We start from the raw sequence: 72,089 nt of genomic DNA, 5'->3' as shown, positions 1-72,089 counted from the left end.
TAAGTGATTATATGAAAACCCAAGAAAATCATTTTATCCAAGCGGTAGCCACTCCGAATTTTCATCTCGAGTTAACCACAGTTCTTAAAGTTCCATAAGTACAGGGGAAGGTTCAAATTCAGAAACGCATAAACGAGCTCTCCGAAGGAAGACATATGTCCTATTTGGTTTCTAGGTCTGGACAAACGTTCAGACAACTGTGCATTTTATCAGAACTAACTATAAATATCTTTCGCTGCACATCCAATTAGCATGCAGATCGCTGAAAGTGACAACGTGTGCAACGTTTTGGAGCACTCACGCTCCTTCCTTATCATAAAAGCAGCTGCCTTAAGTTACATGTCTTTTCTATTTCAGTCGATAGGATGCTGCATGGTCCCTGCTCTGGACAGAAACAGGATTTAGAAAAGAGTATGGACGTCGTAATCCCTACCAGCTACGCAGAGACCCTGTCCAGTTTAGATAAATGGCAAATACTCTTGGGCCATATCTCTGTCATCCACGGTAGTTCAACGTCTTTCATTCCCACTGGAGAGATTAGGGCTATGACCTTGCAATCAAATTGCGAGACGATAAATTTATTGAAGACTCTGATTTTCAACATGGAACGTCAATACCTCAAGCCAATGGGAATGTCTCCGGTATCCAACGCAATGAAAAAATTAAGAGGGGATTTAAGATAACCAGCACTGAGCCTGGTTCTACACTAATAGGCAAAACCACATAAGGTAGGAACAGAGAAATAATCCACACCATAGATTTATATCTACCTTAATAAGCAGGGCAAAAATCTCTTCAAAGACGCAGTGATGATAAATGATACTTCAAATGCTTTTACTTCTAGAATTGAAAATGTGTAGGTGTGTCAGAAAGATGCACCCTCCCAGGAAACAAGGTAAAACACACCAGCTGCAAATGAATTTGCTTTACATAAAAGCTGATGTCATTTTCACTTTAAAAAGAAAGTTATTTGGGGCGCCTGGGTGGCACAGCGGTTAAGCGTCGGCCTTCGGCTCAGGGCGTGATCCCGGCGTTATGGGATCGAGCCCCACATCAGGCTCCTCCGCTATGAGCCTGCTTCTTCCTCTCCCACTCCCCCTGCTTGTGTTCCCTCTCTCCCTGGCTGTCTCTATCTCTGTTAAATAAATAAATAAAATCTTAAAAAAAAAAAAAAGAAAGTTATTCAACGATAATGACTTTTCTACTCAACAAGAGGAGCTCTAGAAAAATTTTAATGCCTTAAGGATGTGGTAAAATTCTTGGATGCTTTGTAGTATAAAATCACATTCGAGGGATGTGTAAGTCCTCAGCGTATGATGGATATAAATGAAGGATCAGTAAATGTCATGAGCACATCTCTTATACTAGAGATGGACGCTTCCTTCATTTTATTTGTATCCTTAGTTCGGGTTGTAGGGATCACTCCTACAGACAACTTCCTCCTAACTCTCCTCCCTGACTCTGGTAGCACCCCTGAAAAGAACTTCACCTACATTCCTACCACTAATATCTTCAAATAAGTCAGATGTGAACATGTCAATCCTCAGCTAAGAGCTTAATACATCCACCTGGCCCATGGACTATAAAGTTTGATCTAAGATCTCAGCTTTGTGGACAATGGCTTTGATGATTTCCAATTTTATCATCTACTATTTACCTTCCCTGGACCCCTGCACACCATGATCTCACAACACCAAAATGCTTGTAGCTGCTTAGAGACAATGTGCTCACGTAACACCAACTTGTCTTCACCACTTACTCTTCTTCCTGTCTGGGTTAAGAATCATTCTTCTCTCCTCCCTCAACTACCCGCCCCCTTTGTCTGTTTGGGTAACAGCTATGGTTCAGGAGTAAGACAGCTCGGGCATATACATGGTTTCATGACACTCCCTGTTCGTCTCATTCTGTTTTACTCTCTACAATACTTAGGCACCTTACCTGCCCTTTATCATTGCATTCATTTATCCTTCAGTCTTTTCCTTATTGTAGTACCTATTCACGTTTGCGTTTGATTGTTATTCTTTTTCTTTCCAAGTTTTTATTTAAATTCCACTCAGTTAACATATAGTGCAATAATTAGTTTCAGGAGTAGAATTTAGTGGTTCTTCACTTACATACAACACCCGGTGCTCATCACAAGTGCCCTCCTTAAGCCCCATCGCCTATTTCACCCATCCCCCCACCCACGCCCCCTCTGCTAGCCATCAGTTTGTTCTCTATAGTCAAGAGTCTTTTTTCTCCCTATGTTCATTTATTTTGTTTCTTAAATTCTACATGTGAGTGAAGTCATATGGTATTTGTCTTTCTCTGACTGACTTATTTCACTTATAATACTTTCTAGCTTTAGCCACATCATTGCAAATGGCAAGATTTCATTCTTTTTGATGGCTGAGTAATAGTCCATTATTCGTATACACCACATCTTTATCCATTCCTCAGTCGATGGACATTTGGGCTCTTTCCGTAATTTGGCTATTGTTGATAATGTTGCTATTAACATCAGGGTGCACATATTTCTTTGAGTTAGTGTTTTTGTATTATTTACTAGAGCCATGGCTGGATCATTGTTCTATTTTTAACTTTCTGAGGAACCTCCATACTGTTTTCCACAGCAGCTGCACAGTTTGCATTCCCACCAATGGTGTGAACGTGTCCCCCTTTCTCCACATCTCACCAACACCTGTTGTTTCCTGTGTTGTTAATTTTAGCCATTCTGACCGGTGCTGGGTGGTACCTCATTATGGTTTTGATCTGTATTTCCCTGATGCCGAGTGATGTTGAGCTACTATTAGATTTGAAAATCCTAGCAGGCAGAAATAGTGTGTTTTGTTTACTTTATCTTATCTTATTTCCTTTTATGTTATTTTCCTGTATAATGTCTTATAAAAATCACATCCATAGTTGATGTGATATTCATTAGACTAAAATGAACAGAGATCTTTTGGCTCGATTAATATATGCAACTGTGTACTGAGGTGACATTTGTTTCCTTGTTTGCTTGCTTAAGATTAAAAAATCATTCTCTACAGTTGACTGACAAAAGATCATATTAAGGGAAGGTCAGAGTGGCACCTGGGTGGTTCAGTCAGTTGGGCCACTGACTCCTAATTTCAGCTCACGCCACGATTTCAGGGTCCTGGGATGGAGTCCTGTGTCAGGCTCCATGCTCAGTGGGGAGTCTGCTTGAGGATTCACTCTCTCTCTCTCCCTCTCCTTCTACCCTTCTAAAATAAACAAATAAGATCTTTTAAAAAAAGAAAAAGAGAAGGCCAGAATTTGCACAGAATAATTATCTGGGATAGGAGGCCACTACAACCTCTTAAATATTTTAGAATTAGATAGGAACACTAAAATAAAATGTATTGTGGTCTTTTGTTTTTAAAAAAGTAAAACACTAGAAGTGGGGAAAGTGATAGGAATAGAAAGCTTTTAAGTGTATCTCAATTGTTTACGTGAAAGTATAAAAGATGTTTTATAAGACCACAGTAGAAAATATGCTTTATTAGACAATCCCAATTCCATAAACACACACACATACAAAATCCTATCATAATTTATTTAAAAATCATTTTTCTGGAAGGACATTTTTCTTTTGAATTATCAAATAAATACAAGCACCCATAAATCCGATCTTTTGCAAACTGAAATCATCTGATGTCACCACGAAAGCTCAAAGTGTTGCCTCTACTACTGAATAACTTTCTTCTTTTATTCTATGGATATTATCAAGTGCCTACCGCACGCCAAGCCTGGTGCTGGAGTTAAGGTACTGTGTTTCTGTGTGGAGGGGCTGGGTGGGGGGAGGGAGGCAGGATGACAAAGAATCAAACAAAACAAAAATAACAAAAAAATAAATAAGGCAAAACCCTGTCCCTGTGAAGCTGACATTCTACCTTGTTGTAATAAGCCAATAATTCCAAATGCATGGAGGGGAGGACACCGGATGCGGGAGGCATATGGCTTGATGACGTTCAAAATGCCTGATGCTTAATATAAATTATAAAAAAGGAACTCTCCCCAGGGGGGACAATATCTCTGTTCATTTTTTTAGGATGGGTTCCCAGGAAGAGAGTTAATTAGTCAACTTTAAGTCTGACTATTTACCTAATTACTTAAAAAATGGCATCCTAAATGTATATTTCCAAAAGTATATGAGATTGCACCTCTCATCTAAATTATTTTCAATATTTGTCAATTTAATTGATGAGAAATGCATTTTTTATTAGGCATTAGTGTCTCATGCTTTTTTTTTTAATGGAAATTTTCATCTGTAAATATCTGTGTTTGTCTTTTTCCCATTATTCATTCCACTAGAGTGTAATTTTCCCTTATTTACCTATTAGCAAGCTTTATAGATTGTGCATATTTCCCCAGCCTATAGTTTGACTTTCTGATTTAATTAAGATAGTTTTACCATCTTTAAACTTTCATGTGTGCAAATATCTTCACTGTGATATACATTTTTCCCTTTGTTTTAATGCTGACTAAGGCTTCCTTCATCCTACCTCAAGTAGATATTTAGCTATATTTTCTTTGAGGGTTTTCTTTTTTTTTTTTTTTTTTTTGCTCTTTTGTATATTTAATTGTGGAAACAATGCAGAATTTATCTTGGTACGTGGTACCTGCGTGATGCTCTGACGGCATGTTCAAAATACTCCAAATACCATATGATTATTGGTTAAATATTTCCTTCACTACAAAGTTTGTTACTCCACCTCCAAAAATTAACTAAAGTAAATATCCACGTGAATTATTTATGAGATCTCTCTTCTGCATGGTTGATCAGTCCATACGGTCTTGCTTGAGGAGCACCCATTTAAAATTAATACAGTTTACATACGTTTTAGTATCTGCTAGAATAGGTCTCTCTCCCTTTGTAATTGTGGTGACTATACCTTTTAGATGTGCTGTTGGTGGTTTGTCACCCCTACTTCCAGCAGATCCCTGATGGCCATGGAAGTGACTGATGGCTCCCTATTTCCTAACTAGTCCAGATCCCCAGTCTTTAAGAAAAACAGCAGATTGGAAAAAGAGAAGGGAAGAAATTAAATTGCCTTCCTTCCTTTTCTATGTTTCTCATTAGGTAATAGTGTCTGTATATTACTTTAAAAAATTCAGCTCTTTTAAAAACGTGAAAATCAATACGGATTCTGGCAATAGGTTACCTTTTGGTTTTAATTTTTAGTAGGGCTTGACGTTTTCAACATTTCTAAATTATGGTTGATTTGTTATGGGTAAATTGAGAAAATTTACCCAGAGAGCCCTGCCGCTTATTATAATGGTTGGTCAAAACTCACAAAGGACCGTATCATGTGTTAGGAACAAAGAAGTAATACAGATTGTTGAGAATGGATCAATAGGAGGAAGGGTAACGTTTGCTCCTTCAGGAAAAGAATTTGGTTCTTCTCTTCTGGAGGTAAACATCTAGATATGCCCAATCTAATTAATAACCCACCTGTTTTGTGTTGCTTTTCACGTACCTGTGAAAAGCTATGGCAATTGGGCAAAACGTTTCCCTACAGAAACAAATCTGGAAATGTGAATTTGAATTCTAGAATTCCTAAGATTCTAACGAATGCTATACATTTGAAATCTAGCTGTTGTGCTTGTTTCTTAACCTCAGATACTATCCACCTTCTGCACTGATTGGAGTTTATCTGTCTGACCAGCACTGAAGTTGTCAGTCCATTCCTTCAGGGTCCTATTTCTTGGGCTCAATTTGCTGATGTTGAAATGTCTCATATTCTACTGGGCACAAATATCCCAAAAATTACTCACAGAAATTAAAGGAAAGTAGACCAGATTGGAATGGAATTATTCATTCACTTCAGTGCAGTCTAACATGGCTAATTCCATGCGGGAGTCTTGAGTTTAAATAAACTTTCCATGGCAATCTATTTTCTGAAGACTTTTGCTTTGTTTGAATTCTATTATAGAAGGACATTTTCCTCCATATGTTTATTCTCACAGACAAATACAGGAAAAAGCCCACTTGCTCTTGTTGACCTTTCTGCTTAGCAACTATTACTTTTCTTAGCTCAAAGGTAATTCTTTATTCAAGAGGGCCTTATTTAGAACACATGATAGGCATTCAGAGTTTTCCAGTAGCCTCTGAATACCACAGAGTATTTATTTACATTGTATAAAATTAGAGGAAATGAAGGGGTATGCATTTGAACTAGAAGCAACAGCCTAATTCTCTTTATGGAGAGATTCAGTCAATGTCACTTTGTGGGGTGGGTCAGGTGGGGGTGGGGTGGGGAGAGAACTCAAATCACAGACATTTTAAGCAATACAGATTTTTGTTACCTAACAATGAAATACACCACGCTGCTTTCTAAATAAGACTAAGGCAATGAATATGGACACTTTCTATCTCATGCATTGTGTTAGACTACATTTTGACTCCTGTCTTAGCAAGCTAAGGCATAAGGTATCAACTTTGCTGACCTAGCCCAAAGGAAAACTACTTAAGGGGGAAATATTATTTAAAAAGGACCGAGATGCATCTAATAGGATATTTAACTTTATGTGAGCCCATACATTTACACACAGATCATTAACAAAACTAGCTACCGACCGCCCAGTGTCTGACATGATACAAATCGAATTTGCACCAGAATAACTTTGATTAACACAGATCACAACTCTTGTCCTTTCTATTTGCTTAACAAGGGGACATCTTATTTATTTAGCTTGAATTTAAATATACTTGATAGCAAATTTTGTAGAACAGAACAATCAAGTTTAAGGTTGGGAAAAAATGCTATAAAAATGCGCTCTGGATGTTTCTTAACATAACATGAAAAGGTAATATATCAAGTGAAAGGGCAAAAATACTGCACAGTGCCTATCTTGTGGGATGTTCATTATGCAAAATAAATAACAAAGATATAAAAGCAATTCTAGAAATAAAAGCTGACCAATATAGTTATTATGTAGATATCAAAATGGTTGACTCTATCTCCATCCTAAGAAAATCTTAGGAAGAAAAATACTAACCTATTTCCTTCCTATTGACACTAAAAACAGGTTTGATCGATCCATAATAATAAATTCCCATTGAACAAGGTCAATTTTTCAAAGTAATTGCTTCACATATCCAAATCCTTATGATTTAAGCTCTTCTTGGAAGACATTTTATAAATCACTTTGCAGAAATCTTTATTAAAGATACTATTTAGTTTCTTAAACTCCACAGAAGGAAGGCAGCCCTGGTGACATCTTGATTTTAGACTAGTGAGATTCTTATTGCACTCTTTTTTTTATTTTTTTATTTATTTTTATTTATTTATTTGACAGAGAGACAGCAGCCAGATAGGGAACACAAGCAGAGGGAGTAGGAGAGGAAGAAGCAGGCTCCCAGCAGAGGAGCCTGATGTGGGGCTCAATCCCAGAACGTCGGGATCACGCCATGAGCCGAAGGCAGATGCTTAACGACTGGCTACCCAGGTGCCCCCCCTTATTGCACTCTTGACCCATAGAACTGTGTGATTGTAAATATGTGTTCTTTTAAGTCCCCTGTCCCCCCCCCAAAAGATAGTCTATTTAATTTATCGAGCTCAATGAAGAACTGATGCAAGAATATACGGGTTGAGGACGTCTGGCTGGCTCAGTTGGTAGAACATGTGACTCTTGATCTCAGGATTGAGTTTGAGTCCCACTTTGGGTGTAGAAATCACTTAAAAATAAAATCTTCAAGGAAATTACATATGGGTTGAAACATTGCCATTTTCATCTGTATATGTCTCACCACCCTAAAACCCAGAATAACAGTTTTGCCAATATAACTCAATCAAGATTCCTGATAAAAGGATTCTATGAAGATACAAAAAAAAAACATTTTAAGAGCAGATTCTATATTAAAGTATGATTTTGAAATACTCCAATGAGTTTCATACTCTTTAGAAGAATTCCACTAAATATCAAATGCACCTCATATACACACGTAGATTTAACAAGAGTTAGATATGGCAATTAATTTGTGCATTGAAGAACAATTATCTTCTAAATTTACACATTCACATATTTATATGGGCGTGTAAGATATATATGTATATGCGTAGTTATATAGATATAGAATTAAAAGTGTTTATCTCAAAATAGTATGCTTATAGGAAATACTTATTTTTTCCTTTCATTTTTCTGTTTTTTAAATATTTTCTCGTACAGACATACTGATGATATACTTGGAAGCATGCTTACGTAATTAATGGTTAAGTATCCTATGGAAACAGGTGTTTTTGTGTCTATCTATTCTTGCATCCAATTAAACCCATATAATGTTAAGTTGCCTCACAACTGGCGAGACTTGGTTAAAGTTGGACAGCCCAATGGATCCATTAATGTACGTTTTCCCAATCATAATTATGATTCAAGGTCTCAATACCATTATTGTAAAAAAATGTGAAATCAACACCATTTTGTAGGACATGCAAATTCTTTTGGGGGTTCTTTGGAGTTAATAATCCGTTTTGCTTTCTTAATATTACTTCATTTATGTCCTTCTGTACCATGAGAAAATTGATCTATAGTTTTTTCCCTTTTTCATTTAGAGCATACGTTCTGTCCATTGAGACCTACTTCCGTGTTCCACCTCAGATAATAATCATCTATTACTCCAATGTGATAATCCTTTGTCACCTATCACATTGCTTTCCTCCTTATCCACTCCAGCCACCTCACCTAAAAGAAAGGGAGTGAAGTTTATAGTTATAATGATGATCTATTTATCAGTTGCAATTATGGAAAGGAAGAGATGGCACACTTACCGTAACTATTTACAATGGTGTGGGCACGGAATGGGAAAGCCACAAATGATGACATGGTATTCCAGGGCTGGTAATTTGTCAGCATTCCTAGACCTGAAGGGGAAGGAGAAGGGAGAGTCTGTGACAACAGGGCACCTGATAGGATCTGTGACCCTTGGTGGAATGCTACAACTAGCTAAACGCCATGCAGAGGAAGACAGAGAATGGCTAGACGTCAACCTGGATACACCCTCTTCTCTGTCTCTATCTTGCCATGGTTCTCAGTTGGCTAATTCTAACACAAATCCAAAAGGGAGCCAACTGATGCAGCCCCTATAGGCCAGCTTCCCTGGCACAGGGGCGGTGTGGGGAAGAGTGGATAGAGGACCTGTAGGACCAAATGGGTGATGCCCAGCACTCGCCCCTTTGAGATTTGACTTTTGTCTACTAAGCACTCCAAAGTGATTGTTTAAACTTTGGTGAGCCTCAGTTCATTTTGAGAACTTGAGAAAGACTCTAGTCTTTCAACCTCCCAAAATATACATGTAAACACACACACACACCACAATGAGGCATGCACTTTGAGGGAACCTGATGAAACTGCTTGAGCCTATCCTAAAACCCAGGTTAAGAATTTCTGCTGTATATTAGTAAGGTTTAGGGATCTTATTGTTTTTCCTCACATGAAGATCTTAATTCTACTTTCTTTGGCAAAATAAAGGAGAGTTTTTATCTAACTTTGTGGTCTCTGAGTCAATCAATTGTCTGGAAAATATACAGGCAACCAAGAGAATACTCTTGTCAAGAAATTCACATTTGGCAATCACATCAATATGGAAATGGTTTGCAGGTATTTATTTTAAACTACATTGATAGGATTTAAGAGTTTTAAGTGAGGGTGTATATTCAAATAACAGTATTTAAATGGTTTATATTCAAACGATTCTAATTCATTACAGCTACAAAGTCAAAGACATACTTCACGTTCAAAGTCCTGTGTTATACAATCAACTCTTCTATTACAAACTCTTCCAGGATCCTTTGGAAGTGGGCTGAATTAATTATATATTTTAAAAACCCAAACCTTGCAATTTTTAGGGCAAAAAGTGTTGAGGTATTTTTGAGTTGTAGAAAAAACACTCGTGCCCCGATGGAAACTCGGTGAATGGTGCTTCTTTAAAGGATATATGGATCGTGGTCGGAGACCCCAGGGAAAGCCGAAACCTGTGTGGTGATGTAACTGTCACATTGACACAGGAACAGGTCTGTTGATATTAGCCTGGCTAATCATTTTGCTAATTGGACAGCCAGTTGGGCCACAGTGCAAAGTCAGATCGGTTTTCACTTTAACTACTCACACAGATGATGTTTGACTCAAATGCATTACTTTATATCAACACACCAAATGGCTGTAAAAATAATACCACATGTGTTGCTGCTTCTTTTTAATAAGTGTCTTCCTCAATTTTCCCTGTTATAATAGAGATGTTAACACAGAAAAATTAAAGGTTATTTAAAGGGTATCAGTTGAAAAAGGCACCCATAAGATTTTGGAAATAAATCCTGCTACCAGGGCCGTTCCTCATATCATTAATCTGTCACTTGCCTTCCCTTTAAGCAACTCCATTCAAGGGCACCTACCTTCGATTTCCTGGTTAAGAAGCACCAGTGTCTTTTTCTTTTTCTTTTTTTTTTTCTGCTTCCTTCATACAAATTGTATGGCTTCATCTCAAAACCCAAATCACATTTTTAAACAAATATATCCCATTTCTCCCTTTTTGGATTTTTATAAATTAGATTCTTGCAGATATTTCCATGTATTAGGTGAAATGCAAGATTATTTTGAATATGCCCAGACAAGTGCCAGATCAAATAGGCTGTGTATCTTACAGGAAACAGAGCCACTTACTGGCGGAGGGTTTGGAACCATCTCTTTCTTTTATTAGTGATTTTTATCTTCAAAGTTAAAAAAAAAAAAAAAGATTGCAAAGTTCCCATTGTATAGGTGGTCCAGTATCTGCCTGCTACTGAAGATACCCCTCAAAGGAAGGACTTTTGCAGTCAATTTAAATAAGATAATCAGAATTACTGTACGTGTTTCATATCAATGGGCACCAAAAACTAGTAGGTATTTGCCTTTAAGACAGAAAGTACTATAACTGGGGATGAGACTTTACTAATGTTTGCACAACTAGCAAAATGGTAAGCCTTCAAAAATAAGTTCTTGGGTGGTAATTAGTATGAGTTATTGCATTTTCTGGCTAGGTAACTTATTTATCTCTCAAAACCAAAACTACTCTTTCTAGAATTTTTTAAAGGGTTGTTTAGGACCTTGAGTCTTTTAGGGGATTGAATATCTATCATGTTACTTTATAATAGGATTGAAACTGATGATCGAAATTCCCACCAGGTCAATCTATTAACTAGGAATCAGGAAAATGGATCTAAGTTTCATTTCCTTTGTTTCTCCTGTTTAACGTCTGCGGCAAGTGCAAATGGACACTGAAATAAATAATGGAAGAGACTCTTGCTGTAGCCATACATCTTGGCCTGTGGAAAAAGCTTACCCAAGTGGAGAAATCTATCATCTTGGGAGAGCCTGGGTGGCTCAGTCAGTTAAGCATCCAACTCTGGTTTTGGGCTCAGGTGGTGATCTCGGGGTCGTGAGATCGGGTCCTGTGTGGGGCTCCACACTCAACGGGGAGTCTGCTTGAGATTCTCTCTCACTCTCTTCCTCTGCCTCTCCCCCCACTCACATGTTTGCTCATGCCCCTCCCCCCACTCACATGTTTGCTCATACACTCATCTCACTCTAAAATAAATAAATAAATAAATAAATCTTTAAATATATATATATATAATGTTGAAAAATCATTGATTTTGAATATTTGCCTTGGATTAAAGTGAATACCAAATTTTCCAATTTGTTTCTTTAATAGGTAAAAACTGGAAAGATGTAAACTCATATTGTATCTATATACATTCCCTTAAATGCTCTACCATCTGATCTTTGTGACCGCTTCTGCTGGTCCCCCTGCCTGGGATTTTCTTCTGCTACCCACTTTCACTCTGTTCTCCACAAGCCTGCCAGTCTGACTCACAGTCTTCTTATCTCAGGCTCAACTCAGTTCCCTCCAGGGAGGCTCCTTCCTGCATTCTTCCCACTTCCTGCCAAGTTGTTGGAAATTCCTTCTCCTTGCTCTGTTAACTTATTGAGCCTCATACACTCTTTCATTACTAAGAGTATTTATAACACTGCCTTCTAATGGCTAACTTGTCTTTCTCCCCTTGCAGAGTTCTTGAGAATATATTTTATCTTAGAATTATTCTGCCCAGAATACTATGTGTCTTTCATATGATAGGTCATAAATAAGTAATCGTTGGATTGAATTGGTACCCAACCATTGGGACGATCTTTCAAAATTTGAATTTGAGTTTATGACTATGGTAATTCAGACTTTCTTTCCTTGGCATGGCCAGGTTAACTTACTGATACTCTTGGTGTAATTGCCATAAGCACATACAGATGGGAAATCAGTGTTTCATTCTCAGAGCTTCAAATGTTACATGTTATAACTATGGTCATTTGTCCAGTCAGTCAATCAAAGGCCTCATCTTTAGAAGGAGGAAATAAAAGATCAAACCAAGTTTTACATTCTTTTGACCTCAACATTCCGTAGTAAAAATAACATGTGTTTATCATAAACTCCTTAAAGACTGAAAATATTTTCTTCATTCCTGTATTCTCAGTGGCAGTGCACTGTTACTGTGATTGAAATCTTTATTGAATTAATAAACAAGTAGCATGACTTTTCAAGATTACTACTGTCACTAGTGGTAGTATATTTCTTCATTAGAAGAAGATTCTCATTCCTCTTTGAAATACTGTGGTCTGGATTATTTAGATATGTAATATACTATCAACTACAAATGGATTTGGCTGTAGGGACCTCAGGTTGTCTTGGTTAAAACAGAAACTATTATGACAATCTAGAATGTTGAATAGTAAGTAGAGCCTGTTCAACCATGTTAGTGGCCCATGTGAAAAACTCACTCTGGCCTTCAAGGCTCTTTACCAAATATTATAGTTCACCAATTAATACCTTTTCTCTTGCTCATTATGGTCCAGTCCCAGGGGCCTTTAGTATTGTTTCTCTAGCATGGTTGTTTCTGCCCTAAAGTTTTTGTTCTTACTTTTGCCCTCAAATCTTCTCAAAGTTGATTTGTTTGGCTGTCATCCGAGTCTCAGTGTGAATGTGTCTTCAGAATATCTTCCCTAAAGATAAACATAAGTAGCTTCCTCTGTCTTTCTCTAGTCCGTCACTTAGTGTTACTTGCCTTATCACATTTACCATCCAAAATTATCTAGTTTGTTTTATTTTCTGGTCCAGCGGAATATATAGATAGATTAGAGGCTCCATGAGAACTGGGTCCTTATTCTTTGTACCTGCTATTTCCTCACTGCCTGGAACAGTGTTAATTTATTAAGCGAAATGGATTTCTAAGTAAGTGTCAGTTCTTTTTGTCTCTATCTCTAAAACATAAGTGACTACTGAGAATATATGTGGTACACCTAGCTATTAAGTATATCCATAGTATACGACATATAATACAGTATCTGATTTTGTTCCAAACTATACTGCAGAAGTCAGTAGCACATCATCAATGATCTGGTTAAATATAGGTTGGAAAAGAAGAAAAATTTGTTTTTAGCACCTAATTCAAATGTAGAAAAAAAGCGCTGCACTGTGAATACTTCTTATAATTTGGTTGAAACTGATCTGATGTGGACTTAAGGTGCATTAGAGGTGTTTGGAATTGAAGACAAGGGTCTGTAAAGATAATATATTATTCTAGCCTTCCTTGCTTCCCGAAAACTGAAAGGGTGTTCTCCGTGATCCTCCTTTGGGATAGGAGACTTAGTCAGGGTGGGAGTTTGCCTACATTTGATTGCTCAGCTGTATATCAACTGGTGTGGGTTCAGCAGGGGTCTCTGCCATTCTGCATTCAATCCTCCAGAAAATCACCACCCAAATATCCTACAACAGGGATCAGGCTTCGGTTTAAGTGCTGCTCCCCTCACATACTTGTGTTCTAGTCATTTAGAAAAGTGTGATTAAAAACCATTATGTGCCCTAACAGATGTGACCTTAAAGAGTCTACTAAGGTTTAAAAAAAAAAAAAAAAGGTGCAAAGCAATAGTGGTTAGACTAACACCAGGAAAGTATTATACGAGCTGAACCACATTGAAAAACTTCTCATTGATTACTACCTTCTGTTTCAAGAAAAATACCACGATGTTTAAGAATGAGCTGCAGCGTTCCTAAATCAGCCCTCTTGCCCCATCTCTCTGCTCTCCTGGCCCTAATGAGGAACAAATTAAACTTGGATGGTTTCTGAATTTTGAATACTCTTCGCTGAAGAGGATTATTGGATTGTTACATCTTCATTTTCTCTACTCTCAGATAATTTCATCTGTGTGCCAAGAAAATATAAAACAAAATAAAACCATGGAAACCATTTAGAAAATGAGATCCCCTTTAAAAAAAAAAAAGTCTCTTGTAAATACTAATGCATGCTTGGCAATCCTGGGTAAATAAACAGCTACCTTTTATTAAGCACGCTACTCCTGCTGGCCGACAGTCTTCCTAACTTCTCTGAGAGTTCGTAAAAGCATCTCAGTGTTTTTTGTATGTACTATAATTGACTATAGCTTGTCCACAAATATGCTGCTACCGAACTACCCATGGTAGAACGTGTAAAATAGTTATCAGTACAATAAGAGAGCATTTTTGGAAGTAATAACCTTTCCTGTTTGTAAGGACTGATACAGTATTCTTTCCTTCTCCCTCTGCTCATTTCTCTATTCTATTTATGACCAGTGATATAAATTAGTAAGAAATCTCCTCGGCAAAGGGCTGAGTCTGTCAGCATGGGGATTTGCCTACTGAACCTCGATTTAGTGATATTAGGCATAAAATATACTTGTCTGAAAAATGACCAAAGAGGAAGATATTTTATAATAATTTATAATAATTTTTAAGTTAAAAAAACCTTTAAATAGTTTTTAATATTAGCCCCTGTAAAAAGATGGAGGTGAGAGTATTAGGAGTAACTATAGCCAACTCTCGAAAATTGCACTAAATATGTTTTTTGAAATCAGCCCCTGCAAACATAGTTGCCTGTCCCTTCTGATACCAACCAATTTTAAAATTGCGTGAAAGTTTGTAAAATAATATTCTGCTACTGTGGGTGATTACAATTACATGTTATGCATACCTAATCATTTAGCTCATATATGTCATGAGGGTAGACATGAGGGACCTGCGGAAAAGTGTCATCCTTCATCCCTGCCTCAGGAGAAGGTATGGAAGAACTGAAGGAAGTAGTTGGGGTTGGAAAAATCAAGTGCCTTGATTACTTAGTAAACCCTAGTCATGGCTGTTCTTCAGCTGAACTGAGTATTAGTATTATCTCTCTACCAGGAAACAGAAATTTATCATAGAGCATAAAAGAACAAGAGTGGATGTCTTAGAAAGCAAAAAGCAGAATTGTTTCCAAACCAACAGGTTCAAGATGATGCCCTTCATTAGATTTCTGTGTCCACAGCCCCACTCTATCCAGGCTTCTAGTAAAAGCTCACAGAAAGAGTCATGAATTCACTAGTGGCTAAATGTAGCACATACAAATGGAGGAGTAACATAACTCATTTATGTTCAGTACTGGAAATGATTCAGGGTAATGTTAAGATTTCTAAGGGTGCCAGAGCTATAAAGGCGAATACAGTGACTTGAAGATCTTTTGAAACTGAAGAGTAGACTAGTCATGAGGTAGCAAAGACATCAAGACTTGGGATACTTTCTTTCTAGTCTGGAGACATTGGTGTCAATATATATGGCTGATGGAAGACATAAGGTAGGAAGGCGCCATGTTTAACCTGACGAGAGAGAAATTCTTTCTTGGAATTCTACTTAAAAGAACTAGTTTCTTACTGAGGAAATATATCTCTGCTAAGGGATCTATTCCTTCCTTTAAAGGTCTAAAATTTTGCCTAACAAACATTAGGCTTTTTTGATACAGAGGGGAGAAGAGATTTTGGTGGGAAAGTACGGAAAGTAGAAGGCAATGCGGTGAGAAGCTTGCAGAAGAACAAAGTCTGAAGACTGCTGCAGGATTTCTTTGGTAGATCACTTCCTTTGTGTGAATCTCAGCTTCTTCATGTGTGAGATGGAAAGAACGATAATGACTCAGAACTATTAACAGGATCATAGGAGATGATGTCTATAAAGGGCCACATGCAATGTCTGGAACACAGTAAACCGAAAAATTTGTTTCATAAAGTTCCTTCAGCAAACCCTTAGTCTGTCTTGACTGAAACGAAGGAAGAGGAATTTTCATATTACTTTCTCATTGCCTATTTTGGCTTAAATTTAAGTGGGAAACAGCATGGACCTCGATGGCTGTAATGTAGTTGTGACATCAGGAATTTTGTGTTTGTGAGACTAAGAAGAGCAAAGAGAGGGAGACAGAAGATAGCCCAGATAAGCTCTAGAGAGAGCACAATCTTCCTGCCAGTAGAAATTTCTAGTTTTTGCAAGAATTGGTGGCACTCTGAATCTCTATACCCAGTAACTCCTGAAAGGTATGAACAAGCACTCTGGTGGCTGAGTTATGATCAAGTGCCTTCAGTACATAGGATGGAGGTCAGAGCAGTAGGAAGATGTTTAGACAATTCTCTAAAGCAGAAGAACGAGAGGGTGGGGACAAAGGCAAAACTCTTACATTCGGATCTAGCTCTCTGCGTTGAAGGTTGATCAAAACTTTCCATGAATTAATTATTACATGAAGCAGTCCTAAAAGGTGGTGAAAAGTTAGAAGTGCTCCACCCTGGCCCCGTAAATCTTGACTGTACAATTGTACGAGAACACTCTGTTTTATATAGAGAATACCCCTTGCCAAGACAACTTAGCAAGACAACCTCTAGATTAAAGAAATATATGATTATTCTTCTCTCTTTAATAACTATAAAAGATCTTAGAAAACTTTTACCAATGCATTTTTTTCCTACTCTGCTTCATAAGCCACCAAATTATATGCTTTAACTACAGATGGCAGCAAGTTTGTTTTTAAACAAAGAGAATTTAGATAAGTTTCAGGGCTGCATAAAAAATTTTTGGAATATTCGTGAGTTCTGATCTCACACGTTTTTCAACAACAACACTTTTGTATTTAAAACAATTTGATCACCTTTAGAGTAATGATTAATCCCTATAATAACAAATACTTAAACTTGCACACAGGGTTATAAATTTTTACGACTTATATTAGACTATCAACAACGTCTCAATCCATATTTTTTCACCATTACCGTATTAGGCAAGGCATATGCTTGTGGAGACACAGAGAAACCTACACGGTAATTCACAACTTACTTTTTAGCCTTTTTCAAAAAAAAAAACAACCACTAAATACATCAGTATCTCTTTCTTCTAACAATGATGATACTTACAGATGATATGTCAATGATGTATAGTTTCAAGCATATCAGCCTTGGTAAATGAAAGAAGCATGAGTAAACATTGAGCATATGGCAGATAACAACTTACAGATGTAAACAGATTTTTGCTATTATCAGTTTGTTCTGTTTTGTTGTATTTCAGTTAAGGGGGTGGAGGGGGGAGACCAAAGAAAAAATAGGTGTAAAACTGGTCCTTCAGAGCAAGATTTCATATTAACAGAAGGGTTTTGATTAGTTTAGGAAATTTCGCACTGATACAAGAGGCATGTGATAACTAACTTTTAAAGAATTATTTACATTGAAAATGCAAGTGTCCTCATAAATGGCCGCTCCTATGTTGTAACACTTGAAGCATGATAACTACATCCAAGTTCAGGTCTTCTTGTGTATTTAATATATTAAGGACCATTTAGAAATGCTATATTAAAAAACTGTTTAGAATAGTTTATTATAAATTAAAATATTAACAGCCACTAAGGGATCCAATATAGGGACTTAAATGATCATCTTGTTCTTTAAATAAAAAAATAAATTGAACTGATTATAATATTTCATGGGTTTTGATGTAACAAATGACTTCATGGAATCAAGCAGGAAACCAAGCTAATTTCCCATCAATTGCACTGTCGAAGATTGTCCTACTGTAATATTTTGGTTTTAGGGCATTAGGACTTATTTCTAGCAGAATGCTGGAGGAGAACTGTTCAGTTCTGACATGGTCATTCGTTCCTGTCTCAGGACCTAGGTACATTTTAATAGATGGGATGAGAGAGAAAGGGCTGTTTTGTCTCTCAAGGAATTGCTAAACCAGATGTTGAACAGGGAGGAGAGATTTTCAAATTCTAGCTGAAAAGCACTATCCAAAGAATTAAAAACTGACATCCAATTGGTAACAATGCCTCCAGCCAGATAGCGTTGAGCCTTCGGATTCTGCCTCTGGTCCCTTCTGTTCTCCTTGGTGAGGCGACTTTTCCAGGTCACTTCTTGTTGTATATTTGTGGAAGATTTGTGCTAGGAGCATGCAGACCACCGTCTGCTCCACAGATCAAAGGCACCCACCTCCAAATTTCCTCACCGAAACAAGGGTCACTGTTGGGAAACGTAATTCCGTAAACGCCACTCAAGAAATGAATCGCAGACACTAATGAGTTTTAATTCGTAAGAGAATCTAGTCTCTAGGATAGTTAGCTAAAGAAATTAAAATATAATAAAACTGTGCTATTATAATAATCAATTTGCCTACATTACTGTATTTTCTATCTGGTTCCTCGGAGAGGGAAAAACAATGATGGTGCCATCCTTCAAAGATATTTATTTAAAGTCTTTCGTTCTGTCTTAGCAAGCAAAAGCTTTCATAAATTTTATAAATTGTATTTACATAGAAATAGACGGTGATACAAGTCTAAGCTTATTTTCAAGACATGAAGATATGTTTCTGAATGAATTTTGTCTACTAGGAAGTTAAGCAGCCTTCCTTTAACCTCACAATGCTTCACACTATGTTGTCTTCAGAGGAATTATAGTGAGAGCTGAAACTACCAAAAACGAAGAAACCGAACCCCAAATTTCTGATCTTGAGGATAAGAAGTCATCTGAAGTTTCCCAGTGACCCGACAGAGGGCAGTGGAATCCCACAGATGAATCTGACGGCCGTGCTGAAAAACAGATCCCCAGAATGTAACTCTCTGAAGAGAAACCTGTTTTAACACAGCTACCTCAGGAAAAGGGGAATTATTGCACTTAATTAAAGTGTATTGACACCATATGTGGCCCCACCTCTCCACCTCTACTTTTTGGATTCATTAATGATTTAAAAAAAAATCAGAGCCTAGTAAGGCCAGTATTACCACAGCATCTGTGACTTAACCCCTAAACATTAATCCTATAAAAATTATGCTTAAACAAAAAGCTAGTTAGCAAACAGAAGCATTTCAAATGAGACAATTTATATTCGTTATCTCCATAACTCGAAGAAACGTCACTGGACTGCTTTTAAAATATTATTCTTTTTATGACAGTTTGTACGTTCTTATGTAATATTTTAAACAATTCCAAAACACAAAAAGAGCTCCAAGTATTTTTGCCCATAAACTGAATATAAAAATGTGAATATTTTACCCCATGTAAATAGAAATAAAAAATATCATTTTATGTGTCTGGTTCTCCGTATATCTTAAATCCTTGATCTTTGAAGAGAACACGTCCATTACTGTTGAAAATGAAACCTTTTTGTCATGACTTGGACACCTATTAAAAAATTAATCTCAATTAAACTCTTTGAAAAAGAGACCAAAGCAGCTGACTTTAAAAAGCATTTTAATACTTTCTCTTCTTTATTCCTTTTATTTGTCAGACCACTTTTCTTGTGTCCTTTCGCTTTCAGATTGAGTTTTTATTTTACACTCTTCAAAGCACACACACTTAGAGGTAGAAATACATATTACTTTCACATTTCAATTTGTTCTGGAATTAACATCTCAAATCTGGATTTTTCCAGATTTTAATTCTGTTATAAATAAATTGGAGGGTTTTTTCTTCATAATTTTTAAGATTATAGCATTTTATCTAAAACATCCATTAATTTCTGATTATAAAATCATCCACAATAATTCCAGAGCATTTAAAAAATAGAGATATGAAATCAAGTTAAAATTGCCAATACTTCTATCTCCCAGGAATATACTATGAGAGTGATAATGTTTTCCCATCCTGTCTTATTAATACATGTGCACATAAAATACATATACATTTCACATGTTTTGATATGTATTTTTCACATACATCAATATATATTTCACATATGTATGTGTATATATTTATATTAAGAGCTATTTTCTATAGAAATATATTTAATAATGTTGGATTGTACCAGCTACAGATTTTTGTAAGTTTCTCACTTCACCTAACATGCTTTGAAGACTTTCCCAGATCTTTAGTTTATGACTACGTGATTTTAAATAACTACTGTCACATCACATGGACTTAACTTATTTACCTTTTCCTTGTAGATCAATGATTTATCTGACACTTCAGTAAATTGGTTCCAAAGTCAAAAAGATTTTATGATCCCAATTCTAAGTCTTTTGATTTGGAAGTTCTGTATCTTTTAAACTGGATTCACTACAAGTGTAAATAAACAGTGACTGCAATAAAAAAAAAGTCATAAAAGATAAGAAAAAATCTGCATGTTTTTAGGGATGAGATAAATATTTTAAAGATTATATTTTAATTACATGACTAAAGAAAAGTGAACTTTGTAGCTCTCTGTTCATATAACTATTTGCTACAGATGAATACTTTTGTGCATAATAAAACTATTTTGATCCTTTTTGTTAAGGAAAGATAGAATAAATACCATTTTTATCAATATCCATTACTCACAAGTATTTCGAAATACTTTTTCTGTGACTGTACAAAACTCAAATGATAAATTATATATTTCATTATATCATTCAAAGTCGTATTTCTAATAACTAGATTTGAATGCTGTGTACACAATACTTAAAAATCTTACAAAGTTGGGGGAAACTCATATTAAGGGAAAGTTTTGATGGTGGAAAGAGCTCTGTTTCCCACCCTACCTCACTTTCCATAAATCCTAGTTTTCAAACAGCTGTGTGCTGATTCACTTTATCGCATCGATATAAAAACTTTTGTACAGCTTATAAAATAACTGTGTACTTGGCACCCTACACAGAATGAATACAGAATTCATTTCATGTAGTAGTTGCCCTTACGAATTTTTTAAATACTTATTTCATCTAGGTGTAGATCTGTATAATATCTATTTCTGTGTGTTTTACATACTTTGCAGTTTTAAGAGGCCTTTTATGACTTGGGGAGTAGGCAGAGAATGTGAGGGAATTAGTATTCTAACATTAGGTATGAAAAAAACAGAGAATTAGCTGAGATATTAATAAAATAAGGCTAGTTATTAGTCCCAGAGCAAGCTGAGAACCAAATCCTGCTTTTGATACAAATTTGAAAGTTCATTCCATCGCAACATAATCATATGTTTCTTTAAAAAAATAATGTGTTCCTTTATCCTGCCGAGGATGTCTTCTCGTATGTGCGATTACATAAACTATACTTAATATAAAAGTATAATATATATGTATAAATACATGGAGAAAGAAAATACAAAGAGAGTATACAGAGAGTATATACAAATAAAAAAACCTAACTATATATACCTTCAACTATATTCAGCTCATAATTCGAAAAAGAAAAAAGAGCAACTTGAAGGATCTTACATTTCTTTACACCCTGGCCTATGGATTAAAAAAAAAAACAAAAAAAAACCCCAAAAAACAAAGAACCATTTTCAGCCTTAATCATACTCTGAGTAAATGAAAACGTTCCTACATGTTTGAATTTCGCAGGTTTTGTATTTCACACTGGGAGTCAGGCTTTCACAGTTTTTTAACTACCTTAAAACCTTGTTAACTTTCAGCTGAAATTGCTGTTTAACAATGTTATGTTCTTGTGGGAATACAGGATCTTACAGAAAGCAGTTTTGAGGAACTCGATTCCCAGAACAATCTCAGTCACAAACTGGGTAGAGGCAAGGCTAGCTGGTGGGAGTACCTTCAGCTTTGAAGGGCCATCGATGTTTAAAGACACACAGTCGACTGGAACGAAGATGAGTTCTCTCCAAAATAAGAATGAGTCAGTGTATGGAAATGCCTTTCACGTCGACAGTGACAGGGACTGGGTCTCCTGCTGCTGATTGTGGGGTACACCCGCTGATGGGTGATGGCCTCTTTCTGCTTCCCTTGCTGAGAAACGGGGTAGCCACTTTCTGGTGACTTCTGGGGAGCCTGTGCTCTCCACCTGCCCCCACCTGGTGCTTCCCCCAGATAGCAGCGGGCAAGAGAGGGTGAGCCCACAGCTGGGAGCTAAGTTACGGTGTTGAAGGCTTTAATTCTAAGTGAAAATGAAAAGCCAAGCTGGGAACCACTTGAAGATTTCAACAGTCAATAGGTAAGGGAAAGCGCTCAGGATGTTTTTCTTTGAAGTCCACCACCGGGAGACCAAAAAGAGAGTGAAGACGGTGTAGGAATCAGAACAATTAAGGTTTTGCGATCAGGGATTTAGATTCCTAGTATAAACTATCCTACACTATGAGGATGTTGTGTATAGTTTAAAGAAATGTGTTATGTTCTTTCCTTCTGACCATTTGTGCTAAGCCAGTGATTCTCCAACTGGGGTGCTTTTGCTCCCAAGTGACAGCTGGAAAAGTCGGGAGACATTTTGGTGCCCCCCCCGCCCCCGCTACAGGGGAGGGTGGGGGAAGGGATGCTCCTGACACCTAGTGATGCTCTGAAGCGTCCTGTAATGAACAGGACAGCCCTTTGTAATGAAGAGTTATCCCGCCCCAAATGTCACCGTGCCAAAGTTGAGAAACCCTGCTTTAAACCCACTTTTCAGATCATGGGACTACGTCTACTAATCAATTGCAGCTAATTGATTTGTAGAAATGATGTCACAATGGAACTACACGACCTCCAATCAACACGCTGAACTGGCAGACCAACTCTTGCGTTGGTCATATTTGTGTGGTTTTCAGGACTTTATTATTCACTTAAAAGTGTGCACCTCAAAGAGAAAACTGTGAACAGAGGGTCTAGAATGCAACTTTCCCTAAACAATAAATGAAACAAAATAATAGAGACATTTAAAATTAAGTAGTGGGAGAAAAAAAAACAAGAGAAAAAGCTAGAGAAATGAAAAGTAAGTGTGCCTGGTAATGTAATAAAGTGTTGTATTTTTTTAAGGCACATATTGAACTATAAAAGAAAAAGGCATTGGAATCGTCAAGAGTTGTGCTGTATTCCCCATCACAGGCTTTCCCCTCCTAGAAAGCTTTCTAGACCTCTCTGAAACAGACATCGCGGGGTGTGAAACTGTCAAATGGAGACAAAAGGCTTCCAAGGGGCTAGTGTTGCATTAGAAGGCACTTGCTTTCCATCTCAAACTCAAGCTCGCATGTGATGAAGTCTGTTTTTTCTAAAACTTGGCAGCAGCTGACCAGTAAAATTTGGTCTTTGCCGGAAGTCTTAGCTACAGCGGTGGCAAGGGTTAATATTAAACCCACCACACCATTTTGCACAATCTCCCAGGAGATCTCTCAATGGATTTCCACTGCCACTGGAAATAATGGCTCACAGCTGCAGCAACCCGTGGTAACACTTGATATCCCCGTCGCAAGCTGGCCATTGCTTTCAGTGGAAATGAGAAAATCACTAACGCTGTGCTGTACATTGTGCCCAGGGTCAAGGTTCCAAAGCCACAGCCTGCACTGACCTCTCAGCCCAACACCCAGCCCAGGCTGCGTCTGGCTGGGTTCCCTATCTCCTCGTTGTATGAAAAGTACATGTGGGCAGACATGAACCAAGGTAAAAGCCAATGAATGAAGAGCCATAGGGAAACAGATGCCTGGTGTAAAGGGGATGATTTCTGTTTTGCACAGAGTAATTGTCATCTACTTGAAGAGCATCTAGGGTTATTCTTTCAAAGTTGAGAAATAAGAGGCCAAAGGGATTTTTATGGGATTTAAATACAGTAAAATGTTTCTCCATTCCCCAAGCTTTCAAATCTCTCCAATCCATGGGTCCCAGTGCTACAAGTCCTCATCGTGAGAGATATTATTCTTGGGTTAAAAAAAATTTTTTTTTAAGATTTTATAAGAGAGAGAGAGCAAAAGTTGGGCAGGGGGAGAGGGAGAGGCAGACTCCCTGAAAAAAGGGAGCCTGACGTGGGGTTCCATCCCAGGACCCTGATGAGCCGAAGTCAGATGCTTCACCGACTAAGCCACCCAGGTGCCCCGGGATAAGACTTTGAATGGCAGAAATGGTTGGTAACAATGGAACCACCTCCAGAGACACAGGATAAACACCATCGCACACAGCAGGCCTTAAGCAGGGCAGCTCCTGATGCTGTCTTCACATCTTCCCTGCCCCAGCATATAATAAATCAACATCTACTCAGTTGGGCATTCATTCATGTGGTCACTCTCACGTGCCAGACTTTTGCCGGGCACAGGACAAAGCATGTGGCTGGTACCATTTCCATGTGCAAGTTCCTCGTTCAGATCAGGCTTTTTTGGAGAAGCTACGTCTCAGGCTCTCCAGTTGCAGAGGTGATTTCAAACTATCCCAACCATCATCTCACTGCCCTGGGAATTATAAATAACTATGCATGTTTTATTTTTACATGTTGTGTGTGGATTTTTCTTTTAAAATACCATACATCGTGTACATATGGGCATGCATTTACATGTATGTGTGCAAGGGAGTTTGTGAGCCTTTCCAGGAATCCCACAATCCTCTGCAATGCTGAAAATTGGCTGTGACAGTATTTTAAAGTATCAGGAAGCTCGGGGGCTACTCGATGATGTCATGGAGGTCTCTTGAGAAAATGTGGTCATTAAGTGAGTTGCATGTGGTGATAAGAAGCCATTAAAATAAACAGAACTTCTCTATAATTACTAAATTTCCCAGAAAAACAATTAGAGTGCTTGAGACATTTTGTGTCTGTCTTCCACTGAGTTCAAAGTTTCCGCTCCCCCCATTTTCCAAAAAGTGCTCGCTGAAATTGTGCAGCATGACCAGAAGAGAAAAGAATTGGAGGCCCCTCTCGAGGCTTTGACAGAAATTTTGGCTGTGTTTAATTTTCTTTTAAACAGTCGGGAGCTCTGAAATAAAATGGAAGACATGGGCTTTTTCTATGTGAAAAGCAAGCACTTTCAAGTCATTTTGCATGAATTGAAATTCTGAGGGTTGTAATAATTAAAACAGCAACCTTCTCTTACAGTCAGTCATGTATATGGGTGTGTTACATGCCTTATATACATATTAGGTCACAGAGTAGTTCACGTGCGTGCGCGCGTGCGGACACATACACCGATCGTAAGTAAACCACCGCAACAATGTATTCTCTTACTTCTTTTTCAAAAGCCAGGCGGTTAGCATCTGGAATCCCAGGATTGGGAGCACATTCCCAGGCCATCCGATGCCTATGAAAATATTGAAGTGATAAGCAGAAGTTTTCACTGGAGCTTATTTTCATGCGAACTAAATATAAAGGAAGATAACTCCATGGGTTGAATTTGCATCTTTATATCTAAGACTAAGATGAAAGCTGAAGAAGGAGAAGGAGCAGGTTAGGAAGGAGAAAGGGACCAAAGGCGGGGGGGTATTGTAGGGCCCACAAGCCAAGGACACTCTGCGTGGACCACACACATTTGCACTGGTCCCGCCTAAGTGACTGATGGCATCTTGTGTAAGGAAATAATGTATCCCTGGACTTTAAGTTATTTATTTTGTGAATTCAATCCTCTTCTTTCACGTACATAACTACTTCAAAGAGGATTTATTTTCATTTTAAATTATAACAAAATATTAAATTATGTCCGTGTGGGTTGCATGACAGGTTCTCACTCATTCAATGTCTTGGATATTGGGGTTTTTTTTTTTTACGATGTATTTATTTATTGATGGGACAAAGGGAGGGGGAGAGAGGATCTTAAGCAGACTCCCTGCTGAGCACGGAGCCAGACCTGGGGCTCGTTCTCACACCTCTGAGATTACCACCTAAGCCAAAACCAAGAGTTGGCTTAAGCGACAGCACCACCCAGGCTCTCCTGGCTATTTTTTTATTATTTCAAAATGATCTCCTCAGGAGCCCTCAGCAGACAGCTGCAGTCCTCCCACCTCCCTCAAACATTTAGCTTTTCTTTCTTTACACTTCAATAGCATCTTGTTCTTGCAATCATAGCAGACATGTCCATGCATATTAATTTTTTTTGCATGTGTCTTGCCTTTGCCTCTCGAGTATATGCTTCTAGAAGACAGGGATGAGGTTGTATTCATCAAAATAGCATCAGGGATCCCCTGGCACAGTGAGGACACTCAATAAAATTTTGTGGAATGAATGAGCAAAAGAATGAATAAATGGGTCATTTTACTGTGATTTGTGGAATGCGTGGGTTTGCAGGATGCCTGACTAGAAAGGAGATTTGCTCATGCTTTCCCAGCATATATGGCATCTAAGAGACATGCTTATAGCACATTATACATCTCTTAGAATATAGAAGATGGAAGAGATGACCATTCTCCTAGGATGTTGGAGAGGAATGTCTGTAAAGCTCTCATTTTATAAATAATCTACCAAATTTAAACCTTGTTCAAATGTTTATAACAGAGAACATGTTTTTAGTGGTTGCAAGAGAGCAATGACCTCTGGCATCTATTAATATTCTGCCAACTTTTGGTTACTAAATTTATAATCAGGGGTAAATGTTATTTTCTGCACCATATAGAATTTTCTGTTAGAACTGAAGCTAAATTTAGAGAAATAACATACAGAATTATGTGTAGGCTTCACTCATATGTGTATAAAAATAAGTATCTTGCGTGCATACACTCACGTACTTAATGCTGGGTATCTTTTTATGTGGATAGACCTCTATTATTTTCACTAATGGGGCAGAAGCAGAGATAATTTTAAAACGATTCATGATGTTCTTTGGAATGCCTTTTTAAGCTTTAGTTTTTATACGTTTGTGTTACTTTTGAAACCCGCTTTAAACAAAGCAATGAAGTCACACTGAGGACCTAATTCCAGGTAGAGCTAATAATTGTAAAGCTCCCACACACCCTGCCTCTAAATATCTCAACCTGTTCTAAGTTGGGAATGGGGAGAATCTTTTTCCCTCAGAAATACTACACAGCATCAAATTGGAACTCAAATTCGTCTTAGGATTAGGAAGTTAATAAAAAGTTCTGGGTTTTATGGGAACGCCATAGTCAGTTAAACGAGGACTAAGTGAAGAATAAAGAGATGTTGACAAAATCAAGTCATAGAGAAGGTACATTATTACTTGCATTCTCTGTCCCTTGCTAATCTCCTTGGTCTGAAAGCAGCTGCGGACCTCCCCTGGGAATAAGCAAGGCGGACTGGCAGCTGGTAAGCACCTGTTGGGTTATGCCGGTGGTTGTGGCTAGTGTTCCTTTTGATTGGACAGGGCATCTGTTTCTGATTGGTCATTGCCCATGCTCTCCCAGTCGTTAAATATTTTCAACATCAGCCCTGGGACTAAGTCATCATGCTGTACTCTCGATACTTAAGACATTTCGCTCACGTGCCGAAGAAGGTTATCTTTGTCAGAATTGAAATGAGTGAAGGTATGTTTAGTCAGTTCAAGGATGGACGGGAAAATGGTTCGAAGCACTGCAAAATAGGTTAAAGGTGTAAGTCTCAGAAGATTTTTAAGGAAAACAGATAGAAGGGTAAACCACCCAAATTACTGATTAGCAATTGTATATGTAGGTTGGTAAGGGATCCATGCACATGACTCGTTGGGAGATGATGCTGTTAATGACGTGAGCAAGTAATGATCCCAACAGGAGGTCAATATACTTATTTGACTGTGAACGTTCATTCGTAAAATGCATCCTTCTTCGCACAGGTAGTGTAAGAGAAATTTTACCGCCGCCCATATTCTCAAAGAGTAAATGAATGGAGTAAGAATTAATGAGACTTCATTCTATTTTCACTTCCTACTCTTGTCAGAAATAGAAAATCAGAAAAAACAGAGAGGCATGAAGTTCCAGGGGAAAGAGTGCTGATAGCTCGGCATAGAACTGAACCCGCCTCTACCCGACGTCAGACATTCACTTGAACAAATAAACGAATAATGGCACTTCACAACTATTTAAAAAAAGTCAGACTGTGAAGGTACGCTTAGTGGCTAGACACAGCTGGAAATAATTGGGAAACAGAGTCTAGCGCAAAAGAGTTTAAAAACCACATGGTCTCAATGATATTTTCATAGTGCTCCAAGCAATTTTCTTCCACAAGTCAAATGGTTTCAAGACTCTCCAGGTCAGAATTACCTACAAAACATAAATGCCAAAAAAGGTAAACTGCGATGCATTAGGGACAAAACAACCAGTACCCCTTGAGGAAATTCCTTGTCAAAATTGTGAATGGGACACTTCGTGGCACAGACAGCCATGGCACTGCCTTGAATCCAAACTGTCGGTGTCCCTCGTCCACTCGGGGAAAGAGAATAAGTAACGATCCCCACACGCTGCTGAGAAATACCCGGAGTCACCTGCGTCAGTTTATTTCTGCGGGTGGTGGTGAGGAGGAGTTCTGGAACAGGCCGTTGAGAGTGTAGGTGTAAGTAACTGTTTACTGTGAGTGCACTTCGCCTCTGTAGGAAAAGCTTCACTTTGGGGTGACTGTGTGTCAATTGACGACTCACAGCAAGGCTTGTAACACCTTCCCCCATATTACAGCCAAAGTCACCGTCAACAGAGAACGATCGTGAACCACCCAAACACCAGATGTCAAAAGTCTTACACCTAATTTGTGTCTCTAATTTTGCTCATCATTGATGGGGATAGGAGTTCTCCTAATTAGATTCTCCAGGGCATGATGCCACAAATTTCTTACTTTCAAATGTTCTAATCATAAAATAGGGTGCTATCACATGATAAGGTCACCCGACGACATATCAATTTTTCTTTAGCCAATTAAACATATCAGTAGCTATGTGTTTGACATACTGCATGAGAAGAACTTTTCTAAGCACTTTACATAGACGATTCATTTATACTTTGTAAAAATAATTTATTATCCTCATGTGCCAGCTAAGAACACCAAGGTTCAGAAACAATAGGGAAATAGCCCAAGACAGTGAAATTTGTCATGGCTGGGCTAGGACTTCCATTCTCTTTTCCAATGCATGAAAAACAGACACATCCGGAAAGAGTAAAGCTAGCATAGGAGTTTATTGTTTCTCAAGTTAAAACAACCAAAAAGTTGCGTTGTTGTGAACCCTTTTCATTCATCTCCTGAAGGCCAAATACAAAACTCTAGACATTTCCAAAATTAAAATGTCTTCGGAATTTGTTGTGATGGAAACAGTTTGGGATTTGGAACTGGATCCAAAGATAGTGGTAACTGGTACTATCAGAGGAGATTAAAATCCAAGACACCCAGAAATTACTGGCAGACATTTCGAATGGGTGAGATGGTGGCAAAGCTTAGCAGTAGCACGAATGAACACACTCAGACAGCTTTCTACAGTTCCTTCCACTACGCACATGCTACGTGAAGGGTATCTTTAGGTCTCTTTCTAGGAGCTTATACGCTTCTACGTAGTCATAATCCAATTACTTTAGTTTTCAAAGATAAAAGAGGTTTTAGGGGTGCCTGGGTGGGCTCAGTTGGTTAAACATCTGCCTTTGGCTCAGGTCATGATCCCAGGGTGCTGGGATAAAGCCCCACATCGGGCTCTCTGATCAGCGGGGAGCCTGGCTCTCCCTCTCCTCCCCACTCGTGCTCTCTCTTGCTAACTGTCACCAGCTCTGTCTCTCTCTCAAATAAATAAATAAAATCTTTATAAATAATATAATATAATATAATATAATATAATATAATATAATATAATATAATATAAAAGAGGTTTTAACTTCACCAAAAAAAAAAAAAAGTTGTTTCCCTGCATTCTCAATATTTTAGATAAGAGTGACTTTGCACCAGGAATTGGCCACTGCAGACCGCAGGCCAGATGGACCCTTTGCCTATTTTTGTAAATAAAGTTTTATTGGAACACAGTTAGACTCATTCATTCAGCAATCGTCCATGGCTGCCTTCCCTCGGCGGCAGCAGCAGCCTTGAGCAGTTTCAACAGAGACTGGCTGCAGGGCCAAAACTATTTACTGTCTGGCACTATCCAGAAAACGTTTGCCACCTCCCGACCTAGACGATTGTGGCATATGTTTAAAAAGAAAAAAGAAAAAGGAGGAGGAGGAGGAAAGTCAAGACTACTGAGGCCTTAGCAGACAAAGGGAAACTGAGTTGAAATTTCACGCTCCTTTCCAGACATGCCCTGGGTCCCAGTGGTGTGCCATCTGTCATTGTACCGTCATGATCATTATTGCAGAGGACACCTATTTGGCCTAATTGCAGTAATGCCACAGACAGAACTTGCAGAAAGAAAAGAAAAGTTGCCAGAACCTGTTAGTTTGAGATAACATTTTATTGAATTCTCACCCTATTACAGAATTTCAGTTCCTCACTTCATCTCTGCCCCAAAGCCAAACTCCTCCAGTGTTTTTAATAAGAGGTAATTATTTTTGTAGGGTTTTAAACAAATCTCGGTGGAATTCAAATATTTTTCAAAACTGTCATAGAAGGTATACTTCTGGTGTGGAATCGGTGTTGAATTAGCCATTTTGCACACACACCAAAGATGTTAAACTGTTTGAAATCATGAGAGAAAAATCACTAGTAGACACATAAAAGCAGTTCATGCAGGTGTCATCTTTCACTAGAAATACGGTAGAGAAAGCCGAAATGATACGAGGGTTTGGGGTGCTCTATCTAGCTGTAGATACAAGTTAGCATTCTATTGTCTAGGAATTAGAATAGACTGGAAAATGTTGAAATCAAAGTGTAAGCATGATCCAGCATCCCGTAGACTCTTACTACTCAAGGCCAGCAGGCAGCTCAATGTTCTAATATTTTTTTTTAAAGATTTTATTTATTTATTTGACAGAGATAGAGACAGCCAGCGAGAGAGGGAACACAAGCAGGGGGAGTGGGAGAGGAAGAAGCAGGCTCACAACGAAAAAGCCTGATGTGGGGCTCGATCCCAGAACGCCGGGATCACGCCCTGAGCCGAAGGCAGACGCTTAACCGCTGTGCCACCTAGGCGCCCCATCAATGTTCTAATATTTTAACTACTACACAACTCAGAAAAATTCTTGGGGAATGGTAAAATTATATTGGTACTTAATTACATAACCAATTTTGTTTCCAAATACATTAAAACTTTGTATGGGTCAAATCACATTCTTCAAAGTAGAGACAATATAAATATTTGATGTAACACAGCTTGGTCTATTACAAAGTTACTAAAGTTGTCTCTAATAGAAGTGAAAAAACCCTGCATCATATTTGTAAAATAATGGGTCGATAAACCTCCCAATAATGGCTTTCCACTGTATAATCACTGCCTTAATGTCACTCGGCTACTGCAAGGTTGATTTTTTTTTCAACAAGAGGACGGTACTGAAAGTGATACATTGTATCACTCAGAACATCCAGCAGAAAAATAATTTACTTTCAATTGTCTTCTTGAACTGTGAATTATTTCTTTCACATATTTAGGCAGTAAAACTATCCGAGCATCCGTAAGACACGCCAAATAAGTGTGGTCTATATTTTTTAAACTTAGTTTTACTAACATGAAATTGAACTCTTTTCTTTTTCTGTTATATTAAAGTTACTCCATCTAAGTCTATAGCAAAGGTGAATGAATAAATAAGAATACATATTATGATAAATGCTTGTATTTAAGCGCTATGCTTCCATTCATTCTTAAATACTAATTAACTTGTTTTGGGGGGGTGGGGGGGTAATAGAAAAAGAGATTCTGCCAACATTTTTGTGTCTTTGAAGACACACTTCAAAACCCAACAAAATTTTTCAAATATTGGTGTGAATGAGCAGGATTTTAAAGTATGTCCATTTTCCAGAAACAAATACGATGAGTTTTGTGAGTCTTTGGTTAAATGTTTCATTGACCACCCAGACCAAAGGCATTTATACAAATCTTCTGAGATACACCCATCCATTAAAAGGCCACAAAGCAAGATGCCAAGCAGCACATCCCAGTTAGAGTGGATACAGCCATGGCCTAGAAATTATTAGATGATTCGTCTATTTCTGGTTTTGTGAATGAGCTATTCTATGTCTCAGATGCTCTGACTCTTAAAATAGGGAGAGAAATTCCACACCCACAACCTGGTTACTGTGCTGGTTTTGCTCTCTGTGCCTCGATTCCCTTCTCTGTCCTTTCCTTCTTTTTGCCTTGGATACCTCTCTTGCAATATTGCTTTACCTGGGCTCCTCGGAGCTTTAGCTTCCGGTTGGGTTTGGTCAATGCGCAGCACAGACAGAAGAGAGGGCAAAGAGAGGGACAGGGCTGTTTATTTCTCTCACCTTGCATAGTTGGGCTGTAATACTGGCGGTGCCAATTCCCCGTTACGATGGCCACAGCCTCTGAGGGGCAGCCCCTGGCTATGGCTAAGCTCTCAAGCTACAGGTAAAGCCCTGCTCAAGCTTCAGGGCGGAGATAGCTGCGTAGTGCTGCTCGTCAATGAGCATTTCGCCATTCCTTGATGTCTCCTCTCGGTCCACCCACATCTCTGTAAATAGATGCTTCTTTTTCTCTCCAGATTTATTGAGGTATAATTGACAAATTAAAATTGTATGTATTTAAGGTGTACAACATGACCATGTGATAAATGTACACATTGTGAAATGGTTACCACGATCAATTCCATAAACATATTATCATCTTGCATAATTACCTTTTTTTTTAAATGGTGAGAACACTTAAGATCCACTGTCTTAGCAAATTTCAAGTATGTGATAGTCTTATTAACCATGGTCACCATGGTATACATTAGATCCCTAGAACATACGCATCTTATGACTGAAAATTTGCACCTTCCAACCAACATCTCTGCATTCCCCTCACCCCCCAGCCCCTGACAACCACTGTTATGCTCTCTGCCTCGGAGACTTTGATTTTTTAGATTCCACATATAGGTGAGATCATACAGTATTTGTCCTTTCAGGTTCAACCATGTTGTTGCATATGGTGGGAATTCCTTCTTTTTTATGGTTGAATAATATTCCATTTTGTATATATACCACATTTTTAATCCATTCATCCACCTACGGACACTTAGGTTTTTTCCCATATCTTAGCTATTATCAATAATGTTGCAGTGAATATGGGAGCGAGTGCAGATATCTCTTTGAGATACTGATGTCATTTCCTTGAGTGTACACACTCAAGAAATGGGATTTCTAGATCCTGTGGCATTGTTGCCAAGGCTGTGGAGAAAAAATAATCCTTGTATACTGTTGGTAGGAATGTAAGTTGGTACAGCCATTGTGGGAAACACTATGGTGAATCCTCAAAAAATTAAAAATGGAAACACCCTATGATCCAGCAATAGATATTTCTTTAATACTTCTTCACTTAATCCTTTGAGTATCTTCTCTTCCTGTGAGGCTCTGCCAAAAAGAGTTATCACCCCTCAATGATATGTTACTTCAGATTTACAAATATACACAGAACTCATTTGCTTTCAACAATTTATCACTGGGGCACCTGGGTGGCTCAGTTGGTTAAGCATCGTCAAACTCTTGGTTTCAGCTTACGTCGTGATCTCAGGATCATGGGATTGAGTCCCACATCAGGTTCCATGTGAAGCCTGGAGGCTGTTTAAGATGATCTCCCTCTTCCTCTGCCCCTCACTCCCATTCATGTGCATGGGCTCTCTTTCTCCTAAAAAAAAAACAAAAAAAAACAAAAACAAAAAAAAAACTATAAAAAAAAACCCCAAACAATTTATCACTAAGGATTAAATGTAAAATAAATAAATAAATGGAAGAAAAGTTTCAGGTGAGCTTTTATGGGAAATTAGTTAATAATGGAAACTGTTCAGTGTGTTGGTGGGACCATTTGGTATGGGATGGTGGAGACTTGAGCACATGTGAAGGCTTCCGCAGAGGTTTCAGCATCTCACTTTCTGGAAAAGCTATTGAAAAGTGAAGAGTCACAAAGAGCAGTACCACAACGCTATCATCGTGTTTTTGAGTACTACACACATGCAGGAATGAAAAGGAAGAACTGACAATTATTGAGTACTTCCCACATGACAACCCCTGTATGACTCACTTAAGCATTATGTAATTTATGTAATTTTTTTCTCTACTCGATCAAGTATTTATTATTAGATTCACAGTACAAATGAGCGAATTTAATCTCACAAAAATTAAGCCATTGACGGCTGTTGCCCATCAGAGGACCATCTGATACCTTTGTCATTAGCTGGTTTCTGCAGCTAATGTTCCACATTACCTGTCACCTCAGGTTGTCAACATGTTTGCTGTGTCCTCTTCATCCTGGCCTCACACAGCATTTATTTTTATTGTTATTATTTTTTAATTTTTTAAAAGATTTTATTTATTTATTTGTCAGAGAGAGAGCAAGAGCACAAGCAGGGGGAGCAGCAGACAGAGGGAGAAGAAGTCTCCCTGCTGAGCAGGGAGCCCAGTGCAGGACTCGATCCCAGGACCCTGACCTGAGCGAAAGGCAGATGTTTAACCTACTGAGCCACCCAGGCATGCACCTCACACACCTTTTATATCTGTTGGCATTCTCAGATATGTCTGTGATCCTTTGACATGCAGGAATTTTAGCTATGAGTTTCCCTCGCCACATCCACCTAGAGGTTCACTATTCCACTCAGGCCAGATTACAAACTTCACTCCAGGGTGAAAGGTCTCTTCAGAAAGATCTTAGAATGCAAGACCATGGTTCTATTTGTTTTCAACCACAGAATCTCAATTTGGGTTTCAACCCAAGAAGATTGAGGGTGATGGGACACTTTTCAGAGCATCATTGCATGGAAACCAAACATCTTCTCTTAGAACCTCTTCAATGCATGATCAGAGAGTTTTATTTTGTAAGGACATGTTGTCATACTTTTTTTTAAATGTAAGGACAACATTAGTTTTTGCTCTCAAAGTTATAGAAAAACTAGAAGTTGTTTTGCTCTGTTAAGATCCATTCAAGTCAATAGCCTTTTACCTTCCAGACACTACTGAAATTTTAAAATTTGAAACGAAGAAAGAGTTTTATTCTAAGCATTATTTTCCTTTTTCTTAAAGCTATTAAAGGCATCATATTAGTGAGTCATGAGCAACTGAGAACCATCAAGAATTACCTGGAACAAATGCATTAGTTATTCATCAAGATACCCTCTATGCCTACATAAGTCTGTGACCTTGTCCACTTCACTTATGTCTACATTAAGTTAACATAACATGCACGTGTGCATAAATGATGCATGTGTATTTATATAATGTTGTACAACTAGGGAAGGGATTGCTAATTTATTAAGAACAGTAGTATAATAATAGACTTATTCTATTAAGAACAGTAGTATAATCATAAACTTGTTGGTGGAAATATACTTCAAATAATTACATCTGTGTTTTCAGCCTTAGAAGACTCTGGGAGAATCCTGCAGTGATGCATGTCAATATTTTAAATAATACAAATTTTCAGATGATAACCATATGCATCGGTTTCCCTAAAAACTATGTCAATTGGGTAGTTTTCTATAAATGTATTCTTCCGTTTGCAGCTTAAAATAAACACTGTGAAACACTCTTACAGGTATTTTGCCAGCTAGAGTACAGATTGAATGTGATTTGAATTCTTGGAAATCAACGGAAATGTGATGCATAAAAACTAAAGGTTCAAGAGTTGATAGTTTGGTAGCATAACATTTGTCATTGTGGTAAGATTATATAAAATCCATGCATCTATTTGCATTTATTACATTAGTCATCCATCCCACTGTTAAAATGAAATGGTTGCAAATGGGCTTCATCAAATATTATACCTCCTGTTATCCTTAGTCCCAACCTTTAAAAAGGCTGACTTAACCAATCAATTTGCAATTTTTGCATTATTAAGAACATATTCTCTTCATACCATTGAAAAAAAGCATCTGTATATCATGTTCTCATTCCAGAACATTGCCTCTGGCCAAAGCTTTCTTCTTAACAACATAAAAAGTAAAAAATGCAGAAAACAGCTAGTCCCAGAAAATTCAGTTTAAATGCTCAGCATTCCTTTAACAGAAATTGCAGGTAGAATTTCATCTGTATTAGTCAGGGTTTTAGAATAGCAGGTAGTATGTGGATCTGTCAAATTTCTATGAGTAATTTAATTGGCATGGAATAAATTTGGTTATATTTTTGACTGCTTGGTATTTCAAGTTTTTTTTTTTTTCTCCCATTGTGGAGATGGCCCTGAATCTAAGAACCATTTAGTGTGGCAATTTTCCCCCATTGATGCCCTAAGCCCCATGTCTCCTTCAAGTCCTGCTTTTAAAAACTACAGCATATTTCTGGTTACATATGGTGAACTGAATACACACATTTATATTTTCTTCTTCTCAAAACTTCACCAATAAAAGTAAACGAATAAAAAAGACAAACTGTGGAGGCCACCCTATATAGTTTACAATGATCATTGCCTCTTGGTATTCACAACCTGGGTAGTCTCCACATATTCTACCAAGTTTGGTTTGTTTGACCAATATCACAGGGCAGAAGTGTTACTTCTGATATTAGGTCATAAAAGAATAAGGCTTATCTCTCTCTCTCATCTCTCACTGCAGGGGAGACCAACTGTTATAAACATCCCAATGGAGAGATCCATATCCACATGGGGAGAACATGAACCTTCACTGGTTGTTGACCAGTGAGAAAGAGGTTGGCCACCAACCATCTGAGTGATTTTGGAATGGATTTTTCCATTAGATGGTGGCAGCCCTAGCAGCCCTAGCAGAAAGCTTGATAGCAATTTCATTAGAGCCCCTGAGCTAATACCACCCAACTAAGTACGCTACACCCAGATTCCCAAGCCTCAGCACCTGTGAGGTATAGTAAATGTTTCTTGTTTTCATCGGCTGAGCTTAGGGTACTTTGTTACACAGCATTAGATGACTGATGTATACATCTGCAAAGAGAAAGAGATCAGGAGCATAGTCACCAGACGGTTGATAAAGAAATTAAGAAGAATGTGGATGTTTGCAGGAGGAGATGCCAATGAAAGATAACCAGCTCATAACTTCATAAAGACTCAGGAATTGGTCACAAGATATCAAAGAAAGCGACAGTAGGACAAGGGAGTAAAAACAGAAGAATTAGGTGCAAGTATATATAAGTAACAGTCAGATGCCAATATTATATCTGCTCCCTAAATGAGAGAAAGAAGTTCTATTCTTTGGGGAAAGCAAAGCAAGAAAGCTCCAGACTGTGGGAACAGCCCTCGTAGATAGGCAGTGGGTGTTGCTGATCCCAAAACAGGAGGGTTAGATGAAAATTCATGCATCAGCTCAGAGGACTATCAGCCTCCTTCTGACTCTTTACTCAAGCATATGCTATCCAGGGCTATCTGTTTGCAAACACGGGCAAGAGGCTGTTTGATTCTTTCGAGGAAAACACACACACACACAGAGAAAAGGAGAGAGAGAAAAATACGTAAAGACTCTATTGTTTGTAGTCGTCCAGCTAAACAGCAGAACCCTGCCAGTTACCACAAAATAAAACCCACCAGCTGACAAGTCCCTGTCACAAACATTGAACTTCCGATTAGCCTTTCGATGTTTCTTCCTCAAACGTAATGGGAAGTCATTTTTCATCAGACACTGGAACAAAGCCTGAACACCTGAAACAGAGAGATTAAACAAATAATAATTGGAAGAGGGAAGGTGGGAATGGGGAGGGATGAAGGAGATGATGGGGGTGAAGGAGAGCACCTGTGATGAGGTCCAGGTGATGTACAGATGTGTTGAATCGCTGTATTGCACACCTGAAACTAACATACACTGTATGTTCACTAACTGGAATTAAAACAAAACCAAAAAAAAAAACAAAAAACAACCAAACAAACAACAAAACAAACAAAACAAAAATGAAAATAAATAACTGGGAAAAAACCTCAAGGGGGTTGAAATAAAACTTAGAAAATGTAACTTATAAACTTACATTGATAAGAGAACATAAAACATTGACTCTATACACAAGAACAGGACGTAAGAAATAGAGAAAAACCAAGAGGTTTTGCAACTAAAAAATGAGAGCTACACTTTTTAGAAAACACATGGCTGGATGGGGAGATAATTTTGAGCCAAGTGTCAGATAGTAGAACAAAAATTAAAAATGATCAACAATAACAGAGGAATAGTAAGAAAATTAGAGAGCTGGTACATGAGGTCCACCGTCTAGCTAATGGGTTTCATGGAAAAAAAAGAAAAGAAAAAGAGTAATTTCAGGGAAGTAAATTATCAAAGATATATTACCAAAAAAATGTTCACTAGGACAGAACTTGAAGTTTTATATTAGAAGAGACCATCGAGTGACAAGCATAAAATGAGGCAAAGGGTACAATCAAAAGTCAATGTGTTTGACAAATGCTTTCAAAAGGAAATTCGGATAAAGAGTTCATTGATACCTGATAATGTTTTTATTTTTTTTTTCGAAATGGTAAACCTTCTATTTATAGTAAATTACCTATTTCCTTACATAATTACGTTTAATTATTATTTATATTTTCATTTTGTTTTAAATCATCTTCCTGACTTCGTCAACATGCCACTTTTCTTTAAAACTTAAGTAGCCACTATTTGTTTGGTTTCGTTTTGCTTCTGGTCTTGCCACCCATGTGTTGAGCACAACCGTCAGGGTCTAGCCATATTCACTTAGGTCCCGTTTCTCATCAGCCAAGTGGTAAAAGTTATTTTCATATTGGGGAAAATCTTGGAAACGACAACATTTGATGCAAAACATCCCTTCCCACGCATTTATTTATGTATTTTTTTCTTCCCTAAAGTATAGTACATGCCTAATTGCCTTCTCCCATGTATTAATTTAATGAAAAATGCCTCTTTACAAGAATTGCTTGCTAATGATAGGATTTGAGTTGTGGCAGGCAATATTTAGGGTATTTATTTTTAAATAGGGACGATATGTGTATTTATGGGCAAATGGTCCCATTTCCCTTGGAGAGTCATAGACATTTTTTGAAGCTTATTTTCTCATAAGTATAAACTTCTTCCTGGGTATAGAGCCATTAAAAGTGAATCTAATTTCAACTCACATTTAACATACCAAATATTTGTGTTCATAGTAACTTTTTTTTTTTTTTTTTTTTTTTTTACCAAAGATTGGTAGTCAGTGTGGTTGGAATTCTATAAGCTGTGAATGAGGTGGAGGGGGAAAAATATATATGTATTTATTTATTTATGTATATAACTTTTGCTGTGTTTATACGAAAAATTTAGTAATAAGCCAGCGGAGTCGTTTATACTTTTTTAAAATAGTATAAAGACCAGTGACAGTGACAAAGTGTCTGTTTCTGCCTTGCCTCAAAAGAAAGCATAATTAATCTTTCCAAAGACATTTATTAACACAGATGATGATTTCACAATGTGGATTCCACCTGATGTGCTTTTCAGTTAATATGTGTTTAATTCTGACCTTGGAGACACTACCTCATAAGAGGTAGACCAACAGCGTGAAAATGACAAAAGACTCTCTGAATATTTTTACTGGGGATGACCGCCATGGGCAGGGTGAAGCCATAATGGTAAGGTCAGTGGTGAGACACTGACTTGGCCACCCTTCATCAACGTAACCAAGCGTGAAAGCAGGTCTCCAGCCAAGTCTGTCGTGGTGGGCAAAGGAAATTTGGAGAAGGCTTCACTCCACAGTTGGCTTTGACTGAGCAACAGTTGGTTAGCGCATTGTGTTTATGAGAATAAGACCATGGGCATAATCCCAGACCCATCCAGTTAACATCATTTATTTCCATGACCACCAACTGCACCATTAGCCCTGCCAACAATATTAGCAATGCTCACATTTGGTTACCAGGACAATTGGGCAAGAAGCAGCACAGTATAACTGTACTCAATGCTGTGGATAAAGAAACTTAGATGATATGGTCAACATGAGCATATCTGCATTTATCTATATATTATCATTTTTCCACCTATACTAGATTTGATCATTTTAATTAGAACGTAGATGAGAATGGCATATAAATGGACAAGGGAACATTATAGGTCAATAGATTGATTTTACCACAAAGGCTCAGGGGGAGGTTCCTGGAATTGAGCAGATGAAATCCCCACATTCTTCCTGCCTAGCTTTTCTAGTTAATGTACAGCCGAGCTAGGGTGTGTGGGAGCATCTAAGTTATCTAGTTTGGGTCAACATCTCCACAATCATTGTGATTTTCAGAAGTGAAACAGTATGAGTTATGGGAGTATATACTCCAAATATTTCTTTGACTCTATTTCCCTGATATTTAAACCATAAAATAAAGGTAACTGGAGAAGCTTGAAATTAGGCTGATTTTCTTCCTTTTTTAATTTAAATTCAACTAGCCAATATATAGTACATCATTTGTCTCAGATGTAGGGTTCAACAATTTATTGGTTGTGTATAACACCCAGTGCTCATCACATCACGTGCCCTCCTTAATGCCCATCACTCGGTTACCCCATTCCCCCATCCACCTCCCCTGCAACAACCCTCAGTTTGTTTCCTATAGTTAACAGTCTCTCATGGTTTTTCTCCTTCTTTGATGACTTCCCATTCAGTTTTCCCTCCCTTCCCCATGATCCTCTGGCTGTTTCCTATATTCCGCATATGAGTGAAACCATAGGATAATTGTCTTTCTCTGATTGATTTATTTCATTCAGCATGATACCCTCCAGTTCCATCCGTGTTGACGCAAATGGTAAACATTCATCCTTTCTGATGGTTGAATAATATTCCATTGTGTACATACACCACATCATCTTTATCCATTCATCTGTCAATGGACATCTCGGCTCTTTCCACAGTTTGTCTATTGTGGACATTGCTGCTGTGAACATTGAGGCTCCTTTGCAATCAAATTAGAATATAGCAACTTGCAAGCTATGAAATTATTTTGGGAGTCATGTGAAGGCGCACGTGAGTTGGGGACAAAAGCTGTTCTCTGCTGATCCATGGTGGTGGTAGAGGTGATGTCGATGGAGTTGTTGCCATGGTGATTAGAGATGACAGTGGAAATGAGGGTGGTGGGGGTGTTAGTGCTGGAATGGGTGATGCAGGTGGCAGTGGAGACGAGGATGAGAGAGAGGATTTGGAGACATGAGGTGGAGGTGGAGGTGGCGCGTGCAGTGGTGGCGTGAATGTCAATGGTCTCCCTAGTTTCAGTTATGTAACAATATAGTCAGCAGTAGTCTCCCCCAACTTTTACTTACCTGGTATTCCAGGCTTGTGACCATAAACCTTCTCAATCCTTCTCTGACCCCCTGAAGGACTTGTCTTCCTCATTTATTTTGAAATAAGAATATACTTCTTTGTATTAGTAATTATCTATCACATATTTTTGTCATGCCCTGTTGATTCTAATTTCCTAGAAATTGGTGTCACATTATATACTTTTAAATATTTTCTTCACTAGATAGGTGGTGGGAGGAGCTGTTTTCTTAATAGCATCCTAAATATGATATTAAAGGCACTATGAGTCATTGAAAATTCTGTTATTATAATGACCGGTGGTGATCGTAAGATCTGTAGATGCTCCGGGAGAAAGAGCTTGAGCAATAAATAAGAGTGGGTTCACAGAAAACAAGTAAATAAAACAATAATTGGAAGGAAAAAAAAAAACCCTAAAAGCCCTACCAATTCTCTTGTGTCTTCTTATGACTTCTCCATGACTAGACTGCTGAGTTAAGGCATTGTGTCCTTACATCTTCTCAGTAGTGCCAATGCCCTTTAGACAAAGCCAGCCAGAAACACGGCAGTAGTTCTACAATTTGGGTTCATTAGAGGAAGGGAGAAGACAAGGCATGGGGAACCATGGGGGTGTTTCAGGAAAAGAGTGTTAGAAAGACCCTATTATAGGATTCAGTTGGGTGATTCCGAGAAGAGCTAAGAAAGCAAAACTTTCTAAAAGGCAAGACAACTCCACATGCTTATTTCAGTAAATCTACCTATAAAGAGGGGAGACACGGACAAAAACAAAGCTCTAGTTGGTGAGGCATCGCTCTATCGTTTTAGCCAAGAGGGGGTGGTATTTGGTATTCTGTGGGTGGCACTGTGAATTTTTAAAAATCTGTACTGAGACAAAAATAGGAGGTGTGACATGGCCTTGTTTTGTCTCTTTGTCATGGCCTCAGGGTGCCCTGGTCTAAGTCTGGTATTCCGTGAGATCGGTGATGTTCTATAGAATGGTGTGACCTACCTGTGTGCCAGGCCAGCTTTTGAAGGTCAAGAAGGTTGCTCCTTTTCTTTCTTTTTCTTTTTAATAATAACTTTCTATTATATTATGTTAGTCACCATACAGTACATCCCTAGTTTTCGATGTAAAGTTCCATAATTCATTACTTGAGTATAACACCCAGTGCACCATGCAATACGTGCCCTCCTTAATACCCATCACCTGCCTATCCCATTCCCCTACCCCCCCTCCCCTCTGAAGCCCTCAGTTTGTTTCCCAGAGTCCATAGTCTCTCATGGTTCATTCCGCTCCTTTTCTTCCTTTCTCTGTGATATACTAGGATTCAGTAGTGGCTTCCATTTCTGTACACAAGAAAGTTATTTATTGTTATCATGAAGTGATTCTTCATCCATCTTCATTTCAAAGTACAATTTCTGACTCTAATGACCACGTGGTGGTAATCAAAGGGCAATAATACTAAAATACCAACGAAGGAAAGGAGAGAGTTTGAGAACAAAGCTGAGGGAGGGGGCAAGGAGAACACCTCATTGAGTGCTGACCAAGCCCCAGGAGTTGCCTTATCTTATGTTATATGCACGGGACCATGTGAGGTACCCTGTGGTGGGTTACCTGTATTCCTAGCTTCGAATCCCCAGGGGATTTGAGGGGGATACCACCCTATAATAAACAAGTGTCTTTAGTTGGAGTCTCCAAAAGCAAAGAATTCACAAAAAGTATTTTTTTAATTGAGGTATGATTAACTTATAATATTATACTAGTTTAATGTTTCTTCTTCTCCTTCTTCTCCTTCTTCTTCTCCTTCTTTCTTCTTCTTCTTCTTCTTCTTCTTCTTCTTCTTCTTCTTCTTCTTCTTCTTCTTCTTCTTCTTCTTCTTCTTCTTTCTTCCTTCTCCTCCTCCTTCTCCTCCTCCTCCTCCTCCTCCTCCTCCTCCTCCTTCTTTCTTCTTCTCCTCCTCCTTCTTCTCCTTCTCCTCCTCCTTCTTCTTCTTTTTCTTCTTCTTCTTCTTCTTCTTCTTCTTCTTCTTCTTCTCCTTCTTTCTTCTTCTTCTTCTTCTTCTTCTTCTTCTTCTTCTTCTTCTTCTTCTTCTTCTTCTTCCTTCTCCTCCTCCTTCTCCTCCTCCTCCTCCTCCTCCTCCTCCTTCTTTCTTCTTCTCCTCCTCCTTCTTCTCCTTCTCCTCCTCCTTCTCCTTCTTCTTCTTCTTCTTCTTTTTCTTCTTCTTCTTCTTCTTCTTCTTCTTCTTCTTCTTCTTCTTCCTTCTTCTTCTTCTTCTTCTTCTTCTTCTTCTTCTTCTTCTTCTTCTTCTCTCTTCTTCTTTAAGGAGTATTCCCCCAGGAAACACCAGTAGAGTATTAAGGAAGGGAGATGGGGAAGGAAAGGAGGCTAAGAGTCAGGTATTCAGTGGAAGTCCCACAAAAAGACTCACCAATGAATAAGTAAGTAAGGGAGAGAGTGAGTAAATAAATAAACAAAATTCAAGATCATAAAAAAAAGGCTTGTCATGAGAACAAGAGGGTCCTTGAAATCCTAAGTAAGGAGGCTCTCCTTGTCCACAAAGTAAGTGGGTGTCTGCGATCCAGTGGCTCTCAAATGTCAGCAGCATCAGAAACACCTGGAAGGCTTGTTCAACTGTAGTTTCTCTTCCAGTAGGTGTCGGGTGGGACTTTAGAATTTTTATTATTTTTAACATGTTCCCAAGCAAAGCTGCTTCTCCAAGGGCACCACACTTTGTAAAAGGCTGACAGAGTATGAGGACAGTCCTTTGGCCAAGAGACACAGAGCCTGGATCATGTGAGAGAAGCAGAGAAGCAACGGTTGCTGGCACAGATGTAAACCATGCAGCAGACCTGGGGTGTGCACAGAACACTCCAGCGTCTGCTCCTGTCTGGACCTAGGTCTGTCTGAATCCAGATCGGGTACTGTCAGCATTTGTGGTATATCCCTTCTCAGCTGTGTGTTACAGGAAGCCACAGAATGAACCCATCAGAGGCGTATCAATGTTAAAGGGAGATAGGCAGCATGGGATGGACTGGGCGTCGGATTGCAGAGCTGATCTGCATGATTAGTAGGAGGGATGTGTTAAGTAAAATTTAAGAAAAATTATCTCTTTGGTTCTTTGGCTGCTGCTTTGTGTTTTGCTTTGTGTTAAACCATAGCTGCGCATTTTCACTATAACCAACTAGTTTTAGCTGCGAAATGTCAAAAGGACTACATGCCACTGTAGTATTCTCTATGCTATGGGTCTCATGATTTAGTTTTGATTTCACATAATTTTTTAAATTCAGTCAAGGTCATTAATTTTTAAATAGCTAACCAAACCTGACTTCCCATTTACGACTTTGTAAGATGTATCCTATCACTAAATTCACAATTCAGAGAAGATTCGTCTATGAGCAACTTGTTCTACCTTTTGGGCTTAGGGAATAGGTCACTGTACCCAGGACCATAAAATCTCCATTTCTCCAGTCCAGGTTTAAGCCAACAAGAGGGTTCCTTGTCACCCTGGGCAGAAGCACAGGTAAGCAGGAATGTTCTGGAAAGAGTTTAGGACGAAAGTGGATGCCAGTGCAAAGTTTATCTATGTTACACTTTTTTCCTATGGGCAGTAAGAATAATTCTTGTTCTATGCTTGACTCAGACAGTACAAGGGCTTTCCATATGTTTACACACAAATCTTCACTGCACCCAGTGAGGTAAATACATGAGGGTTTGGCAGAAGTGAAGCCTGTTCCATGCATTTTTCATGAGAGAAATTTCAATAAAGTGAAATAACTCGGTGTCCCAAACACTATGCCAACAAATGACAAGGAAGCCTGTTTACATTTGGATTGTGCAACCAGAACAGCTTGGGTTTCCTACATTCCAAGGCTCCTAGCCAGCCCTTTCAGTTAATCCATTAAAAAAAAAAAATTCAATTAAAAAAAAAAACCTATTTCAAGAACTACCTGGAAAACACATATTGTTAGAAAATTGTATTTAAATGGGATTCCTTGAAAAACAATTACCATCATACGTAAAATTTCAGTTTATAATGCAAAGTTAGTTGGGACTTTGAGCCAAATTATGTCAATTATTTATTATGTCTCGAATACCGGAAATAACCATATAGTTGAAGCAGAGTTTTTTGTTCTTGAATTTTCTGAACAACGTCCATTCTTGCATACCTACTGAACATTCATGTATAATTCCGTAAACCTCCGAATATACTGAGTAGGCATGGTAAACATTTAAATAGTAATTGGAAATAGAAGAGATAACAGAAATATAAAATATCTTCCAATATCAGCAACTCATCTTCTGTAAAGAGGGGTGATTTTCAAAATGGGACTCCCCACCAGCAACATCCACACTATCTGAGAGCCTGTTAGAATGCAAATTCTAGGAGTCCACTAAATCTGCAGCTCTGGGTTTGGGGTCTGGTACCATGTGCCTCTAACGAGGCTTCCAGGTGGTTGTAGGACAGGCCAACGTTGGAGAAGCAGAGACTTGACAGTAAATACGAAATGGCTAAATAATAATAGTACTAACAATAGTGTGTAACACACTATGACACCACAGCAGGGATCATTTTATTTTTGTTTTTGTTTGCATGTTTGCATAAATAGAAAAGAAAGAAGGGAGGGAGGGGGAGAGAGAGGGAGAGGGAGAAGGTAAAATGTTAACAGCGGTACAACTGATTTATTGTGGCTGCATGCTTTTTAGCATTTTCCAACATTTCTTCATTGAATAGGTATTAGTTTTGTGATTAGAACTATGTTATTAAAGAGAAAATCTATATTATGAAAGAGAAAAACAATATATCCTTATATTAATGTGGTGCATTTAGAAATTGGGCCCAGCTCTCTTATAGCGATGTACAAAGCAAAAATCATCCCCTATGCAGTGGATGGACAGGAGCAGCTCTGCTCTCTTCATAAAGTAGGGAAAACTGTCAGCACAGAGCTTATAACCACATTTACACCAGCTCTTATGGAAGGTGCTTTCAACTGCTGGAACACAGCTCACTGAAACATGGGGAATCCCTGGCTCAAAGGTACCTCTCCTGTGGGATCATTCATATTCACATTCATGTTGGGAGCCCCACATCTCCTTTGCTTTGGTTGCAAATGTGGGCATTTATGGCTTCTTTGTTATACCATTTGATCATTGAAACTATCTTTTTTTTTTTTTTTTTTTTAATGACTGAAATGGTGAAGCCTTACTTTTTGGAAACTATCTGATGCCACTCTTGGAGAGTGAAATAGAAAGAAGCCAGACAGAACTTTCTGAATGTCTGACCTGGTTTTACCCTTGAATTGCCATCAATTCAGCAGCAAATTCTGTCCTCCAAAGGGTATGAGCTTTCTGTTGCTGCTGTAACAGAATGCCATGAACTTAGCAGCTTCCAGCAACACAGATTTAGTCTCTATTTCTGGAGGTCAGAAGTCCTCAAATCAAGAAGCTGGTGAGGCTGCATTCCTTTCGGAGGCTCCAGGGGAAAATCCATTTCCTTGCCTTTTCTAGTTGCTGCGGTCTTTGGTTTATGGCCTCCTTCAGACATTCTGACCTCTCCTCCATCATCACGTCTCCTTCTTTGACTCTGACTCTCTTGCCTCCCTTCCAAGGATTCATGTGATTACACTGCACCCACCAAGATAATCCGGGAGAACCTCCTTACTTAATCACAACATCCTTAACTTAATCACATGCGTGAAATCCCTTTCACCACGGAAAGTAACATATTCACAAGCTCTGGGAGTGAGAGGAGGCATTAGTGTGCCTATCATACAAAGGGAGAAAGTTTTCAATATCAACCTGTATTATTCTGTATCCACATAGCTAAAGCATATTGAGCTCCTATTATTCTTGTCCTATTTGCAAAAGATGGAGAGACAGACTTCAAGAGTCATGTAAATATTTATCCTTGACAATGACAGAATCCGTGTGACGTACTAATGAGGAAAACAAAGCTTATGTGGCAAAATTAAGTTGAATTTCCAATCCATTGTATTTAAAGAAAAAAAAATCACTTCTGTTTGAGTTCTTACAAAAGTTATGAACTATGATTGGACAGAACATTAGAAATACAGATAAAAGGAAAACAAAACAAAAAGTATGACGGTCTCTTGGATTTATATACATATTCATTTCTATTTTAACAAAATTGGACCACACTGCACAGCCTGCTTTGCAACTCCTGTTTTATCACGCCCCTGTGAAATCTTTTCCGATAGCGTTATTCATTTACTAAGCTCCACAAAATCATAAGTTATTGCGAAATTTCTCTAATGTTACTAGAGACGTCAGTTGTTTTTCATCTTTTAATTTCATAAATGATTTTATGTTGAGCATTCTAGCAGGTCAGTCTCTGTGCACCTTCAAGGTTATTTCCGCATAGTAAAATGACAAGGACAAAAAAATGGCTGAATATTTTTAAATACTTACCTCCATAATTGATGACGCCAGGGCCCTAAAATCACACAAAGGCAATAATATAAATATAATGTTTGGGGCCATTCCACTTGTTTTGAAAGACTCTTCTCCATCTCTTCTTTGGAGATAGAAAGCTCGGAGTCAAGTGTGTTCGTTATAGAACAGAAAACCCAGACTCTATTTAAAGAGATGGTAAGTAAACATATTTGGGATCTAGGTCTTTAAAGAGCCTTCATTTAAAATGTATGGCATGTAATTCCATGTCTGCAGAGAGGGACTTACCCTGCCACGGGCAGAGGCAGCTCTCAGTGGTGGATGTAACTGGACAGAGAAAGGTGGACAAATCCAGGGCAGTAACTGGAGTACCAGCAAAAAGTGTGGGCTGGCTGAATGCCAAATGCAACTTTGTTAAAAGAAAATATCGGTAGGGTGATTTTTTTCAAAGGCATAAAAATTAAAGTAGGTGCTCATCAGTATAGTCCAATCATGAGATGGTCCTACTCTCTTGCTGATTTTATATACCTGGAAGAAAGAAAGAACATGCTTTCTTTGACACTGGAGTTCATTATCAAATGCTGAGATCTTAGAAATCCTGTGGATGACATCTGTTGAAAAGTCACAGTGTTGAGCTACCACTGCATTCCAGATACAATGGTCAATGCTTGAATACAATATTACAAGTGCTCCTCAGAGCATTTTTAAAAAGGAGATATCTCCATTCTACAAATGTAAAACTGAGGCTGGAAAATTTAATAAAAATTTAGAACTTGACAATGATCATAGAGTTAATAAATGTTGGCTCAGGTCATGATAACACCAAAATCTATCATCTCAACAAGATCATTTGGCTTCAAGAAAATAAAAGGGAGACGTGCCTAGAAGGGAGGATTTCAAAATTAAGTTAATGATGAAATAATTTTTTGAAAATGTCTAAGTTATGATAAACTCATGAATAAGTTTAAAGGAAACAAGCCAATATCTACATTTTTACATAATGTGAAATAAATTTTTAAATCAACATGAAATTTTGCAAAAGAAAAATTCATGTGTATATATATATATACACATATACATACATACTATATACATATATGTACATATATATATACATATATACATACTATATATATAGTCTTAACTTTATTATAAAATAAAGTCTTAAATTATTTAAGTTTAACTCCTCATCCTACTTGTATTTTCTATAATGGAGATGATAGTATATTTTAGAAATCACTTTTACAACGACAAATGCATAACCATTTATTATTTTAAAAAAGAGAAAGAAAACAGAAAGGAGGGGCCCACTCAAAGCTTTCTTGGATCTTCCATAAAATAGGATACACAAAAGTCAGTGATCATTTTTTTCTTATCAATATTACAGGTATGGCGTTAGACATAAATGCATTTGGTGCTGTATTTAATTTGTGAGAGCAATAAAATTTACAATGTCTGAGGAAAATTGTGACAAATCAGTCCCCGATACATGTTTTCTCCTGAAAAACCTAGTAAATATACACGTGCAAGAATAAAACATCACCTGACACGGAAGACTTATTGCAGAAATCAGACAAGGCTTTTGGACCCTACTACCAGCGATTTAAATTACCAAATACTTTGCAATAGTAAACAGATATCAAGACCTGATTCTCCCCACTTTAATCATTGTACACAGTGCAATTGCGAATGACTGAAAACATGTTAGCTTCAATCAAACCGTAACAGACTGTGGGATCTAGAAAATGTCTGAAGTGACTAGAAATAGCACGATAATTTGAAGTCCTAGGCTTTCCTCGAGACGTAGACAGCCTTTGAACATTATATTGGTCTCAGCTTGGGGACTGAAAATCACTTGTAATGAATTCAATTCCATTTCTTTAATCTGTGAACTCACAGAGTTAATGCAGGTGAGGTTACTTGTTTTCAATGAGCCGTTTAATAAAATGAAGGAGGGTTTTTGTAATCCCTAATTAATTCGTGCCCTCAGCCCACCAATTGATTAATAACCCATGGGAGTGAACAGTCAGCCACCTTCCCTTCCAAATAATTGCTACTCTAGTAGGAACGTTGCATTCAAAATCACCGTCATGAAAATAATAACAAATCTGAGTAAATGATGGTGGCATTAACGAGTCAAACAAGTTTCAATTCTTATTGATTAATTGGTGAAACGTATATCATAAGCACTGCAAATCTACCTTAAATAAATGTAGGAGTAGAGAAGGGAGCTGTGGTTTTTATTGAGACTACTTCAACTATCCAAACAAGTGTTTCTTTTTTTTAGTGAGCAGAATATAATATAGGACTGTGCGAGATGACTGGCTGCTATATTTAACTCAGACAAATGCATAACAAATCACTATTCTGTAGTGCAAAGGCACACCTCATAGACTCCTGTTTCTTTCTTTCCTTTTTTTTTTTTTTTTTTTCTTCCTTGGGGCCTGGATATAAGACCACAGCCATCTAAATAATCCTCCAGAAATAAACCAATGAAATTGTGAGTCTGACAACAGACACAGTATTATACCTACAGCTGGTAAATGTTTCCATAGTCCAACCACCTTTCCAGTAAAAATTTTATCCCGGGGGAAAGTCAGCAACTAAGATTTTAACTACTTTTCTGCAATAGAAAAGTTTGGAGCAATTGAGACTTCATAAATTTCATTATTTATGGCCTTTATTTTTCTTAGAGAATTACCCACCCATCAAGTATATCGTGAAAATACTACTACTGTATTACTCTATTCCCGTATAAAGAAAATTTTTAAAAAATTAAGGTGATTAAACTATGAGACTACCTCATAAGAAAGTACATAATTCCAAAGCCATTTTATTGTTTTCTGTATTACTTGGTGTGTTCATAATTGAATGAGCATTTCAATTACACAAATATCAGGAGACTAAAAATGTTCGTAAATGTTTTGGCCAATTACCTGGACGGTGACCCTTCACTGACTGGCCTACTCTGTTTTGGTGGGGATCCTAAAGTTTAGAATGCTTAGGTCTTGCATCCTCCCTGTTCACTCCATAGACATAGTACTTACTTCTGCACAACTTTGAACTCATGAACATATTTCTAATAGATACTGTGCTAATACTGCAGTATGACCTTGTGAATTTAGTCTCTGCTACCATGCGATCTACCATGGGTGTTGGAAAGACAGGACATTTCTACTGAATAGCAAGCAACTCCCAGAGATAGTCCTAATCATTAAAAGAAAGTTTGCATTACTTATTAAAACTTAAAATGTGTGAACCCTTTTACCTAACATACTAGTTCCAGGAATCCATTCCTATATATGTATGGATAACAAAAACAATGTGTATAATGATGCTCGCCATGATGTTACCAGCATTACTTGTAAGAGCAAAAACAGCAATATATGAAAGGATTAGCAAAAGGAGAACGTTTGTAATTTTTTTCTTGTCCTGAATTCTTCCAAGAAACACAGCCTTGGAGATGGCTTGCCTGTAGGTTTATTTGGGGAATCGATCCCAATCAATCAGAGTGGAAACACAGGAACAATGTGATAGAAAAAGAGGGGAAATACCAATTGTTAAGCATGTTGTCGATCTTGCATTTCCAAATGGCAATAATGTGCCATTCGGGGACCCTCGGAAGAAAGGTATAGAGTTTACCTCGCTGTTATTTCCTGAGGGTTGGAATCTGGTATTTGTCGTCTCCAAAATTCATGAGTTTCTCTGCGGCGTCCCAGCTTTCTTGCACCTTTATATTCTCTCATCATAAGAATTTCTGAGCAATTGACACCAATGTTCCAAATGGCGGCAGTGAATCAAAGACCAGAAAGGCAAGGTCATGCCGTGGGGCTGAGCCAAGAGGATGCCAGATTCAGCCTGTGAACCACAAGGGCAGTTGAAACACCCTGTCAGCTGCATCCCAGAAATTGTGTATGGCCATTTTCATTAAGGAGGTCATGTGATGGGATGAGCACTGGGTGTTACATGCAACTGATGAATTACTGAGCGCTACATCTGAAACTAATGATGTACTCTATGTTGGCTAATTGAAATTAAATTTAAAAAATGTATTGGCCTTTTGATTTTGTCGTTGACCCATCAGTTCTTTAGATGTATATTGTTTAATTTCCAAACATTTGGGATTTCCCAGGTATCTTTCCATTGTTGATGTTCAGTTTAATTGTGCTGTGGAAAGAAAACATGCTTTGCACTATTTCAACGCTAAGTTTATTTAATGGCAAAAAATATGGCCTGTCCTGGTGAATTACCCATGTGCACTTCAATGTGTATTGGGTGGAATGGTCTCTGGAAGTCAATGAGGTCAAGTTGGATGATGGTGCTATTCAGGACCTCAATGTCTTAATAGGTCATCTGGCTCATTTATTATTAAATCCTGAAAGAGAATGCTAATATATATTAGCAACTATAATTGTGGTTATGTCTCTTTCTCCTGTTCTGTTCTTTCATCATGTCTTTTGAGGCCCTGTTTTGAGAAATACACACATTTAGATTATGTCCTTAGTGAATAAACATGTTTATCATTCTGTAATGTTCACTCATTATTTCTGGTGATGTTCCTTTTATGAAATCTAATTTATCTGATGTGAGTAGCCATCCCAGCTCTGTTTTGATTATGGCATGATTCCTTTTACTTTAGGCAATCCATGATTTATATTTACGGTGGATTTCTCAGGGGCAATATAGAGTTGGGTCTTACTTTTTTATCCAATTTGATCATCTCTGCCTTTTAATTCCTATTTTTTGAGTAATTTTTGGTTGTTATCTCTTCAAATTCTGCCTTCTCTCTCTTCTGGATCTTTACTCGCGTGTATGTTAGGCCATCTGATTGTGTCCCACAGTTCTTGAATGACCTACACAGCTTTTCCCTCTTTTTTCATTTTGTGCTTCTGTTTGTTTAGTTTCTATTTACCTATCTTCAGGGTCACTAATTCTTTCCCTGGAGGTGTCAAGTTGGTTATAAAGGAATGTACAGCTATGACATTCCTTGACACATGAAATTACTTTACACCCAAAGACACTTTGTTGAATCGTTAAAGGTATTTGTCGATAAATAGTGTAAGCTTTGGTGTTAAGATTTACTTCATTTTTGTTATGTGAACACAGCCTCTGTTTGACATGTCTTAAATAAGAGCTACCCACATCCTTATACATGTTGATATGGCATAAATGAGAGGCAGCTGAAGACTTTTCAGACCGCTTCTGTGAGGTGGAGCCATTAGTATGGATACATGAAAAGGAAAATATTAAAAACGCTGCCCCAGAGGCTAATTTTTTTCACATGCCTTGGTTATAACTTTGTTTCTATCTCTACCTCCACGCATTTCATGGTTACATATCTGTTGATGTTATTCATTTTTGACATTCTTTCTTTTAATGAATTAAATATCACCAGTCTGATGGCTATTATTTTGGGGTAAACTAAAAACACACCTATTATGAACACACTTGATTATGGCCGACAAAACAATTATGATAAAAGATGGCCTTCATTACCTTAATCCTCACCTTCAACAGCTTCAAATACCTTTTGGGGAAAAAAAAAAAAACAGGAGTAAATAAATAATGAAGTAATTTTCCTTTGGGTTTTTAAAAAAGATAGGCTTTCATTAAGTTCACATTTCACACTTTCTCCTGTTTCTTCTTATACCTGTTTACATGTTTGTGAGATGGCAGGCTAGGGCTTTGGGGTAGAATATTTAGCTATGGAAAGCATTGTCCACAATAGCTAAATTGTGGAAGGAGCCGAGATGCCCTTCAACAGATGACTGGATTAAGAAGTTGTGGTCCATATATACAATGGAATATTACTCAGCTATCAGAAAGAACGAGTTCTCAACATTTGCTGCAACATGGGTGGCACTGGAGGAGATAATGCTAAGTGAAATAAGTCAAGCAGAGAAAGACAACTATCATATGATTTCTCTCATCTATGGAACATAAGAACTAGGAAGATCGGTAGGAGAAGAAAGGAATAAAGAAAGGGGGGGTAATCAGAAGGGGGAATGAAGCGTGAGAGACTATGGACTCTGGGAAACAAACTGAGGGCCTCAGAGGGGAGGGGGTGGGGGAATGGGATAGACTGGTGATGGGTAGTGAGGAGGGCACGTATTGCATGGTGCACTGGGTGTTATACGCAACTAATGAATCATCTAACTTTACATCAGAAACCAGGGTTGTACTGTATGGTGACTAACATAATATAATAAAAAAAACATTAAAAAAATAAAAGCGATGTAAGTAAAGTAAAAAAAAAAAGAATATTTAGCTATGGAAAATTTTTCTCTGTGCAAATCCATATGGCCTAGTTAATATAATTATTGAGCTAAATCTGTGTACTTACTCTAGGAAATTCAAGGCTTTCCTAGGAATTCCATTTGAAAGCTTGTTTCTGCATCCTGTGGACACACAAGGCAGAATTTAGAGGTGTCACCAAGCCTACTAAATAACCCAGTTTGGACATGGCAATACCTTGAAACCTATGCATTCTGAGCCACGTAGATGTACGTATGGCCTCCGTGCTACGTTGACAACCACTTCTGAGATTTAAAAATTCGATCTGAGGAGAATGATGTGAATGGGCCAAAGTTATTCCAGAAGGTAACGAGAATTGTTCTGAGAGGATCATTCTTATGATATTAATAGAGGATCCTGATAGCATTGGAGTCAGTGTAAGCATACTCTAATAATTGCTTTCTATAAATAGGAGAGGGGAAAGGCTGTACACAAAAATAAAATCGTTAGGATATGGTGACATGGCTTTGGAACACCTGAGTGCCAAGTCGTTAGGAAAAGGGTTGTATCGACAGAGCTTGGGGTTAAGGACAGCCTCCTACCTGGGGACCACTTGCGTTTGAAGCTTTACAACATGCTAATCTTCCCTTATTCCAGTTATCTATTTTTGAGTAGCAAATAACCCCAAATTTTAGTGGCTGAAAACAATAACCATTCATTTTTACATGTGCTGGAGAGAGAGAAGTCCACATCTCTTCCTTTTTTATAAGGACATCGGTCCTAATGGACCTGGGCCCAACCCTCATAACCCAATGACCCTAAATCTAATTACCTCTCAAATGCCCCATTTCCAAATGCCATCACACTGGGGGCTAGTGCTTCAGTATGAATTTTGGGATGATGCAATTTGGTCTATAACAGATATTGATCTGTTATTTTCTTATAATTACCATTGTTTGGTTTGAGTATCAGGAGAGCTGCCAGTCTCATAAAATGTGCTGAAGTCTCATAAAGTGCGAGGAATGGTTTCTCTTCTATTTGTTTTCATGTATAATATATATTCTTTCTTTCTTTTTAAAAAAATATTTTATTATTTATTTGAGAATGAGTGAGAGAGAGAGAGAGCGCATGAGCAGGGGGGAGGGGCAGAAGGAGAGGGAGAAGCAGACTCCCCGCTGAACAGGGAACCCGATGCAGAACTCGATCCCAGGACCCTGGGATCATGACCTGAGCCAAAGGCTGACACTTAACCGACTGAACCACCCAGGCTCCCTATATTCTTTCTTTCTTAAAGGTTCTGTAGAATTTACCAATGAACCCATCTATGCCCCTCTCTCCTTCTCAATATATATATATATATATAATTTTTGAATGTTTTAAACTACAAATTCCATTTGTCCTTTTCTGAAATTTGACCTTAGTTTGGGGCAATTCTAATTCAATAGAGTTTTATGTTTCTGAGTTTCAACTGAGGCCAGTTTCCCAAGTCCTCTTGCTCCCCCCACCCTTCTTACATCACACCCTAGAATAGACCCTATGAAAATTGGTATTTGCAGACTATGCAGAAGATTCAATGTAATTCATTGATCAGGGCCATCTATACTACAACCCAAAAATACACACACACAGTGGGGAGGGAGTGACGATTGTATTCAGATGACAGGGCTTTCTCTCCATCATTTCCATCAGAAACAGGCATCAAGGACTCTTCCTGGGACTTCACCTCACATTTGAAGAGCAGAATACACTTAATGTCATAATTGTTTGCTGGATCCCTGAGAGATTTACTCAAAGAAAAGAGAAAGAGAGAATGGGGACTTTTCTGGAAACCTCAGCTTTCCCCTTCAATTGACTTTGCCACACAAAATCAGACTGGCAGAATATCAATATAAACTTTATTTGCTGGGATTGATTCCGGACACATAGCATATTTTCTGCTCGGATATGTGTAACTATAGGTATAAATGGATGCACTTTTCCCTAACGCTTTGCATTCAGAGGCTTAAAAATGCCTGAATAAAATGTAGTCTTTCTTTCTAAAGAAATTGATTTATATGGATGCCGTTTTACGACACCCTACAGTATTCGTAAAGTAAAACATGTTCTAAATCCTGAGCTCTAACCGTGTGATCCCTACTGCCTCTTAGTCTACAGAAATCAGACTGGGAATTAAGTATTGGACTCCACAGTTAGGAGGCACGTACTTACGGACTTGATCCTATATACATTTATGTTTAAAGCGATCTGTGGTTTTATCTTTTGAAGATATATTTAACGCTGGCACTTGGATTCTTCTAGACCATGTGAACACACATAGACAACAAATATATTCTTTAATTGGATAGTTTTTATTTCTTTTGCCTTTATTATGCCTATTAACTAGCTTAGCACTTTTTCTGTTTTTCCTTCCCTGAATAGATGTGGTATTTTCGTCTTATAAGACATGGGCATTCTGGTAACGTTCTCTGATGATGTAGAGAACGGGAAGGCACTCAAGTGTAGCTCTTAAGTTATTTGAACATGTAAGGACATTTTAATCACTTTGAAGTAGATTTTGGAGTATTCTTAATTGAAAGGCTTTCCTCATAGTTGGAAACTTCAAAGTCAGTGGCGTGCAAAAATATGAAATAAAGAAGGGAAAAAACCAGCAGCCGAACTAGTTAAATCTCTGACTGGTCCTATATTTCACACACTTTAATTGAAGACTTCTTGTTTTTAGAGTTAATGAATATGTTATTTTTATCTGTTTTAAATGGTAATTGGGCATTTTTATTTTGAGAAAGTCACACATTAAAATCTTGAGTAAAATTTAAGCAGAAATAAGCAGAAATATTTTAATCTTTCCCAGGAGTATTCTACGAACTGTGTTAACTCCTGGAGAGTGTGCATACCTATAATACACACGAGAAATTATGGATAATCAAAAAAAATTTCATAATGCAGCAGACCCTTGGAGGGCTGAGGCTTCAAATCCCCTTTTCTCTCCCCTCTTCTTTAGTAATTTGAATTTGGTTTCCAGGGTGCCTGGGTGGCTCAGTCGGTTAAGTGTCTGCCTTGGGCTCGGGTTATGATCTCAGAGTCCTGGGATCGAGTCCTGCCTCGGCTCCCTGCTCAGCGGGGAGTCTGCTTCTCCCTCTGCCCCTTCCCCTTGCACATAAGCTCTCTCTTTCTCTCTCTCAAAATGAATAAATAAAATCTTGAATTTGGTTTCTACTCCTCGGACACACAAAGTAACATAGGTGGCTGAGTCTGAGGAAAAGAATATTCAACTGGGAGGCAGCAGACTGGTTCCCAGCCCTGAGGGTGTCACAGACTAAGTGAGCTGAGAGAAAGCCACCTCTCCTCAGGACCTCAGGCATCTCATCCCAGCATTACTCGCTGACTCATTTTTTTTAAATTTTAACGAGCACGTATTGAGTGCAAACTATGTGCTAGACACCTGTGATGACACAAAGTTTGTGGACGTAAACAACAACAAAAATCGTAGTTACACAGTTTATAAGAGACAGAGGCTACAATTTGATCCCTGCCTTCTGACTCTAAAGCTTTTCAACACTCACGTATGATACTCATACGAATTGATAGTAATTTAAAGCCCCATATTTTACACATTGTATCTGGCTTTTTATACATGGCGAAACAGTGTATTGTCCCAATAATTATTCAAATGTAAGTAGATATCTTAGAACCATATTTATATGAAGAAATATAAATTATATATACCCACATGCCTTTTAAAATATGCTTTCACTTTAAAATTACATTTGGGGGTTGCTTTGTGAAAATAAAATAACTGCTGATTTATGGGTCTTAATAAGAGTCCGATCCTTTCTTATAATAGAAGTGTTATTTATGTTGTTCCCGTTAAGACAGGAAAGTTTCTCCATGGGGGAGGAAGCCATTGATTTCCCTTTGGGGGTCCTAAAAGTGATTTTCTATTTCACAAGCTAGAAAGGAGACCCCTGTGTACTCTGCTTTATGCAGCCAAAGCTTATCTTTCCTTCAAAACCCACTCAATCCCTTTATGATTTGCGCCCATGAATCTTTCCCTGACCTCTTCAACTCGTGATCTCATACTTCTCTAAACTCTCCTTTCAACAATGGAATCAGGGAACACAGGATAGAAGCAGAGAGAAACTCCCAGTACGAGGAAACCGAGGCACACACAAGTGAAAGAATTGAGAAAGCTTCAATGGTTAAGCATTGCCAAAGTGTCAGAAATTTAGAGTAGCTTTCTTACAAGGGGACAAGAACTGATTCAAGCAGAAGATGCTGTCTCATGGAGAAGTCCAGACTTGGAGGACAGTGATCCAACAGGTAGCTCATGCTAAGTCATTTGTGCTTCTCGAGAAGAGAAAAATAGATTTTAGGGCTATCATCATGGAGTAAGCAGGTAGAGATCAGATGACCTTAGTAGACTAAGAAGAATTCCAGGGTATGATATCCTAACTTCTCCACTGAGTTCCTCTTTGTTATTACTATTGTTTTTAATTAGCTTAAAATTTATTTTTTTGTGTGAATTTACTGAGTGTCCATACTATAAATGTTGAGAACTTGTTAACTTTTGATTAATTCCTCAGCCTCAAAGCTCAAGGTGACTTATGCCACTAAACACATTTGTTAGTGGTTTATACCAAATATCACTCATCTCTTTGCTCATGGGTTGGCTGCGGGTCCATAGGACTTGACCCGGAACAGCTGGGCGTGGCTTCATGTTTTGAGTTGTGTTCAAGTTGACCCCACAGGTTTCCTTCCTGGTCTACTCCTGGTGGGTCTCAGGCACGCTTGGGAAAACCACATCACAAAAGTGTATTCTAAGCATCTGTGTGTGTTTGATGTTGGCTGCCATTCCATCACCAAAAGCAAGTCGGACAGTCATAGGACCAAGCCCCATAGCAGAGGGTGAGGAAAGGGTCTCTGTCCATAGTGGGGAGCTCTGCAGTCGTAGCAAGGCTGTAGTTACTATAAAGGAGTGAAGAACTGACAAGAATCGATTCCATCACATAAAGTTAACAATAGTACCAAACGCTTGTAAGAAAAATCAGTATTTCCCCATAGCTACGCTTCTGAGCACCTAATTTTGCTTTCCAAGAGACAAATATTTTCTATTGTTTTTGGTGTTTACCTTTATCCATCTATCCTATCTATCTATTGATCTATCATCCATGCAATATATTCAGTAAATTGTATGTTTATATGTAATGTAAATTGGTATTAGTATATATTCATCAACTTTCAACATCATCCAATTCCTGTAAGAGTTTGGCTTTGTTGCACACTCATCCATGTTTACTCTTCTCCCATTAGATCAATATAATGCATCACAATTTAGGGGTCTAATCTGTTACCAGTGTTTGCATTATGTTATTGATGTAATCCACTGCTTACATAATACTTTTTATATTTCCTATACTCAACAATTTTAAATCTGCTTAAATCCCTTTGTACCTATTTCTATTTCTCAATGTTCCAAAAGACACAAGTCTTTTGACCCCTGTCACTAATTTTTCCTGGTCTTCAAGCAGATCCCAGCACTCTATTCATTACATCCCCTGCCCCCAACAAAGCACCTCAGACACATCCTCCCACCCCCTCCCTCCTCCCACCCCCACAGCCTTGTATCCTTCTCTCTTGTCCCAGACTAATGCTCTCTACTCCTCATGCAAACCCAACATCGTTTCTTTACTTCTCCACTTGAAGTACTGCTAGTAATCAATATTCTATTAGTATTCAAAGTTTCTGTTGAAAAGTCAAATTTCAGATTCTTAGCAGGTGATCTGGTTTATTTCCCTCATAAGTTTTTAGTGTATCCATTTTATTCTTTTATATTTGAATCTCACAACAATATTTCTGTTGCTTACTACTGCTTTAATTAGTGACTTTTTCAAATTGAAGACTCACTCAGAAGTTTGGGAAATTGGGGGCGCCTGGGTGGCACAGTGGTTAAGCATCTGCCTTCGGCTCAGGGCGTGATCCTGGCGTTTTGTGGGATTGAGCCCCATATCAGGCTCCTCCGCTATGAACCTGCTTCTTCCTCTCCCACTCCCCCTGCTTGTGTTCCCTCTCTCGCTGGCTGTCTCTCTCTGTCAAATAAATAAATAAAATCTTTAAAAAAAAAAGAAGTTTGGGAAAATGTTTTTTATTATTACTATTCATTTATTGTATCCCCTTTCTGAATCTTCTAGAGTTGCCTATTTTTATTATCTTTTCTCTCCGATTTTTCATCTTTTCTGTTTGCCGTCTGGATGAAATTCTCTGTATTATTCTGGCTGAAGTCACCATCACCTCTTGCCTTAATTAATATAATATCCTCACCACAACTTTTCCTGCCTTTTGCCTTGTTTCATTGTTGTCCAGGCTCAACATAGCAATCTTTTAAAAATTGTCAGAATAAATATTCTCTGCCCCAGACTTTGCAGCTGTTTGGATTCTGTATTTCAGAGGCAGGAGTTAACATCTTTACAACAGCCTACACAGCCCTTCTTGCTGTAGAAGGTCATCAGCCCTCTGTTCTGCTTTCTTACTTTTCTCTCTTGCTCTCATTCCATCCTAGACACACCAACAGCTTTGCTAGCTCTCTGACATAGTGTTTGTCTTATGGAAATAAAAAGTGAGCCTCCCCCCCAAAAAAAGTGAGCCACAGATGAAATCCACGTGTGGCTTTAAATTTTTTAGTAGCCAATTAAAAAAAAATGAAAACAAGGTGAAATTAATTTTAATAATATATTAATCTTAATAATATATAATAAATATATAATAATATAATTTAATAATATATAATAATATATTAAATATATATTTAATAATATAATATAACATAATAAATAATATAATATATAATATAATAAATATAAGTATAATATATTTAATAATATATTTAATATAATGTATATTTAATAATATATTTAATAATATATTTTAATAATATATATGAACCTAATGTATTTAGAATTTATCATTTTAATATGGAGTCGAACATTTTAAAATTTATATTAATGAGAAAATTTTACATTTGGTCTTTGAAGACTGATGTGTAGTTCACATTTATCGCACCATTCAATCAGATCAGCACTTGATCTATAACTGTCCTTCAGAGATGTCCCAAATGGAGGCAAGAAGTTAGGCTCTGCATTAGGCCAATTCTTGTATACGGACCACCCCTGAGGGAAGCATATAGCAGCTTCCTTCCACGGAGGCCAATGCCTGGGAGAGAGACATAGCTGTGAGTTTTCAGCAGACAATAGCACTGAACCATTAAAGTCCTTGAGTCTGGAGGAAGGGTCTGAGCCATGCACCAGAGAATATAAAATAAAAAGTAAGATGTAATAAAAATTAAAAATAAAGATGCAGCACATTTATTTACAACTAACACTTTTTTAAAAAAAATCTGAGATGCACTATTAATTGAAAAACAAGGATTGCTCATTATTACTAAGGGTCAAGAGTTTTTAGTAGGTCAGTAATTTGAGCACAAGTATGTAAATAATTCCAGGTTTAAGACCTAGATGAAAACATCCAAAGAAATATATATAATGTTTTATCACTATATATGGGACAACCCTGATTTATGGTGAGAGATAAATTCTATCCATATGCTAAAAAACTCCTCCAAAATTTTTTATTAAGTTACGATGAGATTAAAGGAACATACTAGCTCTTCCTTCTGATAAAGCAGCTTAGGAGAAATTAAATTGAAGAAATATTGGTAAAAATCCCACTAACGTATGCAAGTCAGGAAGAATGAGTCTGAGACTTATGGCCAAGATATGACTTGGGATTGATACTGAAAGCTTCAAATGGGTTTCCTTTGGTATCCTGGACCAGAAGCATTTGCAGCAATCTGTGAAAGAGATACACCAGCCAGAAAGTCCAGTGGACAGTGAGGTTTCTTCTTGATCAGGCAGAACTTGTCAGTGATATTTCAGGCAGCAGCACCAGAAAGGGTATCAGGCATAGACATATTGTGTCCAGGAACTGAAGGCAAGCAGAACAGAAGAGAGCTTATTGATAGCTGTTCCCAGCAAGGCAGCCTCCCCAAGTACACAGAGATAAAATGGCACTGCTGGAAATGCTAACTTGTCCACACTTTGTATTGCTGAAGTGGTAAAGAAAATGCATATCTATTATATCTGCTCATATTAGGTTTGGCTGCTCAGCGGAAAATCCAAGTAAGCATGGCTTAAAGGAGGTGCGTTAAGTAAAAGATCCTGGAAGTTGAGAAGGAGAGATAGAATTAGAACTGACTAGATTTTCAGAAGACACTGGGGACTAAGGAGCACAAGTAATAATCAAAATAGAATAAACTCCTTGAGTAATAGAACTGGCTTTGCAGAATGTCGAGGTAAATTAGACACCAAGGAAAATCAATTGAAATAGACCAATATATGCCACCCACCTTAAAAAAGTAAAGAAGGAATTTGAAAGCATCAAGTAAACAACATAAATAAAATAAAATTTGTTATCAGAAAAGGAAGAAGAAATCAAGTTGCCTTCAGATGCCTCCTCGGCATTAAACACAAGAATGCAATGGGAGATTTGAAGGAAATGAATTATTACTAATGATTTCTATTACCAAACAGGTATTTTAATCATAAGGTAGAAGTCAAACATGAAGAGAAACAGTACTCATGTGCTTTCTCCAAAAGCACTCACTGAGGTGCTCTTTAGCTAACTGAATCCAAAAAAAAAAAAAACCTCTCAAAAGTGAGCAGTTTCTAAGATAACATCAGTAGGAAGCACAAAAACCATGTAAACTAGTTATGAGAAATCAAGTATAAAAAGTATGATTATTTTTAAAAAGGCAACTAGTTGGGGAGCCCAGGTGGCTCAGTCAGTTAAGCTTCTGACTCTGATCTCAGCTCAAGTCTTGATCTGAAGGTCATGAGTTCAAGTCTCATGTTGGGCTCCTCACTGGGCATGGAGCCAATTAAAAAAAAATGCAACTACTTATCATAAGAACAGATATGTAATGTAAAATGATGATCATAAACAGGTTCTAAATACCCAGATCATGTCCCCAAAAGTGGGGGCTGGGATTTATAGAAGGAAATAAAAATATGCTAAATATGCTAATCTTAAGTAGGGTGGGATCAACAAACACAATTTTATCACTGACATTGGTAAAGAGAAAATATTAAGTTCAAGTGTGTGGGTTTTTTTTTTTTTCCAAAAAATAAAAGGCGAGCATTTGTAGGGTTAAGGAAAATGTAACTTGTTCAAAAATGTGAGGTAAATACCTCTGCTGAAAAAGTGAAAAAACAAAACCATAAGAATGAAAATAATAAAACTTGATCTCCAATTAACAAAATTATTAGTGATGACAATAAATATAAATGAGTTAAAACTCCTCTATTAAAAGATAAACACTCTTATAAATCAAAAATACGATCCAGAAACTTGCAAGAAATGAGGCAGCATGGAAATTTCGATTTGTAAAATCTCCTTTCCAAAAATAAGAAAAGAAGATTTATGAAGTAAAGGTAGCAAAGAAGATACAGTTAACAATGAAACAAACTAAGGGCCTTTAGCCAAACATAAAGAGTAAAAATCAGTTTTTGCTATTTTTTGTACTCTACATAAAGGTAGAACAAATTGGACCAAATTGAAAGATGTGCCACTTAAGAAGGAGTAGAAGAGAGGAAAGTGAGATATTTTTTTAAATTGTACGGCTATCCCTCAAAATTAGCAGAGCCAGAGTGGAAGTATGAGCAGTAATTTGGACAAAGAATAGAAAAATATTCTCCTTTGAGTTTCTCTTTGCTCATAGAAAACCATCAACTACATAAAAGCACGTTCACAAAAGTTGGAAGAATACTCCACATTAACCTCCCCACTCTAACCCCATTACTCTCTGGCAAATGGTAACCTTGGAGAGAACAGAGTATAATCCCCTAGCTTTAATTCTTTAGCAGAAAAAGAAATTTGTAAGAAAGAGAGAAAAAAATTGTTCAGCTATTCCTAGTGACAAATTTCAATCCACAAGTCTTCCTAACCTCTGAAGCAGGAAGGCGGAAGGCTCATCCCTATGGGATTGGACAGGGCATGGGTTCAGAAGAGTGGACCTCAATGCAGGACACTGAGTTCAATTCAAGGCAAGAAGCATGGTCGTGTCTCCCACACACCCAGTGCACTTGCCTTTCTCTATTTTTTTTCCCCCTCAATAGTTTATTGCTCATTTATTTTTGTTTATGGTATTTTTTAAATAACAAGTTTTTAAACTTTATTCAAAAGGTTTTATCATTTCTATTATGATTCCTTTTCCTTCCTTTGCTTTTGTATGGAAAGACTTCCCTTGCCATGATCAGATAAATATTCACCAATAGTTCACTCTAAATCTTAAAAAAAATTAATTTATTCTTTTATCAACTTGAAATTTATTTCAACATACAATGTGGAATGAGAATCAAACTATTTATTTCCCATAAGAAAGCACTAATTGTGACTGTTGAGTCAACTGTCCTTTTCCAAAGGATTTGAAAAGGCATCCTTATCCAAAAGTACTTTTGTATACACTATGTGTAGTCTTGCTTGGGAAACTTATTTTGCATTTTATTAATAAATATACCTTTTTCTGTAGCATCAACCTTTTACTTACTATAAGTCTATATTAACCATCCCTCTCTCCAAGCTTCACTCTTCACCTATATACTTTTCAAAGATTTGATTTGAATTATCTTCTCTTTTATGATCCCTTTAACCTACATACAGATCAAATGCTTTAAATGTAACATCAAGTTGAAGTATGAATGTTAAGATTTATATGCTCAGTCAGCTGAAGGGAAGAAGTTGGTAAAAGGGTACAGTTTCAACTATAAGATGAATACGGTCTGAGGACCTAATGCAAAACATGGGGACTAGAGTAGATTCCGCTCTATTGTATCATTGAAATTTACTAAGAGAAGAGAACTGAAATGTTCTCACCACATACACACGAAGATAAATATGTGAGATGATGGATGGGTTAATTAACTAGGTGAAGAGAATCCTTTTACAGTGTATACTTATATCAAATCACCATGATGCACACTTCAAACGGCTTACAATTTTATACACCAACTGGACCTCAGTAAAGTTGAAATAAAAAAGTTAAAGATTCTGTATTTAGCATAATTTCCTTGTGTTTCTCAATCATTTTAGCTAAATTATGTTTTTACCGTGTTATGTACTTCATGCCCCTTTTTCCTCTTCTTTTTCTCCCTTTCTTTATTAGCAAATGTAATGAGAATTGTATCTAAACTGGAATATCATTGAATGTGATCTCTGCCTCCACTCTACCCCCTTTGATTTTGCTACAACACAAAATACGTTGAGCAGATGTTCTACTCATTAGAGGCCCTGGCTAAGGTACAATGAAAATGGACTGACTGCCAGAAATTAGGCAGAGGAGTCTAGACCTGGTATCTTTGGTCCAATTCAATCATGTCTTGTGCTAATCCTTCCCTAGATGAATCTAAATTTATCTGTATGTCTTTGGCCTGGAGATGAAATGGAGCGTTTATTGGTATATTGTCCTTTGCAAACTTAGGAACATCTCCTCTCTTCGTCAATTGAAAAACAACCCCAAGTTAGGATCTTCATGGACTGTTGCCCTGCCATTTTAGAAAGGAAGAGATGTTTGGCTGGCTGGTTCATCAATCTGGCAGGTTTAGACATTCCCTAATATCCATTTGTTTAAATCTAAAAATTATGAAATTGTAGTTTTATCTAATTTTTATTTATAAAATAGAAAAATGGAGAAAATATATATCGGGATACCCCCCAATTCTATTCAGATCATATTTTTAAATTTTATTTTATATCACATTAATTTCCTCTATTTTAACATTTTTTCTATTCATCTAGTGTTTATATAATTCAAATAGTTGCAGATAGTCATCATGTCTACTCTTGAGTCACGGCTTGGACCAGAAAAGTATGTGGGCTGGCTTCTTCTTCTTCTTCTTTTTTTCCCCTTTTCCTTTAGAATTCAGTTGGTCAAAATTATCACTTTGGGTTTTTTTAATACATTTTTTATTTCATTTTTTCTAAATGAGTCTTCACCAGAATTCTTTCTTTTTCTGGATATGTGTATCTAGAAATTAGTATTTCCTGTGCCAGAGAGACATAGGAGACGTGGTAGCCAGTGTATGATATTTAACTTAGTAAAATCTGAGTTTAAAACTTTTTTCTACTTTTTACCAATTTTATGCTCATAGGCAAGCATAACTTCTCTAAATTTCCTCAAATAAAAACTGTTATCCCAACAGTCTCACTGGTACAGATAATTGAACATACAAATCTGATAAAAATGATATTTTTTCAAGTTTCATTCATATGTCCTCCATAGAGATGTTATTTACACATTCACCTACCTATATGACTCACTTCCTTTTTAGAAGCAAGAACAAACACCAAAAAAATTAAAAAGGAAATTTCAGACTACTAAATATATTATAACACAACGTTGAGTCCGATACTTTGTCGGTGAGCTCAGTGTAAGATAATAGAGTCTGCAAATAGACTTTTTGGTAATGTTCATAGTTTATAAATGACAAATACGCAATTTCTATTCACTTGGGAAAAGTTAGATTATTTCAGCAAAAATTTTGGAAACATTGTCACAAATGAATCCCTATCTTATAAAAATCCAAGTTTTTAATGTTTTAGAAATAAATAAGAAATGGTAAAAAGAAATAAATCAGCGATGTGAACAATTTCTCTTTTGATCTATATTTGAATTATGAAGACATTACCAAGAAAATACATCATAATCGTTCAGATCTTTCAAAAGGTCAATATAAGAGTGCTTATGGAAATTCAAAAATCAAGCACAGGTATTATTTAATCTAGCAGTCCTTTTAAAAACTTACAGTCAAAAGGTAATTGGGGGCACCTGGGTAGCTCAGTCTGTTAAGCGTATGACTTCAGCTCAGGTCATGATCGCAGGGTCCCAGGATTGAGCCCCACATCGCATTCAGCTCCACGCTCAGCAGGGAGTCTGCTTGTCACTCTCCCTCTCCCTCTGCCCCCTCTGCTCCTCTTCCCCCCACTGCTCATTCTCTCTCTCTCTCAAATAAATAAATAAACAAATCTTTCTTTAAAAAAGTTGCTTCCTAGGACGCCTGGGCGGCTTGAGTCATGATCGCAGGGTCCTGGAATTGAGTCCCACATCAGGCTCCTTGCTCAGCAGGGAGTCTGCTTCTCCCTCTGCCTGACACTCCCCCTGCTTGTGCTCTCTCTCTCTCTCTGACAATAAATAAATAAAATCTTTAAAAAATAAAATAAAATAAGTTGTTTCCTTCTGTACTGTCACAGAACTTTTACTTACCTTCTCAATCCCACCTGTGAAATCTCTAAAGAGAAAGAAACTATTTGCAGCCCAACACAAAGGGGGAAATTTCTAAAATAGATAATCCGTTTTTGCATTCCTTAAAGTTATTTTTTAATAAAAGAACTCTCAAAAGTGTTAAGTTACAAAAAAAATATTGAAGAATAATACATTAAAATCGTGGGGGGGGGGAGGAAAAAAGACACATCTCCAAATTTATAATATTAATATGAAGATCATAATTTAACAAAATATATCGCCTGGACTTGCCGTCCCGGTAAATATAAACAAAATTACCACAACAGCCTACTGTGGCAATAAACAGGTTTTGATAAGCTAAATGAGCTTTTTTCATATATTGATGTGCAGTGACAGGCAAAATTTTTGCTTTCCAACTTCTGAAAGTTAGATGAATTTTAAAAACCAGGGGAAAAGGCATACATGAGTGCTCTGAGGGTAAATCTACAGTATTTAGAAGGGAAAAGATGGCCGGGAAGTGACACTGCAAGGCTAGGAGAATGTGTCATACGTAGGAAAATCTCAGCTTAATCTCACTCCATCAGCTGAGTGAGAGATCCGTCCCGCTTCATCTGACTACTTTGGCTCTCATTTTCTCTCTACAAGCAAACACTAAAAATCAACGCTTCAAACCAGACGACGACGAAGTTTTCTCTAAAGGACTGAGCACATGACAGTTACGTCTGAAATGTTATAGATGCATTCCTTTGGCAACTCTGTGATTCTAGGGTGGCCCCAGTTATAGTACTTTTGTTAAAATAAAATCATTTCAGTGCACTTGACACAGGGAGACCCAATATCCGTTTGTCAAATGCTCTGCTTTCTGGTGCCCAACAGATATCTACATGGTCAGCCTGCTGGTCTGTTGATAATTTTACATCCTTGAAGTCAGGCTTTATGATCTCACCATCTGAAGACATCAAAACATCGAAGGCACCAGACGACGGCAGTCACTTGATATATCCTCGCTCTCATTTTTGTTTTTTGTTCAGGTTGATGGAAAAATGTAAATGTAGCTTTGGATATCAGGATGTTAGCACAACCCTAGGGGGAAAGGGTAGTTTTCTTTGTAACTTGGCAGGCCTGGAATGGCCGCTTCTGACATCATGGGTATTTTTAATGAAATATTAATGACTCTGATTTTAATAGGAATTTCAGCACAACCTAAATTAAGCCATTGGAAAAGGGATATGGTCCCGTTAAGAACAGTAAAACCGTAAGCCCCCTTCCTGAAGAGTAGCTGTGAGTAGTTAAAGTGACAATCAATTTAAACAGGCCATATTGCTTTGTAACTCTCTGAAGTGTGAAGTCCCAGCATGCCCGATGTATTTCATTTTAATTTCCTTTTGGACAGAGCTATGGTTAGTGGGGAACCTCACACACAAAAAGAAAAAAAAAATGTGCAAAAGAGGAGGAAATTATTTAACCCTTTCAGAAAGCTATGCGATGCATTTCGCGATGTAAAGAAAAATAAGCATGATTAAGTTTCTCCTTTTGTTTTTAAAGAAAAATAAGAGTGGAGCAGCGCATTCAGTCATGATGGCCAATCTTACTGCTAATTTCTGTTAAAAGCCCTAAAATGCTCTCTTAACACTTACTTTGAGTTGTTGTTGTTGTTGTTGTTGTGCGTGTGTGTGTGTGTTTCTTAAGAAACTAGGGGTTCAAAAATAAATCTTCCTTTGGTCTTTCTATATAGGAAGATAAAAAATCCTGTTATTTCATATGATTTTTTCCCCCCATCTCTCCTTGGAAGGACCTAGCTCCACGGTCAACTGCTGATCTGTTGATAATTTCACATCCTAGAAATCACGTCTCAAGATACGGCTTTTGGAGGCAAATCAACTTTGATGTTTTCGAGATGGTGACCTTGTCAATTTTTACAAAAATGCCAAATAAATCTGAAGGACTCTTTAAAAACTAGAAATGTTTCCTATGCATAAAAGGCTCAGCTACCTGCAGAAGTTTCTGTGAGACTGTTTTGTTCCAAAGCAGCCAAGAGAGAAGACAGCAATTATTCAGTGGAATGTGGAAGGGAGAGTTGGACTCGGAGGCAGGAGAGCTAAATTTGACTTTTATTAGCTTTGATGCAAATTCATAATTTGATATTGTTAAAGTCATTTGTTCTGTTGGTTTCATTTTTTATTCTCTCAGTGAATACTGGGATGTACATTAAACACAAAGCACCTTTTGAGATTTTTATGTGTTCAAAGTATCAATTTTAATTTTCCTAAAATATTAGCTGTTGGAAAAAAAAAAGCAAATTTTGCCATATGTGTGATATTTTTACCTTAATACAAATTTAAAGGTGACTGTCTGTATTAAAATCATCTACAAGAATAATTTCATTCAAGGATTATTTTAATACCAAAAATAATGAAGGACACTGTTTTGTGTCCTTGTATGAAGAATGGAAAGCATGACCACATTCTTTTGATAAGAATAGCATGTATCAACTCATAATTAAATGAAATTTCATCAAATTCATATTTCTGAAGTGCAGTTGTGGCAATAATACTCATTCTGGTTAAAAAAAAAAAATCTAATGCTTCCAAAACTAACGATGGAATTTCTTTCCTAGACTGACCTTCAAAGCATTCCAAGATTTCATTTACTTCACCTTAATGCCTGTCCAATATCTTTTCCCATTATTGCCAAACTGCACTCCTTTCTCTAATCTGGCTTACTGCTATTCCTTGTTTCGGGGATTCTCTTTGACATCAACAGATGTCAAAACTTACCCAGCGTTCAAGGTCTAAAGCAAATGCCATCTGCTCCCCTGATCTATTGATTGCACATGATTTCTCCTTCCTGGATTCTCATGGTAACCGAATTTTGTGGGCATGAAGAGTTAGCTTAAACACTGGCCCTACTAATTTAGGGTACTGACCTCACTTATTCCCCTGAATTGTTAGGCTATCTGAAAGGTATTAAAAATGTCTTCCCTGAAGAGTTAAGAGATGTGAAGCACACGACAGACTTTGCAAGTGTATAGTTCCTTCTATTTTTCCTGTTGTCTTCTATGACATCACGTATTGCTTATTTATTTGTAAATAAAAAACATGTTACTATTATATATTATTAATATAAACAGGTACAGATTTTCCATTACTAAATTGCATAGTATACACATTGACGTTTTGGTTCTGGCATAAGGAATTTCCTTCCCCATTCCAGAGAGTCAGGAGGGACCAAAGTCTCCCTCTGCTTTCTCCCCAAGCCCCTGGGAGCAACATATGAGCACGAGACCTCAAGGCTTAACCAATCAGATACATGTCAGGATTTGGATCCTGAGCAAGTAAGACCAAGATGAAGAACAGGTTACAATTCATATGCAGAAGTATGGGACAGTGTCTTGTAGCCATGGCATCCTGGCCAAAATGTCCCTGGTATGGCCTCCTGCTTCTTGGCTGCCTCTGTCTGGTATAGTTTCCTAGCTTGTTCACATCAATTGTGTCAGCCCCTGATCTACTTGATTTCTCTTTGCTTAAAGGGTATCTACCCCAAAGATAGAGATGTAGTGAAACAAAGGGACACCTGCACCCCAATGTTCATAGCAGCAATGTCCACAATAGCCAAATTGTGGAATCATCTGTCCATCGACAGATGAATGAATAAAGATGTGGTTTATATACACAATGGAATATTAATCAGTCATCAGAAAGGATGAATACTTACCATTTGCTTCGACGTGGATGGAACTGGAGGGGATTATGCTAAGTGAAATAAATCAATCAGAGAAAGATAATTACCATATGATTTCGCTCATACATGGAATATAAGAAATAGTGCAACGGATCGTAGGGGAAAGGAGGGAAAACCGAATGAGAAGTCAGAGAGGGAGACAAACCATGAGAGACTCTTAACTCTGGGAAACAAACTGAGGGTTGCTGGAGGGGAGGTGGGCGGGGGGATGGGGTAACTGGGTGATGGGCATTAAGGAGGGCATGTGACGTAATGACCACTGGGTATTACATGCAACTGATGAATCATTGAACACTACATTGGAAACTAATGATGTACTGTATGTTGGCTAATTGAACTTAAATTTAAAAAAAAAAGAAAAAAGAAAGCAAGCCCCTGTAGTTTCTATTTCTTGCAACTGAAAGCAATACAGATATCAAATTTAACGAATATCTATCTCCGAGTTCTTGAATGCACCACAAGTGCCTGATGTGATTTCCTGGTTTCATTGTTTTAGTTAGCTGGATTACTTCTATATAAAAATTTGTCAACTATTACCCCAAGTACTGTTTCTATAGAAATGTCAGGACAAATACTTAAGACTTTTTCCTTATTTGCCAGCTTTTATTTCTCTAGCTTTTTTCCAAAGATGACTTATATTTTTAGTATCCCTGTAAACTCATGGATATAAACATATCTGAAATGTTTCTATTACTTGCAGTTATGGTGCTATTAAAACTCAAAATGTCCGACCTATGTTTGCAGGGGCCTCTTCAATTTGACTTCTGAGTCCTTGTCCCCCAAAAAACAGTAGTTTTGGATAGCATCCTTGATTTCTGTTAGGGAAATTTTTTGTTTTGTTTTGTTTTAAGGCTTATCTTATGTATTTCCTGCTCAGACCTTAGATCAAACATTTCTCCACGGAGGCAGATTTTCCTTGAGACAATGGGTACAATCTTTTAGTGGTAGTCTATCCAAATGCTTACGTCTTCCGTTTTTTTACTTCCCCTGAAAATGAAAATCTTTATATTGTCATTCTAAATATTAAAAACCACAAAAAAGTAAACATTCTCCCACAGGCTGCTTGCTTTGTAGTAAGAATTTGTAGATAAAATGGCCATTTGGATGGGGGGGGAGATCAATAGCCAAAAAAAAAAAAAACACCAAAAAACAACCAGGAAATCAATTAATTGTTAATTCAAGCAAATGAGTTATAAAAGTACTGGAGTGATACATGCAGAATAAGGTGAACAATTAACCAAA

The sequence above is a fragment of the Ursus arctos genome, unplaced genomic scaffold (assembly GCF_023065955.2).
Source record: "Ursus arctos isolate Adak ecotype North America unplaced genomic scaffold, UrsArc2.0 scaffold_24, whole genome shotgun sequence".
NCBI lineage: Eukaryota > Metazoa > Chordata > Mammalia > Carnivora > Ursidae > Ursus > Ursus arctos.
This window is presented reverse-complemented; position numbering follows the sequence as displayed.